Here is a 72,089-nt window from a genome sequence, read left to right as displayed (position 1 = left end):
GTCTGGAAGTAGAGAAATTTAGGAACTAGTAAGTTTTTTTTACCTTTCTGTACTTGTGGATTGAAGGAAGAAGTAAAGTAATGATTCTTAAAAACTTCTGTATAATTGATGATTTTGGATTTTTAAGGACTTACCAGCTTTAGTTTATTCGATAAGTGGTTTTCACGCTTAGCTACTAGGACGAAGGAGACTCTGGCGATTGGACAAGCTAAGCTGATGGGAATAAGAGAAATTCAGGTGAGTTTCTATACTCCATTCCTGGGATGTTATGTGGATGGCCTGAACTTGTGTTGAGTCGTGTGATGATGTACTATCTTTGCTAGTTTTGAATGCTAAGCATGTATAAAATTGTAGAAGTATATGAGTATTCACTAATGTAGTTCAATATGCATGAAAGAGTTATGATTATGTGTCTAAAAGGTAGCATAACCCGTGAAAGTATGTTAATAAATTGCACATATTGTATGTTTTTAACGATGGAGTACGGAAAGGAGATTGTTGACGGGTTACACAAAGTTAGGTTTGGGGAAGGGAGTTTCTGTTACCACAATTCGATATTGTTGAGTGAAAACCATCATGTGCAAAGCTTCGGGCCTTATGAAGGGGACACAACGCTTTTCGAGCATCAAGGTTAGAAATGGTGAAATAGAGGAATGGGTAGATGGATAGGGGAATGAAATTTATGTTATATTTTGCAATCTGGTGTTGCTAAGTGCAAACCGTGATGTGCGAAGCTCCTAGCCTTACAAAGGAGACATTGTAATGTTCGAGCATCAAGGTTAAATATGAAACGGAATGGCATTGACTGGCTCACTAGACCAACACCGTGATGACGATTATCAAGTTCCATAGAGCAACACCTCGACAATGGTAAGGTCCTTCGGGGCGACACCTCAAAGAGGTTTAAGGTGTAAGAACATAGCTCGACTATAGCAACCAATGACATCCGCTAGGACATTAAACATGAGGAATAATGTGTAAGTGATCTACCATAATATGCTATGGCAAATTAGGCTCTCTCGGTATACCTAAGGAGCTTATTCTCTAGCAAAGTAGCATCTTTTTCATAGTTTTTCGTAATTTTTAGATTTTTAGTTAATAAGTGTAAATGTCTCATTTTTACTCATTTTGTGACCCAATTTGGCCAATGGTGTCATTGGGGGCCTACCATGTGGTTGAGTGGTGTAAGGATGTGTTGGAGGATGAAAATGAGCGAAAATGGAACCAAAGGAAAAGGTATCATGATATCCATACCTTGGAATCTCGATACCTCCAATAGTATGAAAGATTGAAGACCACCCTTCAGTGGTATCGCGATATCCACCCTTCAAAGAAGACCTCCAAGGTTCGAAATTGATTGAGGTATCACTATATCCTTTTTTGGGTATCACGAGACTGACATTGTGAGGGGGACAAAATTGGACAAAAATGGTAGTCCTTGTCCACCCGAACCACCAATCACTAAAGGCTTGTGTAAGGGAAATTTTGGCAACGAAAATGCATCAACATTCAGCCTAAAACAACCAATTTTGGCTGATGAGGAGAGACACAGACACTAGTTTAGTTTTAGCTTTAGTTTCTCTAGGTTTTCTTTTAGTTTTTTTGACAACTTTACTAGGGTTTTCATTTTCCCTTTTTCTTTCTTAGTTTTAGAGTTTTTTTTCATTTTCTTCTTGTTCTTAGTGTTAGTTAAGTTAGTTATCATTGTAGCTTAGGTTTATTTACACTTTCAATCCCTGTACCTTGGTTGTAAAACATTTCTAGCTCTAGTTTAATGTATTTCAGTTTCGTTTACTTTAAATCAGCTAAAGTTTGTTCCTTTTTATGTTTATTACTTTATATTTTCTTATTAAATGCCTTTAGTTTCATGTTCTTTAAGTTTTCTTGCATAAAAATCAAAGCTTCTATATTTTTCTTAAGCTTTATTTTAATGGCTTCTTTACTTTTCCTTTCTATTTCCAGTGTCTTTATTTTCAACATGTGTAGCTAAACCTAAAAAGGAGGTTGGTTGATGGAGATGTGGGCAAGTTGATTTTTTGGACAATGGACTAAATCGTAAAAAAATGGACTAAATCGAATAGACATAAAAACTTAGGAAGTGACGCCTTAAGGGAATATCTAGACAAGTGAGACCGAGAGGTAATCTTGTTGTGCACCAATTAATTAGTCGCAGATTAACCGATGAGATTAAGAGATAAATCAGATTAATTCGTCTAAGTCAGTAAAATTAAGATCGAGAGATAAAATGAAGTTACTTAGTAATTTAAGCGATTAAGTCCCTTATTCAAGGATCGATGAACCATATTGAAATCAACCAACCACTATTAATCATTTATTGATTAATCTCTTAGTTTTGTACTCTTTACTATTTGGTCCTTAGATTTGCATATTCAATTTTCTTGCAAAACTTTCTTGTTATGATTTCTCTTACTATAAAATCATATTAGTAGCCGTTTAGACTCTATAGTGTACACTATTTATTACTCAATCATCACCTCCTTTAAGTTTGGTCCTTAGAATACTCCAATGTTCTATTGTAACGTTACAAATATTACAAGTGACTTGCATGCTTGTAATAAAACCACGCTTTAAATTTATTTTATAAAATTGTTTGTTTTATGTGCACGTGCACACGCGATAAGTAAGACCATGGCTTGGTCATGGCAACATAGAGAGCCCATCGAGACATTAAACATGAGGTAGTTTGTTGGAGCAATAAACACGAGGAAGTCTGTCGTGATGTAAAACATGGGGTTATATGTGTTAAGTTCGCAGATCAGTGTACCAGAAGACACGCCAAGGTATAAACTAGAGTTCACAATGTGATTGGTGCGGTAAGTTGCAAGGTCGATTGAACTTGGTGCGTCTGGGGAACTCGGACTAACGGGATAATGCGAGAATTCACCAAAGGCAATAATGAGTGGAGCCAAGAAGTGTCTAAACCCAGTTAGTGTGAAAAAAGGAAAAGACTCTTTAAATAAGGAGGTAAACGTAATGTACATCAAAGCGAGTCCGCCAGGGAAGCCGCGGATACCATATTACTTGAGTAGATACGAAATGGGATAAAATAGTACACAGACTTAATTGGTAAGTCGACAAAGAGGGAGCCAGAAGTTTGGGTAAATCAACTAGAGTCTTTATGGTTGAAAATGCCAGCCCAAGGCTAAATGATTAATAGAGTTCGATAGAGAAATAGCGAAAGGCTTACAGGATCATGAAACAAAGTGAAGATCTTGTTGATCTACCAAAAGTAGAAACTTTCAAGAAATACCTGGATAGGAGATAATATGTTAGGAACCACATGTTTAGTAGAGTATCTTGAAGGTACAGGCTGAAAGAGTGGGTACTATTGAGTTGCATTGTGGGTACTAGTTCTCCAAGGAAAAAAATGAGATTAGGAAGAGATTGTATTCTGGTACGAACTCGTAGTTATGACAATCAATTGAGTAAACGCCAAGCGTCACCAGTCAGAGTAATGGATACAAGTATTCGGGATGTGGAACATTGATAGTTGGGCTGAGACCCATGAGAGAACATGGTCAGGGCTAGACTAGGGTCTATGTCCACAAATAATTAGCTCAGAGAGCATAAGGCATGGGCCTTGCCAACCAAGTTCACGAACTCTACTATGAAATTCAGGGAGTTTAATTCTGAGCCAGAAATCTCTTTTTTCTTAAAGATGTATGTAGTCTTACATGAATTTATTGTATAGATCTCACTAAGTTTTTCCGAACATATATAATTACTACTTGAATGCAAGTTAGATAAAGACTCGAAAAAATCAAGAGGGACCAAGCCAGACTCCTCCAGTGTTAAGTGGTGTGCGATAACTGTTCATGTATATAGAGGGGCACCAGTAGAGGCCACACCTTAGGGTTGGAGTTAATTGAGTCTATATTAAGGCATAAAGTAAACCTGCAAATAACTTTAAGATTAATTAACAGTGTTAGGTTGTATGAAATTAGAGCTATTATGATGGGTGTGTAGATTTCAAAGAGTAAAATAGAGGTTTAAGTTGTTTAAGTATGCATTCAAAACATAATAGAAATGTGTTAAGGTATTTGAATTGTTGTGGTACCCAATACTCGAACTTGATGATCAGGTCGGGTAAGGGGTGTTACATAATTAGGGTCTAAACAGCAGCCGATGCTTTATACTGATGTCTACAAAGTATTAGGTAACTCATATCGGTGTTGGATACCTTATCGATGAATGAGATCCTACATGTGTTATAGATTCTCCATAGCTCATTTGAGACACATCAATTAAAGGTTAATGTCCCAATTCACAGCTCATGTGAGAAATTTCATTCATAGCTCATGTAAGCAACTCTATTCCGCATATCCAAAATTCATTTGTTATAGTTCTCTGGGCAAAAAGAAAACAGTAATTGAATAAGTATGAAATGACTAGAAAGATTAAATGTGAGATGAATAAGAACTTAAATATATACATTAATAAATCAAGTATGAACCGGATATCATATGTTATGTTATATTGAATTGTTGTACATGTATATGTTAATTACTTTATAAAGGCTTGACGTATGAGCAAACTGGCAATTTGATTATTTCATGGAAATGTATATAAAAGTAATAGGATGCCAAAAGTTCTCTTACTTAGCTACATTATGTTTTCATTTCTTAAATGTTGATTTATCGGGGTATGTTAAGTGAATTTCATATGGACTTACTAAGCATTCGTAATGCTTATCTTGTTTGTTTTTCTACCTCTGTATAGGTCATTTCACAAAATGTGTCAGTCGGATCAACCTGGAGCTCACATTAGTAGTATTTTTATTGTTTCAGACTCGATTATGTGGCATGTATATAGGGTTGGATTTGCACTTATGTTATCTTGAATTATTATAGGTTTGGCCTAATGATTATATTGATTTTGGATCATTTGGTAAGTTGTGCATATGTGTGTGTAAATTGGCATTACGGTAAGCCATGTTTGAGACAAGTGCTTGGCTAAGTTCTAATGTTCCATAGGTTAATATTACATGTTTGGGTTGATTGGTTTGTTTGGCTTTGAATTTGATTTGGTAGTATAAGTTTTGGTATATGGAAATGGTATTAAAATGGTGTCAAATGGTAAGTTTATGTATATAGGCTTGAATGCTATAAGTGTTTATCTTATGTGGAAATAGTTTTGATCCATATGAATTACTCGATTTTGAAGTGTTTATAAGATTTGTTTACAAGTAAGGTTTATAATAACATGGTAAGTTATGAAATAAGCATATGAATGGTTAAATTGAGTGACATGGATATGTGAGTGGAAATCCTGAAATATAATGATATGATTAAATACTACTTGTGGTAGATTGACAAATGATTTTGGTATTGATAATTTGGTATGAAATGCATATATATGTCTTGCATTTCAAGGTATGTGTTTGAGAGTGAAGAATGACAATGCTTGGATGTTATCGTGTATAGCTTGATGTATAGTTGGTTAGTAGAGAAAATAATGTGTATTAAATTTGTGCATAATCCCATTAATATATATAATATGAATGTGATTGCAAATTAAGTACCATTTGAAGTAGTTTAGTAAGTTGGTTTATCAAAGATGAATTGTGGTAAATTGGAAGGATTATGTATTAGTTGATTAGCATGACATGCTCAAATGAATGTTGATTGAATTGGGTGACATTTGAGGCATATTGGTATATTGTTTGAATATGGTTAAAATGTGGTAAATTGGTATGTGTTATATTGAGTTTATGCAGGTTTTTAGTGGGTGTAATTGTACAGTTGAACATAAAATTATGCTTGGCATGAAGTACGTACTAATTGACATATTTTGTGGTACACGATCTGGCCACACGGCCATGTGTCACATACGAGTTAGTGACATGGCCGTGTGTCACATACGAGCTAGTGACACGGCCGTGTGCCACTAAAAAATAAGGTGCATTAGAAGTAAACAATTCCTGTTTGTCATGGGCTAGGCACATGCCCTTGTGTAGGGATGTTTAAATTTCGATTAAAATCCATTTAACCAACCGAACAGAACTAATTTGGTTAATTGGTCTGTTAACCAATCTAATTTGGTTGTAAATCGATTAATAACTTTTTGGAAGTTTGGTTAATGGTTAATTCAGTTCGAAATCAGTTAATTAACCGAACTTAATAATTAATATTATATATTAACCAACCAGGCCACAAACACTAACCTACTCCCAAAATAAACCCAATCCACTGACTCACACAAACACCGATCCACTCCCAAAATAAACCCAATCCATTGAATCACACAAAAAATTAGAAAACATAAAATTCTAATTTCTCCTAAGCCTAAAAATAATGCACACGGTACACTCAAATCTCACTGACTCAAAAATAACTAACCCTAAATTGAAAATCCATAAGCTAAAATCTCCTAAGTCCCAAAATTCCTAATTCTAGTCACCACCGTCTGACGTCCACTAGTGACACCATTCAACATACACCAGGTTACCATCATTGTTTGACGTTCATCTGCCATCGATTTTGACTTCACCCAAAATCCCTAATTGAAAATCTCCCAAAATCCCCAACCCAACACAATGACCAATGACGCACCTTTAATTTCGACTTCACTCACTATTGTCCGACACTCACCTTGGGTTTTTTAAGTGCTTTTTGTCAAAGGGATATTCTTTTTGTTTTCACTAAAATGGATTTTTCCGCTGCTTCTTTTTTTTTATGACAATACTTTCATTCTTGAATATTTCATCAATTCTGCTACTACTTCTTTGTTCTCAACGTGTTTTTGTGAATGTAATTGAGTAAAAAGGTGTAGAGGATAGATATTTGAACTAACTTTTAAAATTTTAAACGATAAGAAAAAGAAGAGGTGTTGGTCAAAACTCAAATCTATATTTAAAAAGTGATTTTAAATTCTATAGCGTCTAATGATATATAGTTCCATTAAATTTCATAACATATATTGAATTATATATGTTTACATTGCAACTTGCAAGATGTTAACAACTATATTTATGTGTCTATATTCTTACTCTTTATATACTTATTAATTAATTGTTTACAAATATCTATTAGTTTATCAGATTTGTTAACTTACTCTTTATAAAAATATTGAAAATTTTCCCTTATTGAAGTCAATATCTACTGTCTATCATAACAATTAAGCAGTGGATATATCATAGACCAAAGAAGTCAAAGATATTTCATGCATTATTTTTCAAGAAGTCGATCCATAGAAGCATGGAGTAAAATATTCTTTCTGCTAAAATTAAACTGTTAAAAGTTTATTTCGATGTTTTATATACAATGCATAATAATCCTATGAAATCAAATAGCGAGTTGCAAAATATAAACTTTACAAAATATTATAAATGGATAAATATTTTAGAAAAAATAATAAAAATTATTTAAAACTTCAAATTAAAAAATTTATTTGCTTAAAAAAGTTGATGTGGTCATAATTTTTTTAAAACGAAAACTATTTCTTTTTAAGGAAGAACATAGGAGCTCGGATGACAGAACCATACATGATAGAACCTAAATTTTAATTCATTTATATATTGTATATAAATGTATTTTAATCTATTATATTATTTTCTTTTTCTTGCAGAATGTCCACCAAACGAACATTTGTTGAGGGTAGTGTTTCACCTCCTAGTTCGCATATTCTGGAAAATCAATAGGTGAAACTTCAAGCCAAACAAAGGGAATTGCTGGAAAAGAAAAGTTATTCCTCAAAGGTCAGAAGTTTCGTCTCACTTCACTAAGATTATTAATACTGAGGGTGTAAGCAAGGCTAAATGTAGTTATTGTGAAAAGGAATTTTGTTGTGATGGGAAAAAAATGGTATGGGGTCATTGAAATATCATATCAGTTCATGTAAGAAAAATCCTAGCAATGTTGTTGAAACTAGCCAATGACAACTATTTTTTACCTAGTAAGAGAGTTGAAGGGGGAAAAAGCAATTTTCAACTTGGATATTTGATCAAAAAACATGTAGGAAAGGGTTAGCACAAATGATTGTGATTGATGAATTACCTTTCAAGTTTGTTGAAAGTAAAGGCTTTAGGAAATTTATGTTCGTGGCATGTCCTAGGTTTCATATTCCTTCATGAATTACTATGATTAAGGATGTTTATCAATTATATTTAGATGAAAGGACCAAGATAAAATAACTTTTGAAAAGTTCTTATTCTAGAGTTTGCTGAACTACTGACACATGGACTTCTTTACAAAGAGTTAATTATTCGTGTATCACTGCTCACTTTATTGATAACGATTAGAAATTGAATAAAAAGATTTTAAAATTTTGTCCAATTTCTAGTCATGAGGGTAAGTCCATCGGGATGGTGATTGAGAAATGCTTGTTGAATTAGGGGATTGATAAGTTGTTTACTGTCACTGTTGATAATGCAAGTTCAAATGATGTTGCTATTGGTTATTTGAGAAATAAATTTAGCTCTCAAGGGGGTTTAGTTCAAAATGGTAAGTATCTTCACATGAGATGCATGGCACACATTGTGAATTTGATTGTTGTTAAAGGCTTAAAGGAAATGAATAAATTTGTTGAACGTGTTAGGGGGCTGTTAGATATGTGAGACAATCTCCAACTAGATTACAAAAGTTTAAGAAGAGTGTTGTGGTTGAAAAGAAAGAGTGCAAGAAGATGTCGTGTCTTAATGTTTGTACTAGGTGGAACTCGACCTACTTAATGTTAGACACTACTCAAAACTTTGAGAAATCTTTTGAGAGATTTGAGGAGAAAGATACAAACTTTTGGATTGAACTTGAAAGGGGAGAGGGTTGGCCTAATGAGAATGATTGGCCTAGTGTTAGAAACTTGAGGGATTTCTTGGAACACTTTTATGAATTCACTTTGAGTATATCTGGCACTTCATATGTCACATTCAATAATTTTTTTGATAAGCTTTCTGAAATTCATATTCTTTTATGAAATGCTCAGTCAAATATTGATATTGGTTTTAATGTTATGGCCATGAATATGAAAGATAAGTATGACAAGTATTGTGGTAATATTGATAAGATGAATTTGCTTATGTTTGTTGCTTGTGTTTTAGATCCTAGACAAAAATTAAAGTATCTTGAATTTGCACTTACTGAAATGTCTAATGCTAAAAAAGCTTATGAAATGATGCAAAAATTGAAGGAAACTTTGTATGAATTGTTTGATGAGTATAAGCCTCCACTTCATAGTACTTGTAGCCAATCTAGTGTGGCAACACATGTTTCTCTCGGTGAACCATAACAAAAAATGAAAAGGCATATGCAAGCTTTGTCTAAAAAGCGTGAGTTGGAAAATGGTGGTGAGGACAAAACATTTGAATTAGATAAATATCTAGTTGAGGATAATGAGAATGTTGTTGAAGATTTTGATATTTTATTGTGGTGGAAAGTGAATAGCTCTAGATTTCCCACTATTTCAAAGATGGCTAGAGATGTGTTAGCTATACCGGTTTCTATGGTTGCTTCAGAGTCTGCATTTAGGATTGAAGGGCGTGTGCTTGATCAATTTAGGAGTTCTTTAACTCTTAAAATTGTACAAGTTCTTGTGTGTACTCAAGATTGGATTTGAAAATCATCATCACAAGAAGACATAAAAAATATTAAAGAACAAATCCAAGAGCTTGATAAGATTGAAAATGATATATTTATTTTTAATTTAGTAGTTTCAAATTTTTTACCACATCACTCCTACATTAACCTTATTTAATCAATTCAATGTTTAGACTTTTCTTGAAATGCATCAGAGCCTACCCTAAATTAATGAGCTTTCGTGAGTTCAAGGGTATGCTTACTATCTTATTCTTGTTAACTTACAATCTATTCCTTTGTTTATATTATTTGATTGTTTAAATGCATATATTTCTATTATATACTCATTTTTTGCACATATTTTTTGTAGGTATAATGTAAATAGAGATCTTTTGGAGAGAGGAAACCGATGCAAATGAAAATTAAAGACTTAGATTTTAATTATGTGTTAATTTCAAGACTTATGTAGTAGTGTTTTTAATTATGTGGTGATTCGATACTTAAAATTTGGTTAATTTCGGTTAATTTTTTATATGTTTTGTACTTTTTTTAACTAAAAAACAAAAAAAAAAACATATAGATTTTGGTTAATTCGGTTAACTGACTGAATTAACTGAAATAGTTCGGTTCGATTAATTTTTTTTGAAAAAATTTTGGTTCAATTAATGGTTAAGGGTTTAAAAAGTTTGATTAATTCGATTAATACTAGTTCAGTTCGGTTAACCGATTGAACACCCATACCCGTGTGAGTACAGTAGATTTGGTCATTTAGATTTTTACACAATCTCAATTTGTTATATGGGCCAGCCACATGACCGTGTGACTGTTGATGAAATTATGCAATTTGGTCCACACGGCTTCAAAGACTTATACGGCTTGGACACATGATTGTGTGACTCCTGTTTTACACGTTTGCTTTTGTCTTTTGAAATTGTTTCAATTTGATCCTTATTTTGTCTCGGGTCAACTCTAGAGCTCATGTAAGCTCGTATAAGACTCAGGAAAAGTTTTAAATGGTATCTCATGATTGAATTGATTAAAGTAAATGATTTTTTACTGTTGATTGTTTATAACTATTTCGTTTTGTACTGTAGCATCCTGTAACCCGATTCCGATGATGAGAACAATTGAGGGGTGTTACAAAGGTATGCCACACAATGAACGTCCCAAGCGAATAAATCCATAAATGAATTCAGAATCTATTCTACTTGGGTCATGTTCGATGTACTGCCAGTCTAGTTAACCATATCTATATTTCTATCTTTTGAGAGTTATACGCTTTGATGCTTAAGACAGAACATCTCTCTAATTGGACTTGATAAACAGCAAATTACACTTTCAATCGATTTGCTCATTTCTGATTAGTCTAAGGACATATTTTGGCTCACCTACTAATATATGTTGTCTTTCCGTATTACAATTTGACCACATGATATTGCTTAGTATTAGCTAAACATTAGATAACTAATGAACTAATATTTGCTTCCATTTTGTTTTATATTCAAAAACCATTGAAGACAATATAAAAAGCGTATTAATATAATTTATGAAAAATGAATTAAACCAATATACTTATAAAAATACAAGTATACATAGACGAAAATTATTCAACACCAAATCTAACAATTTGCCCACCCCATCCCCAGGCACTGCGTCCTGATTCAAAACGAACTCCAACTCTATCTCCTCCCACTCTTGACCGACAGTTGCTGGAACTTTGTCTCCATGCTGCCCCTACACACCCACGATCACAAGAAACAAACAGACTTGACCCGGGCAAGACAAATAAATGCACTAATGGCAGAATAACTTGCACTCTTCCAACGCTAGAAACCTTAAGAGGCAAGATGGCATGTTTTAGTTTTCTCCCTATTGTTAGAAAGCAGGTAGAATAAATGATATTGCATCAAGTATTGTTATTTATAAAAAAATGTAAAATTTTTACGGACATGATATAATTTTCCAGCATTTATGTTGTTCAAAGTTATGGTTTTAGTCTCTCTACTATCATAAAATTTGGAATTTATTTTTTCTACTTTAATTTAGTAAAATTTAATCCCTCAATTTTTAAGATTTTATTATTAATTCTAAATTGATAATACTTGAGAAATTTTAAACAATAATATTATGTCTAAAAAATAGACTTGAACAAAAAATTATACCCTTCAAAAATGAGTTGGGCCAAAGCCCGGGGTTGACCTAAAACAAATTTCATAATATGCTACTTTCTTTATATTTATATATTATTTTTTATAAAAAATATTTTAAAATATAATATAAATAAACTTAAATAAATTTATGTTAACCGAACTTCCATAAAATTTAAAACACATATTTTATATGGAGGTGAATTTGAATAAGGATATTGCTATCATATATGTATGCGATTCAACCTATTTATTAACATTTAAAATGTTTAATTATTATTGTCGAAACCAACTTTCATTTTGAAAAAAAAAATTAGTTGTCGACTTTAAAAAAACAAAAATTGAGAGTCGCCACCAATCTTTTATTGAGGTGTGATTTGATCTCCTAAAAAATAGCTTTGGTCTACGAGTTTTAGAAAAATGGATCTGGGAGTAGGTGACGTACGAGGAAGGATTAGCACCCTCATAACGCCCAAAATTGGTACCTAGTTAATTAATTAGTGTCTTAATGTCGAAAATTTAAAAATATGATCCTTAATAAAAACTTAAAAAACGTTACTTATTAAGACTCTTATCATTTCGGAGAAAGCAAATGTCACACCCAATGCGTTAGGACACGACATTCTAATTCCTCAAAAATGAATTAGTCCAAAATACTCGTGTAATAAAATTTAAAAGAATATTCATTTGTTTAAGATTTAGAAAGAAATCGCGACCCAATACGTTAGGGCACAATTTCTCAAAATCCTAAACTTGGAATATTTCCTTTGTTATTATTTTTTTAAAAAAATCTTTGTCTCGAGAAATTAATATGTCTCATCCAATACGTTAGGATACAACATATTAAATTGCCGACAACAAGCTTTTCATTTTATTTTTTGATTAATGAGCAATTCTCGATTGTTAGATTTAACGAAGAAAATTGGAACCCAATACGTTAGGGCTCAATTTCCTTGAAAATCCTAAATACGAGTATTATCTCAATTTTGAAAATTTTAAAATCGAGTAAAAAAATGATGTAATGCTACATTAAGTGTAAAATACAATAATAAATACAACAATGGCATAGAAATAAATGAAATTAATGTACATAAAAAACAACGACATGTAAAGTATCAAATGAACAAAATATAAATGAAAACATAAATCAATAAGCAAATGAAGGAAATAAACAAAAAAAATATAAAGAGAAAAAAACAGTACAAAATATACATGAAATTATAAAGAATAAAAGACATACACATGGGTTTACATATAAAATTTTGGACTATAGAATTTATAACAAAATATATATAATGCATTTATGAAAATAAAGAAAAATATATAAATATACATATATATATTATAACATATGTGTTGAAAATATAAGTTTGTATTTAAGCAAATAAAAAACATAGACATGTGCGTATATATATAAAAATATTCATTAGAAAAATATATAAATACATACATGTACATATATACAAAAGTAAAAAAAAATTGAAACTAAATATAAAAGTATATATATGTATATAAAAGTTAGGAAGTAAAATAAAAAAAATATGTATAAAATATATATAAGCATACGTATACTATATATAAAACAATATATATTACATAAAAAGAATGCATGCACATGAATATAAAATAATAATAATAATAATAATAATGATACAAGATTAATGATGCCACATAATAGTACTAATAATATTAAAATAATTAATTTAATAATAAAAAAACTAAAATAACAAATTGAGGATTAAATAGCATCAATAATCAATGACCAATGAATTTAAAACAAAGAGTATAAAATAAAAAACTATAAGGCCAAATAAAATGTAAACAAATTTGAAAATAATGAATTTGAAAATGAATAATAAGGGAAAAAGAGATTTGAAGTCAACAATATACAAATTAATAAATAAATTATATACAAATCAACAAAATAAGAATGCAAGAGAGAGAGAGAAATTTGAGTAAATATTCTTAAGAATTATTATTACTCCCCACTTCCGTCCTTTACAATGAAGGGAGAGACATCTATTTATAGTTGAACCTCCCCAAATCCAACGGTACAAATTAATTACATCAATGGCTAAGATTAAAAGATATCTACAAATTAAATCTTTAAGATTACAAAATCATATCTTCTAAGATTGCATATCATATCTAAGATTACATATCATATGTAAGATTGCATATCCTTGAAGATTATGTTTCCATATGCATCAAGCTTGTAGATAGACCTTCAGCCTTTTCAAGTAATGGGTCATCCCGATCGGGCCAAATGATATAATTTTAGACTTTATTTTATTATTTTGGGTTTATTATTTTTTTATGAGTCCGGGCTAAATTGACCTATTACATTATTGCACTCTTTTGTTAGAATAATTAAAAATATATTATCATTATTTTGATGATAGGATGGACCAACCTGGATCCATTTTGTGTTTCCTGTTAATTTTGGTTTTCATTATTTTGATATATTATCAATGGAAAGATAACTTTTAAATAAGACGGATCATGTACTAAATAATTTTTTATTATTTATTTTCCGATGAAGTTTCCAAAAGAAAATCTAAACTTACTAATAGTCAAAGTACATGATAATTATAGTGAATGATAATCATGATTAAATCCATTATCTATAATTCTGCATTTAAAAACCTGAAAAATAACTTAGTAGTCTGGTTTCTAATTCCATTGTTGCTAGTTCAGCATTATTCAAATTAGAAATTAATTTCTATGAACGGAATTTCATTTTATGTATGTTGGATGTAATGATAAAATATATTTTATTTTTAAAAAAATTAGTTTTAAGTTTTGAAAATAATAATATTGAGAAGGATAATTTCAAATCTCGAAAAAATTGAAAATTTTAAAGTGTTATAATGAATTTGGGTGAGGGGGTGAGCCATTAGTCAACCACTACTAGACACAAGGAGACGATTAGGTTCTTGGAAACTTTGTATACTTAAACTAATGGCTGATCCATTAATTGAATAGATAGGCAATGTTACTGAGGAATAAAAACCACCCCAACAGTTGACGTCAACTCACTCTCTCTTTGACCCATCATCATCGCTAAGTGATTTTTAGAATAAATTTTTTGGAGGGCACCTAATTATCAGTTTATGCTCTTGTAGTGGATTTTTTAGTGGAGGGGAAAAACTTTACAAAACAAATTAAACAAGATGTAGTAAGAAACAGTGGAAAAGAAGCCAGGAGTAAACCCTGCAATATTGAGTGTAACCACAAGTGGGTAATTAGTAAGGTGAATAGCTAATAGAATAGGTTAAGTGTAGCTGAGAATAAAGTTGAAGTTGAGAGAGCTCCAATGAAAGTTTGGGGGTTAGAATTGTCAAAACATAAAAAAAATAATGTTAGAAAATATAGACATCACATACATAATAAGAGTAATTATATGTTATTATTTATTATCATAAAAAAGTTAATCCAAATTAAAAGTGATATAATTTGGTTAAGATATATTGAACTTTAGTTATTAAATAAAGTATAAGACAAATATGTGTAGATACTCTGGTAACTAATTTCTAATTAATGATGGGCTGATTAGAAATTAGGGTTAATGTGTAAAAGTTATATATTAGGGTAATAGTCCCCAAATTACACATAAAGTAACTTTTCTAATATCTAATCATTAGAAAAGAGAGAGAGTCACCTTATCTAGTTTACTTGTGTGTTAATTTGAAAGATTAAAATCACAAGATCGAAGATTCCAAGAAATCAATATATTCACGTACGCTTTCACATTTAGTTTTATTCTTGATGATTTTACATGACAGACCTAGTTTGTTAACTTTTTATATTAGATCTTATTTTATAATTCTAACAAATAACATCCGAGATTCATCATGTTGAATCATTAAGAACAGATTAATTTATTATAAAAATTAAATTTTGCTTTGAAAATAAAAATAGTGGCTCAATATTTTGTTGAATACTTTTGGTATATCTATATGAGAAGACAAGCTTATTTGGATTTGGTAATATATTTTGTGCGATTAAGAAAGAAAAATATGAAAAGTTTTGGATGGGTTTCATTGATGAAACCATGGCTGCATATTAGATATATATATATAATTATGGCTTTAAAGGGATTAAAAAAAGAGAGCGTTCATGCGTCTATTAATTATTGATTCTACCGCATGTCCATTTTTATTGATTGTGCTCATGGTTTTGAATATGGTTTTTTTACAAATTGTTGTAATCGACACCACTCTGGTTGTCTTAAACCGGATAGTTTCTATAACATTGATCTGATCAAGGACAAGTTGGATTAATTTACTTAAAAATGTTATTTTTTTAAATTACGAAAATAAGTCTAATTTTAGAATATTTACGGGAATAAGTCAATTTAGGTAAAATAATTTAGGTTGAATTATGAATTTCTCTTGAAAACACTTCAAACTAGAAGTGTTTTTTCCTGTGTAATAATAGGGTTTCGAGTTGTTTAGGGTTTTAGGGTTTAGGGCTAGGGTTTTGGGTTTTATAATTTTTTTAACACAATAATTCTAATTACCAATGATTCGATATTTAAAATATACGTATTTACACCAATTGTATGTTCAAATTTCATTTTGCAAATCGAGTAAAAATCAAAACTTGGAGTACTCGATTCGGATGCAGAACTAGTTTTAAATACTTATCCAGTGTATTATTTTTGACGAGATGGGTTCTGAAAATATATCTCGGGATATCTGAAATGTTTCCAAAAAAATGCCCAAGATAGTGGGGGTTGAAATTTGTAGAGAAAAAAATGCTCCAAGCAGGACATATTGTCAACAGAAGTATCGAAAGCGCGTCCACCCAGTATCCAGGACATATTTTCAGAATCAAATAGGAGGCTATCCCTTGGGCTATAAATGTAACATATTTTAGCCTCCGGTGGCATAAGTCAAGGAAATAAAATTTGAAGAAGTTCAGAAGAATAGAAGTTCGCAGGAAAGGCATAAGTTGGAGCAACGATACTATTTGTATAAAAATTAAGCATAAGTATTGATTTTCCGTGTTAATATTTATTTGAAGCATTATATTTTTTGCATAATGTTTTTGTTTAAAACTACTCTCGACAGATAATTTAGTTAAAAATGAGTTGACAAATTAATGCTATTATTTATTACAACGGTGAGGTCTGTGACACTAAGAACAATGTGATTTTTTTATCGGAGAACATAGTGCGGCTGGTTTTTTACTAGAACATAGAGTTGCCCGAAATTCGAAAAGAATTAGGCAAAAAATTATCAGATCCAGACAGATGAGAGTATCGTCTATTTAGTATCGATTTTGTGCTTCGGTTGGTCCCGTGAGATATGACGCTTTTGATATCAAAGGTGTTAGGGGCTTGAGGTGATAGTGCGAATGTACATCAACAGTGGGTCCCCGTTTCTCAACTTATATGTGGAATTTTCAAGGCCAAATGAAAAAATTCGATCGTTAGCATTTGTTCTTGTTCAAGAGGCCAGAACGATTGAAAATGCTGATAGTCCTACCACTTTGTTAGAAAATTCTCATTATGATATCCCATAGTCATCAATGGGAAGACACCCATCCGTTTCAGCCTTAAATTTCAATTGTAGGAGGTAAAACACCAAACAATCGAGTTTTGATGGTAGAACAGAATACACGACACTCAATTAGTGGGTAGAATGAATCTTAGTGGGTCGATGTTCAATGTTGGGAATACTTACTGGGAATGGAAGTAACGTTCAATGGTTGGTATCGAAAAATGATTTTGGACGTTCCAACAACTACACCAGAAGGGATGATGTACTCCCTACGATGTCCACCGACGAGGGGACATCCAACATGGCAAATGTTGGTGGGTCCAAGAATGAAGATGACAATGAATCTGATATGGATCTAATCTAGGAGCCCGAGATCCTGTTCCAACTGAACTAGAAGATGGTGAAGGAGGTGAAGATGAAGAAAAACAAGATCCACGATTCACGGCGTACTCGCCTCCAACCCACATGCATAATGTCAATATATAAGCAGATGATGAGTTAGAGTTTGCAGAACTACCACACATGAGGTCGGGCCACACAAGCTCTTCGTTGGATTTGGGTGATTTGGAAGTGGGTAAAGAGTTTTCCACTAAAGATGGTTTTCTCGCTGTAGTGAAGCAATACAACATCAAGAACGGGGTTAACTTTCACGTGGTTAAATCTCGACCTGAAAAGTTTGAGGCCAAGTGTGCAATGTGAGACAATAGATGTGCATGGAAATCATGACTTCTATTAAGAAAAAAATAGGGTTGTAGACAATAAAGAAGTTTACCACTCCGCATACGTGTGTTGTAGGTATTTCACGGGATCATCCAAAGTTGGATTCAGAGATGATCGCAGGCATAATACTACTGATGGTGAAAGCGAGTTTGAGGACTGCTATGTCAGTTTTAATTGCAAATATCTGTAGCCAATTCCCTTACATGCCTTCATATCGCAAGTCTGGAAAGCAAAGCAAAAGGTATTAGAGAATATGAATAGTGGGCAGGACGCGTCATACAACGAGGTATGGTAGTTGTGTAGGGTGCTAGAGAGGTACGTCCCAAGTTGTATAATTGGTATGGAAACAGGGCCCACGTAACACAATGATTGCTTGCTCCATGGATGCCAAGTGTTCCACCATTTGTTTTGGACCTTCAAGCAATGATCTCAAGCATTCCAATATTGCAAGCCATTGGTAAAAATAGACTGTACCTTTATGTATGGTAGATATACCCATCAGATGTTTTTGGTTGTGACACAAGATGGAAATCAAAGAATCCTTTCAATTGCATTTGTAATTACACTGGAGGAGTTAGCAGACGTCTAGGATTTCTTTATGTCTAGGTTGAAGAGGCATGTCTGCCCCTAAACTGATATATGTGTCATCTCAGATCGGGGAACTAGAATACTATTCGCAATTGAACGACAGGGAAGCCTCTGGGACCACACATACCATTGGTACCGTCTAAGGCATGTTGAGTCCAACTACAATAAAAAATATCCCTCTACCGCTGAGCGAGCACAAGTGACCAACATGGGTATGTAATCGTGACCAATATTATTTGGTTTGTAATATTTTGTTCATTTTTTCTATTCTTTGGTATGTAATCGTCATTATCCATTTCTATCGATAGGGTACAAGCTCGTAAAGGGTTGTTTTCATGAGTTGCTGGAAATCTTTCTGTCTACTAATCAGGCGGGGGCACGATACCTCTCTAACATACCCTTTAATCAGTGGACACAATCCTATGATGAAGGTCTACAATATGGCCACATGACCTCAAACCTGGCGGAATGCATCAATTCTGTTTTAAAGGGAATGCGTCATTTGCCGATAACCTCGATTGTGAAAGAGACTTACTTCTATTCGACGATATTGTTCCCAAAATACGCAGCGAGTTATGTTGGGAAATGGTAGGGAAGCCACGTATGTTGCTCGGAGGTGGTGAAACAAATTAAGAAGCTTACGACACGAGCGAACTGCATACACTCAATGTGTTACTCACACGAAGACCTATGGTTTTGGGTAATGGAGTTCAATAGACCGGACCAAGGTATTGCCAGGGGAGTGTACCATGTACAGCTGAGAAATAAGACTTGCTATTGAGGGAGATTTTACACACTTCATTTTCCACGTACTCATGCAATTGCAACGTGTAGCAATCTATGCTTGGATCCCATGAGCCTTATGGGTGAAGTGTACAAATTAGAAAACTTGTACAACATGTGGAGGAACATATTTCCACCAATCTCAGATGAACGTATGTGGTCGTCTGTATCGAATGCTTTGTTTAATTTGTTACCCGATATGTCATTGCGTCGCAAACCAAAAGGTCGACTGACGTCGACTCGAATACACAACAACATGAATATTCGAGATAGGTCAAACCAACCAAGGTTATGCAGGTGGTGTAGGAACCCAGGACATACAATGCTGTCATGTCCATATCGAAAGGAATATGCAAACTAGAAAACAAATATCAATTTCATTATAATATGTAAACGCGCGGTTTTATGAAATGATAACAAATTTCAAGTTTTCATTTTGTGAAATGATAATAAATTACAACTTTAATTTTGTAAAATGATAACAAATATCAACTTTAATTTTGTTAAATGATAACAATATTCATTTAAAAACATAATAATAAGAAACACTGATACAATATAAATGTTCGATACAAGGATAAAATTAATTAGTCAAGATGTCGGTCAGAATCTGTGCCACATCGGAGTGGTCGACGGTTACGAGCTAGATTTCTTCTTAGTTCAGCCTCCGGGCAGGGTTGTGGTTATTGTGGTTGTGATCTCAGTAGCTCTTTTTCTTCACCTTTGGTCAATTGTGATCCTTGCATTCTCTGTTTCCATCGTGCATCTTTCGGTCTAGGAATAAGTGGTTGGAAAGATGACCCAGCTTGGTAAACAAAGATCCTGGAAGTGTTTGAGTCACAAACAATTATTGAGCATAATTATGTTGAGTCCCATACACTGATGGGATAACGAGTGGAATCTTTGTCAATGCCTAAAACATAGAGGGTCTATATGTTGTCATAAGAAAAGTAGATAGCATGGATATGTAATACATCGGGGATGAATGTGCAAAAGTCCAACCTGTCATTAGACTAAAAGTAGAAAAATGTGGTGCAACATATGGTGCTTGTGTGAAGATGATAGAGTTAGAATATGCACCAGAATAAGATGGTACATACTGAACGGTGGGTGGTATGTGCATTGGTGTTGCGGTCGTCAATGTTCTTGCATGGCTATTGATTATAGACTCGTCTCGCTAGCCCTTGATTTAAAGGGGGACCGTCATAGCATACTCGTATGGGGATGCTGACGCCTCGCTTCTTCCATGTACAAATATGGCTTGCCATGGATCCTAAACTATGGCATGTACTCTGAATTGCATACTAACTCTAAAATGATAATAGGTTCGCAAGTAGGTAAAAAATCATACCAATTATTCCATATGTTGATGTGTTGGGAGTGAAATACCAGCCAATTCTCATCTAGCCGTTGCAAATCAATAGGATGCAAATCATCAAGGTCTTGAGGTGCCATGCGAATCAATTATCAAAATTCAAACTACCGCAACACTCTATCGGTCTCGTGCATATCAACAATAGCGTACCCTACCAATAGGACCTCCACGTGCCAGGCATTAGGATTCACAAAGAATTCTTCGGGGATGACTTCTCAAATTACCGGATCTTCGTATGGAGTCCATTCAAGCTATATTAATGTGATAAAAACATTAGTTATATATATACTACTAAATACAAGATCGACTACGTTAAGATTATATAGTTCAAATTTAAATAAATACATACCTTCACTTTTGATCATTAGTCTAATAGAAGTCATATATCTTAAAGCTTAACAGGTAATCCCACGTGACTCAACGCATGGTTCCACCTATTTAAATATCTTCTTAGCACAATAATTTTAATTTAAATCAGTTTTATCATGGTAATATCTACTGAATTTTACCATGTTACGAGTGGGAATATATGTAGGTAGTTCGCTCGAGGAGTAAAAATGGAAACCGGTACCGTGCCCATGACTGCAGTAAGAAAAGGCAACCACCAATTTTGATTTTTCCTGGTTTCGTCACCCGACACATCACTTGGTACAATGTCGCCAACACGGTGGACCCCCAACTGAGTTCACCCGCTTCTCTAAAATCATCGAGTTTTAGAAGCCACCTTAGATGGATGAGATTTAGTGACTTATCCGACATCAATATACCTCAAATAGGATGTATGCCCGAGTGTGTCATTCTCTATCGACTTCAGTCGAATCCTCATCCATCCCCGCAAAATTTTTTCGTATCCAAGCCATTTCGATTCGACCTCCGAAAATCATCTCTAGAGTTGAACCCAAAAATTCTCCAAATGTAGATGCATTTCCTTTAGAGTGATAGTACACTTGCTGCATGGAAGATGAAATGTGTGCGTCTCGAGTCTCCACCTCTCCACCAACACACTTATGAGTTTCAGGTCCAACTTACACCCCTGACCTATAAGGGCCACTTGCCAAAAACTGGCTTCCCTCAAGTATGGTTCGATCAACGGTGTGGGGGACCGAGTTGATTATGAATATGGGATTGTAAAACTTGATCTTCCACCTATTTAAGTAAAAAATAAAAAATATTAAGTTAAAATATAACAATGAAATAAAAAATAAACAAAATTTAAATGTATTAAAATTTATTCTTACTATTTTCAATTGATTGACGAAAATGTGCTTGTCATTAAGACGAATATAGACCTAAGCATTGTTAATTATATAAAACACGAATTAATTTTTAATAAAAAATATTTTTAGAAAATATTAATAAAAAATCTATTAAAAATATAATTTAGATAGAAATAGAATTTTACTAATAAATTTAAGAGAGAATTTGAGAGATTTTTGAGAGAATATTGTGAGAAATTAGTAAGGGGGTTTTATAGTTTTTTTTTACTGTTGTGGGAGGGGCAACGACTATTGAAAACATTCATTGGAAAAGTAGTCATTGGGGGGGGGACGCATTGTGTTGGATGCATGTTTTATTAACACTTCTAGCTGGAAGCGTTTTACTGGTGACACGCAAAAAGCACTTCCAACTGGAAGCGTTTTACCTAAATCAACTTATTCTTGTAAAAATTCCAAAATTCAGCCTATTTCGGTAATTGTTTTTTTTTTAAAATCAGCATTTATTGGTAATTTAGTCAACAAGTTGAGTATATTAAAGATCCAAGATACGATTCTAATCAATTGTAGAAATTAGTGTAAGGACTATCAATTGTTATTACATGTTTGTGACATAAGATTGTTATAAAAGTCCTTTTCTTATTCAAGGTTTTATTGGTAAGTGAAAAATTTAGAACAAACATGCTATTCATACTTTGGGAATTTAAGTCTTTGCTGGAATTTTGTTTGGTTTTTTCTTTCATTGACTAATGCGAGTCTCAATGCCCAATTTCAAATCTATGGATGTGATAGGATCACACTACCTCAAGACCCAATAACAATTTCAAAGGCTAAGCAAATCAAACCAAGATTCGATGAAAGACAAGATTCGAGGATGAATCTTTTCGAGGAAAGGGGGATTGATACATGCACGGATGGGGTGAAATTTATTAAATTTCATTCACCGAAACTGCCAATTTTCAAGTTTAGGAAATTAGTAGACTTGAAATGACTTTTTGGATCGGATCCAAACATTTATGGATTAAGATGTCTTAATAGAGTTCAAAGATCTATCTCTTTGCTTCAAAACACACTTTTAATCACTCGATTTCGAGTTCAAGAACTCAATTTATGACCGTTTAAATGAAGACTGTGCGAACATAATTTTTGGACAGGATTATGACGAGAATTACGAGTTCCAAGCTTTTAATTCGAGTTTAAATCATATTGGGTTCAAGTTTTAGGCTTAATTTTTATTATAGAGGAGCCAAATATTGTAGTTATCAGCTCTTATTATTTTTTATTCCATGTTTTTTATAATTATTAAGTATTTTAAGTTATTTAAGAGTTTTATATTAATAAGAAATTTTAGTTTAAAACTACTTATTTAGGTTAATTAGAGTTCTAGTAAACTTCAGAGTTTTATTTAGAGTTATTTAGCTAGCCTATTTAAAGGCCTTTACATTGTACACAAATATCAATTCATTATTATTGAATTTTTTTTAGTTAATAAATTCTCTTTGAGTTTTTCTTTTCAAGAATTTCACTTGAGTTTTCTTTTAGAATAGTTTTAACAATATTTTCAGATTGTGGGGATTATCTTCAAAATTTTTCTTGTTAAGTTTTCTGTCTTTTAGGGGAAATTAGAGTCGCTTGAAAGAGTTGTGGATCCTTCGTGTTTCCAAGGCTTCTTAGGAATACCACGTTCTATCTTTTTTCATCTATCTTCTTTATTTTCTTCTTTATTATCCAATCTTTGATATATTATTATATTTATTTATCTTATTTATTTTTATTTTTTATTTGACTAGGATTCGACTGTGGTTGTGTCAAAATCCAAGTTTCATTTTCGAACGTTTAGAGCCCTAATCAAATTCGCGACTTGGACAAACTTTACGATTCTGTTTCTGCTATCATTCGTATCATTGATTTTTTATTATAAATTCTGGATATAATTTCCCATATGAGCATGCTCTATTGTTGTTTTTTTGCATATTCCATGTTCTTTCTTTTCTAAGAATTTTGATGTTGGATGCTTTAGTGTAAATCTAAACGAATTTTGTTTTTTAAGCATCAGTCATAGCATCGTAATGATGGAATTGTCTAGTTGGTTTTCAGTTAAATTAGTCAAAAATTATGACTAATTCATCATCATTATATTTTAGTTAAATCAGTCAAAAATTAAGGTTTTCGGTTTTGATGGTGGCATTAAGGCAACCTTATTTTGGGTTATTTCAAAAACTATAAAGAAATAAATATATTAGTTTTGACCTTTAACTATTATGGAAATTTTAAATTTTGAATGTTGGTATATTTATATATATACTTTAAAATAACTTAATTGAAATAATAAGTTGTTAAAATGACCTCTGTTATTGAAATTATTTTGTGTTAAAATATAAATGGTTGTGTGCAAGTAAATTAAGCCATGTTAATATTGATTGGCCCAAAGGAAGGTTAATATTTAACAAAATTACATGTACAATTGTGGTAATAAACATGTGATGATTATTTGGTTTTACACGTGAGTAATAAATCAGTCCAAAGGAAGATTTATTATTCGACATGTTCTTATTACTAGTATTTGATTACTACACTAAGATATCACTTAGAATTTAATATTTTGTCCGAAGATGAAATATTAATGGAGTGTCTAATACCTTGAGATGGGGTTTTCCTTTATTCAAATTATTTTGGTTTAAATTTGAAGTCTTATATGAGGTTGTTTTAATTTATTCAACTATTATTATACTTGCGAATATCACTGTATATTATTTTGGGATAAATTAAGAGAAATATTTTCAAACAAATAAATTCAGATTTTGGCATAGGGTTTTAATTAAGGATGTCTAATATTTTAAATAAATTAGTTGAAACAAAATACCACCAAATGACTTTAACATCCTATTTTTGGTGGTGTTGAAAACAATGGTTTTGGGACCACAATTCTGACAAGTGAATTAGTATTTTAATATTTATTTTAATGTCTACAAGATTTTATTAAGGTTGTATTAAAATTCCGTTCAGAATTTTTGATGTTTAAATGATTAATTAGGTAAAAAGTACTAAATCGTAAAAAGTGTAAAAGTTGAGTTCTATTAGCTAAAGGGGTCTAATGGCTATGAAATCTTAAATTAAAGGACTTGAATGGTAAATATATCATTTAAGGTGTTAGAGGATGTGCATGGACAAAGTTTTGTAGAAATTTTGATAGTTTTAAAAGTTAAAATAGTAATTTGGCAAATAAAGCTAAAATAACTAAATGAATTAAGCTCATATTCTTCCCCATTTCATTTTTCCACCGAAATTCATCATTGAAATAGGGTTTGAGCATTCTTCTATGCTTCCATCTTGCATGTAAGTGAATTCAAGCCTCGTTTTTAATGATTTTTATGTTTTAGAGTTCGTCTTAGCTTAGCTAGCTATCCTGAGGGTTAATTTGCAAAACTGTTAAAGGTTGAGGGACTTTCCATGGTTTTTTTTGGATAGGTTTTGCAGTTATGTGATAGATTATTTATCTTGGTTGTGAAATAAACGTGTTTTTTAAAGTTATTTTTGTTAAATTTTAGAAATAGGGATTAAGTTGTTAAAAGTATAAATCCAAGGGTTTTGTCCTGAATTGTTGGTAATAATGGATTGTTTCAAGGTCTCCTGTAACATGGGTTAAATTGGATTTAGGTTAAAATGAATTATATTCAAGTTATGAGCTTAATGATTAATTGTGAAAAGTTAAAATTGTAAGGAGGGATTTTATAATTTTGCATAAATATGAAATATTGATTAAATTGAATACTAGAAGTACTTAATTGATTGAAATTATCCTTTTATATCAAGATAAACCACATTCGACTTTACTTCTACGCCCTAGTTATCGAGGTAACTTCGTATGAACTGTGATCGTTTTAATATTAGCTGAATTGAATGTTTACTTAGATGTTTCAATATAAATGAATCTATATATAAATGTATCCATGTTATGAAGAATTGACGAATAATGATTCCCGATTGAACCTTAAGAATTCTTAGGATACAATGACATGTCATTAGGGATTTCATGTTTTGGGTACTAGTCTTGAATGTCCTACTGATGGCTGAGGTCCTGCATTTGTTGCGGATTCTCTATAGCTCGTGTGAGCAACATCGTGTAGCTTACATTCTGATCCACAGCTTTTGTAAGAATTGATGTAAAGGAAAGATTACGGTTATACGTAAAGGCACACTATGTGTAAGCTTTCCCGAGTATCCGATGTAATTCTAAATGGTTCAACGGCTAAGAAAAAGGAAATGAAATGGTAAGTATGCAAATGGAATGAACCATGATCTTATGGTAAACTACATATCTTATGGTTGAGTTCATATGTATCATGAACAAGTACACTAACTTGTGAAATTGATGATGTTGTATATGATTTTACTAAGCATATGGAATTGGTAATGGTTTATACTTAATCCATGAATTGTATTGTTGGAAATGGTAAGTTATGTTTAAAGTTTATACGAGCTTACTAAACACTCGTTGCTTACGTAGTTATTTTTCCTTTGTTTTATAGATTATCAGAAGCTCGACCAGGTGGAAGCTCGTCGTTGACCTATCACACTATCCAACAACTAATTTGGTAGATTTTGTGTATTTTGGCCAAGGTTAATAATGACATGTATAGGTTGTTTAGTAATGGTACTTTGTTAATGTGTTAATGGTGATTTGATCTGTATGAGCTTTGAATTTCATGTTTGGTTTGGTAAACCTTATCTTCTCACCAAATTATGTCATTTTGGTCATTTTAAAATGCTTGTTTATAAGGTTCTTTTGGCATGTTGATGATGGCTTGAAAATGGTTACCTATGACATGTTTTAGTACGTATTTGAACTAGGTTATTATGTTTGGAAAATGACAATATTGACATGTTTAGGTAAATGATGTTTGGATACAATCGTGGTGCCTTTTAATGGCATATTGGTTAGGTGAAATAGGTTGTTTGACATGGAATGATTATGTGTATTTGAATGATGCTTAAGTCCATTGAAAGTGTACACAAATGGATTGGTTAGTTATGCATGAATTGGTTATGAAATGGCTTGATTTTAGGTAAATTTTGGGTTTACACGTGTTGTCACACGTCCGTGTGACACACACAACCTGGCGACGAGGTCGTGTTTCACACATGGCCTGACGACACGGTTGTGTGTTATTTGAGATTTTTTTAGTGTTCCAAGTCACTGAGTTACACGAGATAGCAAACGACCTGGCACACGGGCATGTGTGGCAGCTCAGAGAGTTACACGGCCTGGCACACGGGCGTGTACGGCATCTCAGTGAGTTGCACGGTTGAGGAGACGGGCTAGGACATGATCGTTTGTCCCTTGTTTGAATGTTACTCGGCCTGGGTTATGTCACACGGCTGTGTGACCCTTGTTTTCCAATTTTTACAAATTTTTCTTAGACTTCTTGTTTTATTTCAAATTAGTCCTGAATTGCTTCTAAGCTATTTTTAGGGCCTCAAAGGCTCGATTTAGGGACAAAATGCATATGATTGAATGTATTATATATGTTTAATTTATTTAGATGTTATGATGTTAAATGTTTTTCGATTGTATGGTAATGCTTTATAGCCCTAATTTGGTGATGGAGATAGGTTAGGGGTGTTACATTTAGTTGTATCAGAGTACGATTTAGTCAGTTCTCGGACTGAACGTAGCATGTATGGAGTCTAAAAATGCATGCCATTATATAACCTGTGATAGTGTGATATCTCTTGACTCAAATTGATCTATGTTTTTGTATAAATAAGATGTCATCCAACCGAGTCGATTCTGATGAGGTTGAGAGTAACTCGCAAGCCTCCATACATAGAGCAGCTATTAGTGGTACTGGGCCCGTAGTTGAGGGTCGGGAAAGTGAGGTGAAAGAAGCCTTCTTCTAAATGTTGTCTGAGCGGTTCTTTGAGTTTGTGAGAATGAACCCGATGGCTCAACAACCTCTACCCCCTCCCGTACCCCAACCTGTCTCTATTATTCCTCAAGGTTTGAAACAAGTACTTGCAAGCAAGCCTTCAATTGATAACATTCATAAATATGGGGCTGAAGAGTTTCGCGGTACAACCGAAGATGACCTTGGAAAAGCCAGGTTTTGGTTAGAAAACACAATCAAGGTTTTTGATGAATTTTCCTCTACACCTGTTCAATGTTTAAAGTGTGTAGTATCTTTGTTGAAAGATTCAGTGTATCAGTGGTGGAATACCTTGATTGCGATAGTAGCTAAAGACCGTGCGAATTGGGAATTCTTTTAGACAAAATTTAGAAAGAAATATGTTAGCTAGTGATTTCTCGACAAGTAATGGAAAAAATTTCTCAAATTGAAACAGTGTCGTATAAATGTAGCCGAGTACGAAAGAGAATTTGTGCGACTCAGCAAATATGCTCGAGAATGTATACCATTAGAGGCTATTATGTGTACCCGATTTGAAGACGGTCTAAATGAAGATATCAAGTTGCTATTTGGGATTCTAGAATTGAAAGAATTCGTGGTTCTAGTGGATCGGGCACATAAAGCTGAAGAGCTCAATAAAGTGAAATGAAAAGCAGATTCCGAGGCTCGTGACATTGGTAAACAACCCATGGAAAATTCATCTTCTTCTCTTGTGAAGAAATTAAAAGAATTTCACAGTCATACATTAGCTTCAGTGGGATTCTCGAGAAGAGATAAAGGAAAGCAACATTCGAGTTCGAGACCTTAGGCTACATCTGTAGTGAGTGTGGGTAGCATCAAAAATAATAAACTTGAATGTCAATAATGCAATAGACGACATTTCAGGGAGTGTAGATTGAGAGATGGGTCGTGCTTCAAATGTTGTTCTTACGACCATTTCCTTAGAGATTAGCCTTAAAGTTTTGATAAAAAGAAAGCTCAAAACACTCGTTCAAGTTATACGACTACAAGAGAGAGATTGTCCAGAAATAGTGGCAATACGGGTAACAGTCAAAGGGAGACGAAAGATTATACTGTTAGATTTGAGGCACGAGCTCCAGCTAGCGTGTAACACCCCCTAACCCCGAACTGTCGCCGGAACAGGGTTACGAGGCATTACCGGACATTTCGGACAATTTACAGATAATTCATAAACAATTAACAAACACATATATAAGAGTCATAAATTCATATAAATTTTGCTAATAGTTTTCATTCAAATTTTGTTTTTTTTTTGTTTTTCTTTTATATATTTTTAAAAATTTCGGCAGTATTTCTGCTTATTTTTACATACAACCCCCTGCAATTAAAATCCATAATATTCCAAATATAACCAAATCAACCAATTCATTTCACATTCACATTTTCTAATCTAAATGCTTCTAATCAAACTTAATCTACATAATATTAATTTAAATTTAACAAACAATAAATAAATTAAAATAGGTAAACTTCTTTCATTATAAATCTTAAACTTATAATACTAACATTTTTAATCATTCATATTATAACATAATAACATTCATACATATCCTATGTACATGCCACATTACCAAAGAAAATATACATCACCAAAATTATGTTGAAGTCGGGATTGATCTGGATGCTGAACTGGGACCTTTGACTTCTATCAACCTGCGCACGGAAACAACTGTACGCTGAGTATTTCATACTCAGTGGTATTACCATAATTCAAATTATAACAATAATAAACATGAAATGCATAAATCTTATATACAAATTTCAATTCAATATCTCAACCATAGCAATTCATCAAACAATATTATATTTCCACAATTTAAATTTGGACATATCATGAACCTTAGGTTCATTTCTCAATCTCATCTCACATTTCAATTCACAATTCAACTTTTTCATTTCATTTCAGTAGCTCATTCGATCAACTCGTTCGGTTTATTATTTCATTAATTACCCTATTAACAAAACTCGGACTTTGGCGGATACACGGATCCAACCAAACACACCAGAATGGCACCCAGTGCCTCATCGGATAGTTCGAAACAATAGTTGACACCTAGTGTCTCATCGGCAAAGCCGAAGAAAGTTGGTACCCAGTACCTCATCGAATCTATCCGAAGAAATATAGTGACACCCAGTGTCTCATCGACTCGAGGTCGAAGTATCCCTGAACTCTTCCAATCCTATGGCATGCCAACTATATCCGACTCAGCCCGACTAGTTAATAGGGTATTTAAATCACATATATTCTCAATTCAATCACAATTTCTCACATTTTCAATTCAATCATTTTTCCACCTTTCAATCAATAATTATTTCACAACTTCACACATTTTCACAACTCAATACATTTCCATACAATTTAATACCATTCACAATTCGATTCAAATTCATTTCCCGCTTTCAATCAACAAACAATTCAAATATTATTTCATATCAACTATTCAATTTAATTCCCACTCATAATAATAATAATAATAATATTAATACTTACCTCACATTTCATTTACTAGACACATAAATTAAAATTTAACATTTAAAAATAAATAATTTGAATTATAGTAATACAAACCGTAATTTTCTCGAGTTTACTCCTCGATAATCTTCTCTTTTCCCTTCCATGCCGACGCTTCTGGTTCTTTGCTAGCTACGAAATGATAATAATTTATACTATTAATTTCAGCACTAATTATGATAAATAATTAAATTTCTATTCAATTTCTTCCTTATTCTCAATTTAATCCTAACTAAATTCACTTACTTTTCTAGTTCAATTCACACTCTATTTCTATTCAAATTTCATCCAAACTCAAATTTAACTATTAAAATTTCAGCATATTTTCCTAATTTCGAATTTCCCTCAATTTAGTCCCTAGAATATAAAACTTATAGTTTCTTTTACAATTTAATCCCTTTTTCAATTCTAACTTAAAATTCATTCAATTTAATCCCTAATTCAACAATTTATTCAAAATAAAATATACTTGAAAGCCTATGAACTTACAAAATATCAACTTAATTCCATCAAAAATTTGTTTTAAAGCTTTTAAAACATTAGAATTAAGAGAAAAGGGCTAATTTGACTTACCAAATTAAATTCAAGCTTCAAAAACCATATTTTCCCTTTTTCTTTTTCTTTCTTTCTTTCTCCCCTGTTTCTCCCCTGTTTCGTCTCTTTCTTTGTTCCTTTGTTCTTTCTATTATGTTTCTTTTCTGTTTTGTTTCTTTCTTTTTCTTTTTATTTCCTTTTATTTAATTACTTTAATATAATAATAATTAAAACAAATATCTACTTAGTAATTAATAAAAATATTACAAATGTATGTATTTTATTAATACACTTGTATTAAATTATCACCATACATTTGTCTTTATTTAATTTATTTCTTAATATAATATTTATAATGTAATTAATTTAATAATATACTTTATAATTAATTTATATATTTATATAAATAATAATATAAAAATCTAAGATTTTTACAATGTTATGCCGCCTCAACTTCCAAATGTGGCTTAATTGCCCATTTGGTCCCTATTATTTTCCTTTAATCTATAATTAACTTTCACTTCTATTGCAATTTAATCCTTTTTGCTAATTACTCATAATTAAGCTAAATTCATTGATCTAAAACCTAATTAAACACACAACTAGTCTAGTAAATATTTCTAATAATTATTTTCGAACTCAATTTACTAAGACGGAGGCCCGATATTATACTTTTCCGATGCCCGTGAATTTTGGGTCATTACATTTCTCCCCCTTAATAAATTTCGTCCTCGAAATTTACCTGAAAAGAGATGAGGATATTGTGCTCTCATTGTCTCTTCCAGGTCCCACATCGCTTCTTCCACACTATGACTTCTCCATAAAACTTTCACTAAAGGAATTTGTTTATTTCTTAATTTTTTCACTTCTCGTGCTAATATCTGAACTGGTTCTTCTTCATAAGTTAAATCAGATCGAATTTCAATATCTTCAGTGGGAATGATATGAGAAGGATCCGATCTATATCTCCGAAGCATCGAAACATGAAAAACATCTTGAATTTTCTGTAATTCTGGAGGTAAGGCTAATCGATAAGCAACAGGCCCAATTCTTTCCACAATCTCATACGGTCCAATAAAGCGCGGACTCAATTTTCCCTTCCGACCAAATCTCAAAATTTTCTTCCACGGCGATACTTTGAGGAATACTTTATCACCAATGGAATATTCAATGTCTCGTCGTTTCAAATCTGCATAAGATTTCTGTCTATCGAAAGCGGCTTTCAGTCTATCTTTAATCTTTTTAACTGTTTCTTCTGTCTCTTGAATAAATTCCGACCCAATTATTTTTCTTTCTTTTAATTCTGTCCAACATACTGGAGATCTACACCTTCTACCATATAAAGCCTCATACGGAGCCATTTGAATACTAGATTGAAAACTATTATTATAAACAAACTCGGCCAATGGTAAATAACGTTCCCAACCTGATTCAAAATCAATGACACAAGCTCGAAGCATATCTTCCAAAATTTGAATTACCCGTTCAGATTGTCCATCGGTTTGCAGATGAAAAGCTGTACTGAAACTAAGTCGAGTACCCAATGATTCATGCAGCTGCTTCCAAAATCTCGATGTGAATCGAGGATCTCGGTCTGAAATTATTGATATCGGAATACCATGTAATCTAACAATTTCTCGAATGTACACCTCGGCAAGCTTCTGTAATGACCAGTCAGTTCTAATTGCTATAAAATGAGCTGACTTTGTGAGTCGATCAACAATTACCCAAATGGCATTCTTTTTACTCACTGACAATGGCAACCCCGTAACAAAATCCATGGTAATGCGATCCCATTTCCACTCGGGAATAGTAATAGGCTGTAACAAACCTGTTGGTACCTGATGTTCTGCTTTTACCCGCTGACAAGTCAAACATTTACTGACATATTCAACTATATCCTTCTTCATTCCTAGCCACCAATACAGTTCTCGTAAATCACGATACATCTTCGTTCCACCAGGGTGCAAAGCAAAAATACTATCATGTGCTTCTCGAAGAATCAGCTCTTTAATCTCAGAAGTAGTCGGAATACAAATTCGATTCTGAAATTTCAAACAGTCATGCTCGTCAATACTAAAATTTTCTGTTGTACCATGCTGTACCATTTCTCTTTTCTTCATCAACTTTTCATCCTCTAATTGTGCTGCTCTGATTTGATCAAACATTACCGGCTTGACTCTTAACTCGGCTAACAAACTTCCATCATCATTAATACTAAGCTGAGCAAACATTGCCCGTAATTCAACCACTGCTTTTCTGCTCAATGCATCTGCTGCCACATTTGCCTTTCCTGGATGATAATCTATAACACAATCATAATCTTTCAGAAGTTCAATCCATCGTCTCTGTCTCAGATTCAACTCCTTTTGCGACAGAAGATATTTAAGACTTTTATGATCAGTGTAAATATAACATTTCTCACCATACAGGTAATGTCTCCAAATCTTCAATGCGAAAATCACAGCAGCTAACTCCAAATCGTGTGTCGGATAGTTACGTTCATGTGGCTTCAGCTGTCGAGACGCATAAGCTATTACTTTTCCATCCTGCATCAATACACAACCCAAACCATTCAAAGAAGCATCACTGTACACTATGAAATCTTCCCCAACTCTGGTAAAGTTAAAACTGGTGCCTCTGTCAACATTTGTTTCAATGTTTCAAAGCTTTTCTGACATTGTTCATCCCATATAAAAGGAACATTTTTCTGTAGTAGTTTTGTCATCGGTAATGCTATCTTCGAGAACCCATTTACAAATCTTCTGTAATACCCAGCCAAACCAAGAAAACTGCGTACCTCTAATACATTCTTTGGTGCCTTCCATTGAACAATTGCCTCGATCTTCTTCGGATCAACTCTAATCCCATCAGCAGATACAACATGCCCCAAGAATACTACCTCTGATAACCAAAATTCACATTTACTCAATTTCCCGTACAACTGTTTTTCTCACAGAATCTGTAACACGGTTCTGAGATGCTGATCATGTTCTGACTCTAACTTCGAATAAACTAATATATCATCAATAAAAACCACCACAAACTGGTCTAAATACGGCTGAAAAATACGATTCATCAAATCCATAAAAGCAGCTGGAGCATTAGTCAACCCGAACGGCATCACCAAAAACTCATAATGACCATATCGAGTACGGAAAGCAGTCTTCGGCACATCACTTTCTTTTACTTTCAGCTGATAATACCCAGATCTCATATCAATCTTCGAAAATACTGAAACTCCTTTTAGCTGATCAAATAAATCATCTATCCGGGGTAATGGATACCGATTCTTGATCGTCACTTTATTCAACTGCCGGTAATCAATACAAAGCCGCATCGATCCATCTTTCTTTTTAACAAACAATACTGGAGCTCCCCAAGGTGAAATGTTCGGTCTAATGAATCCACGATCTAACAAGTCCTGTAACTGCACTTTCAACTCTTTTAACTCAGTGGGCGACATTCGATACGGTGGTATAGAGATTGGTGCTGTACCCGGATACACTTCTATAGCAAATTCAACCTCTCTATCAGGTGGTAAACCCGGTAGTTCTTCAGGGAATACATCTGGAAACTCACATATGGTTCTGATTTTGCTACACTGATTACCAACTGAATCAGAATTAATAACATAGGCTAAATACGCTGTACAGCCCTGCTGGAGCAATTTATTAGCCTTTATTGTTGAAATAATACGTGCCGGCCCATTAGTATGGATACCATTCACTTCAATTCTGTCCCCGTCTTCTGTCTGAATACTAAATTTCTTTTTATAACAATCCAATACCACTCCGTGTTCAGACAACCAATCCATCCCCAATATTATATCAAAATCCCAAATGGCATAATCAACAGGTCAATAGGAAAAGTTTTATTTTGTATAATTAACGGGCATCTCGGACAAACCTGATTCACTAATACTGTTTGCCCCAACGGACTCGACACTTCTACAGTCACTCTAGATACTTCAGAATTAAATTTTCCCAATTCAACTAATTTTGAATTTATATAAGAGTGTGAAGATCCGGGATCAATTAAAGCATAAACAGGCTCAGAATATAGTAAGATTATACCTGTTACTACATCGTGGGCGTCGCTTTCTTCCCGTGTTCTGACCACATAAGCTCTGGCGGGTACTTTAGCTTCAGACTGCTGGGTACCAATATCACTACTCCTTCTACTACCTCCTCCCCTTGAAATCGAGCTACCTCTACCTGATCCTCTGCCTCTAGCAGTAGATATGGATCTCTGTGATGTCACGGGGGTAGTACTATCAGCTTTCGGACAATCTCTGATAAAATGGTCTGTAGAACCACATCGAAAACAGCCTCTGGTTAATCTCCAGCATTCTTCTCTGTGTTTCTTTCCACAGTGCTGATAGTCTGGAATTTCTATTTCTCGGGAAGGACCTCTTACACTGCCAGTAGATACCGTCATCTGTTTTCCCCTGCTTCCTACCACCTCTGTCTGATCTGAAACTAGATCTCCAACCACCTTGAGACTCCTTTAGTCTTTTCGGCTGAGGATTTGAACTGGTAGTTCCCGCACGTTTGCCAGTTAGTCTAACAACTTCAGTCTTTTTATCGAGGCCCAGAACTTGTTCTACCATTTTAGCCCGCTCAATCAAATCTACTAACTCAGTGATCTGATGAGATACTAATTGTACCTTGATTTCGTCTCGCAAACCCCGTAAAAATCTTTTACAACTATCAGCTTCTGTCGGGATAAACTCGGAGGCATATCTACTGAGTCTCGAGAATTCCCTCTCATAATATATTATTGACATATCACCCTGTTGTAACATTAAAAATTCTTGTTTCTTGTCTTCGATATACATCTCTCCGATATATTTCTTTTGGAATTCCTTCTAAAATAGATCCCACGTTATCTGATTCTCTGGTAGATGTCGAACCACTGATTCCCACCATAAATAAGCTTCCCTTTGTAGCAACGATACAGCAACAGATTAAACATTCACGGGGGGTACAGTCCAACTGCTGTAAAATTCACTTAGTCGACTCCATCCAATTTTCAGCTGCGGATGGATCGACTCCTTTTAGACCCATAAATTCAGTAGCACCATATTTTTTCATTTCTTTTATCGGGGCCCGTCTTTGAGTATGTGCTGAAGTCGTAGCAGGAGTAGTCCTCGCTACTCTTTGTAGTGCATCAGCTATAATTCTCAGTAGTTGAGGTTCATCTCTACCTCTAGCATTTTCTTGTTCTACATTAGGAGGTTGGTTGCCTAACGGATTCACACTCGGTGCAACAGATTCTATTTCATCTAATTCTCTATCTTCAGTATACATTCTTTCATCAGTATCATTTATTCTTTCTTCAGACATCTTTAATCTATAAAATAAAACACACAAATAGGTCAGCATCCAAAAAAAATCCCGACTCAGTTTGACTCGACAGTGGCATGTACATCTAGACTCAATTCCAAGCCCGATTTAGGCCGAGAATCGGCTAAACCTGATAGCTCTGATACCAAAAACTGTAACACCCCCTAACCCCGAACTGTCGCCGGAATAGGGTTACGAGGCATTACCGGACATTTCGGACAATTTACAAATAATTCATAAACAATTAACAAACACATATATAAGAGTCATAAATTCATATAAATTTTGCTAATAGTTTTCATTCAAATTTTGTTTTGTTTTTTGTTTTTTTATATATTTTTAAAAATTTCGGCAGTATTTCTGCTTATTTTTACATACAACCCCCTGCAATTAAAATCCATAATATTCCAAATATAACCAAATCAACCAATTCATTTCACATTCACATTTTCTAATCTAAATGCTTCTAATCAAACTTAATCTACATAATATTAATTTAAATTTAACAAACAATAAATAAATTAAAATAGGTAAACTTCTTTCATTATAAATCTTAAACTTATAATACTAACATTTTTAATCATTCATATTATAACATAATAAAATTCATACATATCCTATGTACATGCCACATTACCAAAGAAAATATACATCACCAAAATTATGTTGAAGTCGGGATTGATCTGGATGCTGAACTGGGACCTTTGACTTCTATCGACCTGCGCACGGAAACAATCGTACGCTGAGTATTTCATACTCAGTGGTATTACCATAATTCAAATTATAACAATAATAAACATGAAATGCATAAATCTTATATACAAATTTCAATTCAATATCTCAACCATAGCAATTCATCAAACAATATTATATTTCCACAATTTAAATTTGGACATATCATGAACCTTAGGTTCATTTCTCAATCTCATCTCACATTTCAATTCACAATTCAACTTTTTCATTTCATTTCAGTAGCTCATTCGATCAACTCGTTCGGTTTATTATTTCATTAATTACCCTATTAACAAAACTCGGACTTTGGGGGATACACGGATCCAACCAAACACACCAGAATGGCACCCAGTGCCTCATCGGATAGTTTGAAACAATAGTTGACACCCAGTGTCTCATCGGCAAAGCCGAAGAAAGTTGGTACCCAGTACCTCATCGAATCTATCCGAAGAAATATAGTGACACCCAGTGTCTCATCGACTCGAGGTCGAAGTATCCCTGAACTCTTCCAATCCTATGGCATGCCAACTATATCCGACTCAGCCCGACTAGTTAATAGGGTATTTAAATCACATATATTCTCAATTCAATCACAATTTCTCACATTTTCAATTCAATCATTTTTCCATCTTTCAATCAATAATTATTTCACAACTTCACACATTTTCACAACTCAATACATTTCCATACAATTTAATACCATTCACAATTCGATTCAAATTCATTTCCCGCTTTCAATCAACAAACAATTCAAATATTATTTCATATCAACTATTCAATTTAATTCCCACTCATAATAATAATAATAATAATAATATTAATATTAATACTTACCTCACATTTTATTTACTAGACACATAAATTAAAATTTAACATTTAAAAATAAATAATTTGAATTATAGTAATACAAACCGTAATTTTCTCGAGTTTACTCCTCGATAATCTTCTCTTTTCCCTTCCGTGCCGATGCTTCTGGTTCTTTGCTAGCTACGAAATGATAATAATTTATACTATTAATTTCAGCACTAATTATGATAAATAATTAATTTTCTATTCAATTTCTTCCTTATTCTCAATTTAATCCTAACTAAATTCACTTACTTTTCTAGTTCAATTCACACTCTATTTCTATTCAAATTTCATCCAAACTCAAATTTAACTATTAAAATTTCAGCATATTTTCCTAATTTCGAATTTCCCTCAATTTAGTCCCTAGAATATAAAACTTATAGTTTCTTTTACAATTTAATCCCTTTTTCAATTCTAACTTAAAATTCATTCAATTTAATCCCTAATTCAACAATTTATTCAACATAAAATATACTTGAAAACCTATGAACTTACAAAATATCAACTTAATTCCATCAAAAATTTGTTTTAAAGCTTTTAAAACATTAGAATTAAGAGAAAAGGGCTAATTTGACTTACCAAATTAAATTCAAGCTTCAAAACCATATTTTCCCTTTTTCTTTTTCTTTTTCTTTCTTTCTTTCTCCCCTGTTTCTCCCCTGTTTCGTCTCTTTCTCTGTTCCTTTGTTCTTTCTATTCTGTTTCTTTTCTGTTTTGTTTCTTTCTTTTTCTTTTTATTTCCTTTTATTTAATTACTTTAATATAATAATAATTAAAACAAATATCTACTTAGTAATTAATAAAAATATTACAAATGTATGTATTTTATTAATACACTTGTATTAAATTATCACCATACATTTGTCTTTATTTAATTTATTTCTTAATATAATATTTATAATGTAATTAATTTAATAATATACTTTATAATTAATTTATATATTTATATAAATAATAATATAAAAATCTAAGATTTTTACAATGTTATGCCGCCTCAACTTCCAAATGTGGCTTAATTGCCCATTTGGTCCCTATTATTTTCCTTTAATCTATAATTAACTTTCACTTCTATTGCAATTTAATCCTTTTTGCTAATTACTCATAATTAAGCTAAATTCATCGATCTAAAACCTAATTAAACACACAACTAGTCTAGTAAATATTTCTAATAATTATTTTCGAACTCAATTTACTAAGACGGAGGCCCGATATTATACTTTTCCGATGCCCGTGAATTTTGGGTCATTACATAGCGCTTATGCGATTCGAGCTCAAGAGGAAGCTTCAGCACTTGATGTGATTACTGGTATATTTTTCATCTTTGATACTAATGTTAATGCTTTGATTGACCCAGGGTCAACGCACTCATATGTATGCACAACTTTATTGTCAAATAAGAAAATAACTTTTGAGTCTACTGAGTTTGTGGTCAAAGCAACAAATCCTTTAGGTCAATATGTGTTAGTTGATAAAGTCTATAAAAACTGTCATTTGATGATTCGAGATTGCAACTTTTCGACTAATTTGATGTTGTTACTATTTGATGAGTTTGATGTGATTTTGGGTATGGACTGGTTAACTTGGCATGATGCTACTGTGAACTATAGACGAAAGCAAATTGAATTGAAATGTCAGAATGGTGAAGTAATTTGAGTTGAATAAGATAGAATTAATAGTACATCTAATGTGATTTTAGCTTTGTTGGCAAAGAAATATGTCAAAAAGGGTTGTGAGGCATATTTAGCTTATATATTTGATTCCAGGGTTTCAAAATTGAAATTAGAGTAGTTTCTGACTGTATGTGAATTCTCAGATGTCTTTCTAGAAGAGTTACTAGGGTTACCGCCGATTAGAGAGATTGAATTTGCTATTGAGTTAGTACCAGTGACTTCTCCGATATCAATAACTTCATATAGAATGACACCTACAGAATTGAAAGAGTTGAAGGCACAATTGAAAGAGTTGACAGATAGAGGTTTTGTTTGGCCTAGATTTTCTCCCTAGGGTGTTCTTGTATTGTTTGTCATGAAAAAGGACGGGTCAATGCGATTATGTATCGACTATTGACAACTTAACAAAGTCACAATCAAGAAAAATATCATTTGCCATCTGTTGATGATTTGTTTGATCGGCTAAAAGGTGCGACAGTCTTTTCAAAGATTAATCTCCCTTATGGATATTATCAGTTATGGGTTAAAGATTCAGATGTGCCGAAAACTGCTTTTAGAACCAAGTATGAACACTACGAATTTCTTGTTATGCCTTTTGGTTTGACCAATAGACCTGCTGTGTTTATGGATTTGATGAACAGAATATTCAGGCCGTATCTAGATAGATTTGTTTTAGTATCGGTAGATGATATTAAGGTTGAATCGAGTAAAATATAAGCTATAATTGATTGGAAGGTTTAGCCAGATATTATTGGAGACTTGTTAAAAGATTTTCGATGATTGCTACGCCGTTGACGAAACTACTTCAAAAAGATGTCAAGTTCAAATGGTCTGAAAGTTGTCAGCAAAGCTTTGATTAGTTGAAAGCATTGTTGACCGAAGCCTCTATGTTGGTTTAGCCAAAGTCCGGTAAGGAATTTGGGATTTATAGTGATGGTTCATTGAATGGTTTGGGCTGTGTTTTGATGCAAGAAGGCAATGTAGTAGCTTATGCATCCCGACAGTTGAAATCGCATGAGAAGAATTACCCGACTCATGATTTAGAGCTTGTAGCTATTGTATTTGCTTTAAAGATTTGGCGACGCCATTTATACGGAGAATAATGTCATCTTCACATATCACAAAAGCCTGAAGTATTTAATGTCACAGAAAGAACTGAATTTGAGACAACGTAGATGGTTAGAGTTGTTAAAAGATTACAATTTGATCATCGACTATCATTGGGAAAAGCTAATGTTGTTGATGATGCTTTAAGTAGAAAATATTTATTTACTTTGTGAGCTTTGAACACTAGGTTGAATTTGATTGATGATGGTTCTATTGTAGTAGAATTAAAAGCAAGACCGACATTTCTGCAACAGATTTGCGAGGCTCAAAATAGTGATTCCGAGTTGATTGCCAAATGGAAACAGACTGAGTCGACACCTAATTCAGAATTCCATGTTAGTTTAGATGGTAGTTTTTATTTTCACAAAAAAATTTGTGTTGAAATTCTTGTGCCATTCAGAAGATTTTACAGGAAACTCACAACAGTAATTTATCGATACACCCTGGTAGCAATAAAATGTACAGTGACTTGAAACAGATGTACTAGTGGCCAAGTATGAAACGAGAGATTTTTGAGTTTGTATCGAATTTTTTAATCTATCAACAAGTTAAAATCGAGCATGAGGTACCTTCTGGTTTGCTACAGTTTGTGATGCTTCCAGAATGGAAATGGGAATGAGTTATGATGGATTTTGTATCGAGATTGTCTTTGTCTATGAGAAAGAAAGATGTTGTTTGGGTTATTTTGGATTGTTTGACTAAATTCACGCATTTCATTCCAGTACATACAAATTATTCACTTGAAAAGTTGGCAGAATTGTACATTTATGAGATTATTAGACTGCATGGTGAGCTGGTGTCTATTATCTCTAATAGGGATCCACGATTTACTTCTCTATTTTGGAGTAAATTACATGAAGCTCTGGGCACTTGAATGCATTTCAGTACTCAAAGACATGCTTCAATGTTGTATTTTAGAGTTCAAAGGCAGCTAGGAGAAATTTCTTCGGTTGGTTGAATTTACTTATAATAGTAGTTATCAAGCGAGCATTAAAATGCACCGTACGAAGCTTTGTATGGTCAAAAATGCCGAACTCCATTATACTAGTTTGAGTTGAGTGAGAAAAAACTATTCGGTGTTGATTTGATTCGAGAAATCGAAGAAAAGGTCAAAGTAATACGTGACAGTTTAAAAGCTACTTCTGATCATCAGAAATCTTATGCGGATTTGAAAAGAAAAGATATTGAGTTTCAAGTCGGCAATAGAGTATTTCTAAAAGTATCACCTTGGAGAAAAGTTCCCCATTTTGGTCGAAAGGGAAAGCTTAGTTTGCGATTCATCGGGCCTTATGAGATCATTGAAAGGATTGGACTAGTGGCTTATCGATTGACTTTACCATCGGAGTTAGAGAAAATTCATAATGTGTTTCATGTATCGATTTTACGATGGTATCAATCATACCTTTCACATATGATGTCACCTGTAGATGTTAAGATTCAACCAGATATGTTATACAGTGAAGAACCAATCAGAATCTTAGCTCAGGCAGTTAAAAAGTTAAGAAATAAACGTGTAGCTTTAGTTAAGGTTCTTTGGCAACATCACGGAGTTAAGGAAGCTACCTGGGAACCAGAAAAAGCTATGAAAGTGCAATATCCGAACCTATTTTCTGGTAAGATTTTCGGGGACAAAATTTTTTTTAGGGGGAGAGTTGTAACAACCCATTTTCGGTGGTATTGAAAACAGTGGTTTTAGGAACACAATTTCGATGAGTGAATTAGTAGTTTAATATTTATTTTAATGACTATGGGATTTTATTAAGGTTGTATTAAAATTTTTTTAAGAAATTTTAATGTTGAAATGGTTAATTACGTAAAAAGACTAAACCGTAAAAGTGTAAAAGTTGAGTTCTATTAGCTAAAGGTTCTACTAGCTATGAAATCTTAAATTAAAGGACTTGGAATGGTAAATATACCATTTAAGGTGTTAGTGCATGTGCATGGACAAGGTTTTGTTAAAATTTTGATAGTTTTTAAAGGTTAAAATAGTAATTTGGTAAATAAAGCTAAAATAAATAAAGCAATTCAGCTCACCTTCTTCCCCATGTCATGTTTCCACTGAAAATCACCATTGAAATAGGGTTTGAGCATTTGCCTAGGCTTCCATCTTGAACGTAAGTGAATTCAAGTCCCGTTTTTAATGAGTTTTATGTTTTTGAGTTTGTTTTAGCTTAGTCTAGCTAGCCCGCGGGTTAATTTCCAAAAATGCTAAAGGTTGACGGACTTGCCATGGTTGTTTTTTGATAGGTTTTGAAGTTATGTGATAGATTATTTATCTTGGTTGTGAAATAAACATGTTTTGTTAAGTGATTTTTGTTGAATTTTGGAAATAGGGATTAAATTGTTGAAAGTATAAATCCAAGGGTTTTTTTTTGTGAATTGATGGTAATAATGGATTTGTTTCAAGGTCCCTTGTAACATGGGATAAATTGGATTTAGGCTAAAATGAATTATATTCAAGTTATAAGCTTAAGGACTAAATTGTGAAAAGTTAAAATGTTAGGGGAAAAATTTGTAATTTTGCATAAATATGAACTATGGATTAAATTGAATACTAGAAAAACTTAATTGATTGAAATGATCTATTTAGATCAAGATAAACCACATTCAGACTTAAATCAAAGAAAAGCTAAAGCTTTGGATTAGTTCGACTTTATTTCTACGCCCTAGTTATCAAGGTAAGTTTGTCTGTATTGTGATCGTTTTAATATTAGCTAAATTGAATTTTTGCTAAGATGTTTCAATATAAAAGAATCTATATATAAATGTATCCATGTTATGATGAATTGAATGATAATGAGTCCCGGTTGAACCTTAAGAATTCTTAGGATACGAATGACATGTCATTAAGGATTTCATGTTTCGGGTGCTGGTCTTGAATGTCCTACCGATGGCTGAGGTCTTGTATTTGTTTCAAATTCTCTATAGTTCGTGTAAGAGCATTATATAGCTTACATCCCAACCCACAACTCGTGTGAGCAGACCCATTTCACAGCTTATGTGAGCATTGATGTAAAGGAAAGGTTACGGTTTTATTTAAAGGCACACCATATGTAAGCTTTCCCGAGTATCCGATGTAATTCTGGATGGTTCAATGGGTAAGAGAAGGGAAATGAAATGGTAAGTATGCAAATGGAATGAATCATGATCCTATGGAAACATTGATGAGTTAAATTTTATGTATATATATGGTAAACTACATATCTTATGGTTGAGTTCATATGTATTATTAACAAGTATACTAACTTGTGAAATTGATGATGTTGTATAGGTTTTTACTAAGCTTATGGCATTGGTAATGGTTAATATTTAATCTATGAATTGTATTAATAGAAGTGGTAAGTTATGTTTAAAGTTTATACGAGCTTACTAAGCACTCGTTGCTTACGTAGTTATTTTCCTTTGTTTTATAGATTATCGAAAGCTCGATCAGTTGGAAGCTCATTAGAGACCTATCAGACTATCCAACAACTAATTTGGTAGATTTTGTACGTTTTGGCCAAATTTAATAATGACATGTATAGGTTGTTTAGTATTGGTACTTTGTAATTGTGTCAATGGTGATTTGATATGTATGAGCTTCGAATTTCATGTTTGGTTTGGTGAACCTAATCTTCTCACCAAATTATGTCATTTTGGTAATTTTCAAATGCTTGTTTATAAGGTTCTTTTGGCATGTTGATGATGGCTTCAAAATGGTTACTTGTGACATGTTTTAGTACATATTTGAACTAGGTTATTATGTTTGGAAAATTGCAATATTGACATGTTTAGGTAAATGATGTTTGGATACAATTGTGGTACCTTTGAATGGCATATTGGTTAGGTGAATTAGGTTGCTTGAATTGGCATGATTATGTGTATTTGAATGATGCTTAAGTCCATTGAAAGTGTGCACAAATGGATTGGTTAGTTATGCATGAATTGGTTATAAAATGACTTGGTTGTAGGTAAATTTTTGGTGCACACGGCCTGGTGACACGACCATGTGTCATTTGAGATTTTTTTAGTATTCCATGTTAGTGAGTTATAGGGCCTGGCACACGACATAGCACAGGGGTGTGTGGGGCATCTTAGTGAGTTACACGAGGTAGGACACAGCTGTATGTCCCTTGTTCGAATGTTACATGGCCTGGGCTATGTCATACGGTCTGGCCACATGACTGTGTGACCTCTGTTTTCCAATTTTTGCAACTCTTTCTTAAACTTCCTATTTTGTTTCAAATTAGTCCCGAATTTCTTCTATGCTATTTTTATGGCCTTGATGGCTCGATTTAGGGACAAAATGCATGTGATTGAATGGATTATAATATGTTTAATTTATTTAAATGTTATGAATTTAAATATTTTCTGATTGTAAGATAATGCTCGATAACCCTAATCCGGTGACAGAGACGGGTTAGAGGTGTTACAGTGACCTCTTACGTAAATTAGTTTATTTAAAATATCAAGATGGTTTCATGTTTTTGTGATTCACGCATTTATTAATTGACCCAATAGTAAGTTAATATTTGGTAGAATTTCAATGACATTGGTGGTGATAAATGTATGACAGTTATATGGTACTTTATGTGAGTAATAAGTTGGTTTAAATATTGATTATTTGTTTAGCATAATTTATTGTCAATGTTTGATTGCTACAACAAGAGTATCGCTTACTGTTAATATTACTTTCCAAAAACTTGATATTAATATTTTGTTTATTATATTGAGATAAGATTAGCCACTATTTTGAATTTATTGTTTATTTATGAATATTGATGTAAACTTGTTTTTATTTATTTTGTTCTATATCCAACTACTTCGTCTTCTGCTACCACAATATCGACTAATATAAATTCTACACTCATACTTAATGGGACTAATTTCAAGGAATGGAAAAGACACTTACTTCTAATGCTTTGGCTGTATGGGCATAGACCTTGCATTAAGGGAAGAACAACTTGCACCTCTCATTGCAGCAAGCACCCCTGATGCCAAAAGGGATTTTAAGAGGTGGGATCATTCAAACCGCATAATTCTAATGATCATGAAGCACAACATTATAGAAGCCTTTAGGGGCACAGAATCTGAAGAGATTACTCAAGCCAAGTGTTTCCTTCACGAAATTGAGAAATGTTTTGCCAAAAAAGATAAGGTTAAGATGACATTACTTCTGACTTGTTTGATGTCTATGAAGTATAAGGGTCAAGGAAACATGATGGAGTATATTATGGAGATGTTCCATGTTGCTTCAAGACTTAAGGCACTTAAGATCGAGATTTCTAAGAAATTGCTTATTCTTATGGTTTCGGTATCACTTCTTACACAGTTTAACCAATTTAAAAATAGTTACAATTGTAAAAGAGAGAAATGGACTCTAAATGAGCTAATTTCTCATTATGTGCAAGAAGAAGAAAGGTTGAAGCATGATAAGTCGAAAAATGTTCATTTGGCCTATACCCATTCGGTCGCTTGACCAGAGCTATAGGACATTACGGCAAAAATCTATGAACATTTATCATAAATTTCAATCAAATTCAACTAAATAAATCATATTCAATCATTTCCATGCTTTTAAATCAGTTCTGGACCTAATTCGAGGTTATAGAACATTTAAAACAAATCCAGATCAATTCTGGATTAAATTGAAATTTCTACAAAATTGTGAATAAAATGTACAAATAGGGGTCACACGACTATGTGGCTTAGGGACATGATCGTGTAGCCAAATCGTGTATAGTTTAAAAATAGGGTCACATGGTCGTGTCGTCAGGCCATGTGTCCGAATATATACAATTCAAAATAAGGACACACGGCTGTGTTGTAGATTGTGTGCCAAACTGTGTGTGATTCGAACTAAGATCACACAGCCGTGTCTCTTAGCTGTGTAACAACCTAAGACATTGTAGGATATACTTGCACCAAATTGAATAGGCCATATGGCCATGTAGAGTGACCATGTGCGGAACACGTGTGACAACCCGTATCCCAGGCCGTGTGCACCTAAAATGACTTCTAAAGCAAGCCAAAACATTACCCATTTCTTAGGTGCCAAGCCAAACCAATATCAACCATTTTATAGCTTCAAAACACATTCAAACAAGATTAAAACATGCCAAAACCATTCAACATATGTGCCTAACCTATATGCACACATTGGCACCACAACAAACACCATTCAAAGCTAATCTCTAACTTCATTTCCTACTCAAATCACATTTAACTTAACATATTAGAACATGGACTATTTCACCATTTTTCTAACAAACATATTCATTTTCTTGAACTCATAAGTTCACATAGATGTATATGAAATATTCCTATTACATGCCATATATCCCAAAAATAAACGTTTTCAACATCTACCAAAATGAGTTTAGATAGTGTGAACTTCGCGTTGATCCGTTTGCCTGATTCCACAAAATGATATCTACAAGGAACAAGAAAACGACTTGAGTAAGCTTCAATAGAGCTTAGTAAGTTCATAGGTTAAAACAATAAACTTGTTGTATAAACATAGCATAACATTTTACATCATTCTTAATAAACATTAACCCTATCAACTATAATCATTCAACATGTGAGTTTTATACACAAGTTGCATAATCTATTTAATTATTCAAAGTCATTCAATTATCAATTCACCATCTAATGTCAAGAATCATGTAAACGTTCATATAATTCACTAACAAGATATTTAACCATTTAAAATCTGCCCAATGAATTATATACACCGATACAGATATGCGGTTATCTACCCAAGACACGCGGGAAAGCTCAGTTGAGCCAATCCAACCAAGAACACGCCCGGCAACCAAGTGCCTAGCCCATAGGCTAACATCCTTCCAAAAACATGCATGGGCACCAAGTGCCAAGCCTATAGAATTTTCATCCACCCCCGGAAGTACGCCAGAATCACTGTAAATATAACTCGATAGTCTGAAACAAATGTTGAACTCCAGTATATTCAGTGTATAACATTTATTTAGATATCATCATCTCATCACTGGTCAATCTCGTACAGCTCACAAAATAACTTATTGGCATGCCAATTGTATCTTATCCTATGTTCATCCGGATTCAATACCTAAATTCATGTAATACTTTACAACTCAATTATATTTCTCACCTTCAATTCATTTGAGACAATTTACTTATATATATACATATTCAACAAATCATATGTCATATATCATAAATCAAACAGGTATTATACATTATACTAAATTGAACCTTTATAACTTACCAAGGCTAAACTACGAAGATAATAAAAATTTAGGGACTAATCAACAACTTTTTTCTTTTCCATGATTATGTACTGTTTCTTGATCTATAAAGTAGTTTGTTTCAATTTATTAGCTTCAACTTCATGTAATATTCAATTTAATGCATTTGTCTTCCTATTTATAATTTTTCACAATGCCTTAAACTTTTACAACTTAATCAATTGGGTCCCTAAGACCAAAACAAGATTATTTTCAAAATTAAAGTTTATACCCATTGAACTGAATTTAAAACTACCCCAAATCAGTCCTCACATGCTAAAAATTTACAAGAAAAACATGTTATGTTTACTTTGTTTTCAATTAAACCACTAAACTTAAAAATTATACAAAATTACTTTACAAAATAGTCTTATTTAACAACCAAGCTTAATAATCTACCATTAAACTTCAAAAACATATCAAACTCATCAATGAAATTTTTTAAAACATCTAAAAATCTTACGAATTAACCCCCAGGTTAGCTCGATTAAGCTAAAATGATTACAAAAACATAAAAATTACTAACAACAAGACCGAAAACCACTTACATGCACAAAACCTATCTTGGTCGAACCTTTTTCTTCAGCTATGGTGTTTTTTCCTTTTAATTTCGGTGGTAAGCATGAAGATGATGATAATGTTGTCTTATTTTTAGTTTATGTTTTCTTAATTACTATTTTACTATTTTACCCTTATAATTTAACTTAATAATTAACAAAGCTTTGTCCATATTTGTCCACTATATTTCTATATGGTTTATTTACCATAAAATTCCATCAACTCACATAACAATAGTAATTTAACACATTTAACTAATAGAAACTAACTTTTTTTAGGTTTTACGATTTATCCCTTTTTACTTAATTAACTATCTAAACGTTAAAATTTCTTAACCAAATTTTAATACGACCCTAATGACCTCACTGACACGTCAGAATGTGGTCTCAAAACCATTGTTCCGACACTATTGGAAAATGAACTATTACAATTCCCCTCCTTTAGTAAATTTCGTCCTCAAAATTTTTACCTGAGAATAAGTTCGGCTATTACAATTTCATATTCCTTAGTCTCCTAGGTAGCTTCCTTAATGTTGTGTCGATGCCACAAAACTTTTACTAATGGTACTTGTTTATTCCAGAACTCTTTTACCTCGTGAGCTAAAATCTTTATTTGGCTCTTCAGAATACGACAGATCAAGTTGTAATTCAATCTCATTGGAAGAAATCACATGTGAAGGATCTAATCTATACCGTTTCAACATTGAAACATGGAAAACATTGTGAATCTTTTCGAGTTCTGGAGGTAGAGATAATCTGTAAGCTACAGGACTAATTCTTTCAATAATTTCATATGGCCCTATAAACCTCGGACTTAATTTTCCTTTTCTTCTAAACCGTAGCACTTTTTTCCACGGTAAGACTTTTAATAACACTCAATCACCAACGAAAACTTCTATATCTTTTCTTTTCATGTTTGCGTACGATTTCTAATGATCTAATGTGGCTTTCAGGCAATCACAAATAACATGAACTTTTTCTTTAGTTTCATGAGATATAATAAATATCGGTACTCCATGCAATCTAACGATCTCGGACACATATAACTCAGCTAATTTTTTTAGTGAATAATATGTTATGAATGGAATAAAATGAGCTAATTTCATCAATCTATCAAAAATAACCCAGATCAAGTCTTTCTTTCTTGGTGACACAGGCAATCCAGATACGAAATCCGTCGTGACTAGTTCCCACTTCCATTCAAGAATCATAACAGGCTGTAATAACCCAAACAGAACCTAATGCTTAACCTTCACTTGTTGGCAAACCAGGCATTTAGCCACAAATTTTAAAATTTCATGTTTCATACCCGACCACTAATATATTTGTTTTAAGTCAAAAAAGCATTTAGTACTACTTGAATGAATAGAGTACGTACTACTGTGAACCTAAGAAAATATGTCTCAGTTTAACTCCAGATTATTCGGAGCACACAATCTGTTACAAAAAATGCAATATACCATCAGTATTAACTCTAAATTTTGTAGATTGGTCACTCTGAATCTGATCTCATTTAGCTAACAATTTCGAGACATCATTGTGCAACTCTAGAATTCTCTGAAGAAACAATGGTCTAGCTTTCAATTAAGCTAAAACGGAACCATCACCATTCAAAGTAAACTAAACATTCAACGCTCTCAAAAAATAGTCATTTCTAACTTAACGTGTCAGCAACTACGTTAGCTTTTCTGGAGTGACAACCAATTACCAGCTCATAGTCTTTCAATACTCAAGTCATCATCGTTGGCTAAGGTTCAATTCTTTTTGAGTCATTAAATGTTTCAAGCTTTTGTGATCGGTATATACATGACATTTTTCACCGTAGAAGTAATATCGCCAAATCTTCTGAGTGAAAACAATTGCGACCAGTTATAGATCATGGGTTGGGTAATTTCCCTCATGTGGCTTTAATTGTCGAGAAGTATAAGCTATAACCTTTCCAACTTGTATTAATACATAACCTAATCCACTGAGCGATAGATCATTGTAAACAATATATTCTTTCCTGGATTCAAGCTGAGTCAGTATAGAAGCTTTTATCAACAGAGATTTCAACTGATCAAAGCTCTGCTGGCACCTATTTGACCAAACAAACTCAACATTTTTCTGTAATAGCTTAGTCATCGATAAAGCAATTATAAAAAAAATAAAAATCGACAATAATAACTAGCTAAGCCTAGAAAAATTTGGACCTCTGAGACATTCTTTGGAACTTTTCAGTTAACAATAACAGTAATCTTTGAGTCGAAATTCATATTTACTAAATTTTGCATACAATTAATTCTCACGCAAAATCTGTAAAACAATTATTAAATGTTCAGCATGCTTGGATTCTATGTTAGAATAGATCAGTATATCATCAATAAACAGTATCACGAATCTATCTAGATGAGCTTGAAAATTTTGATTCATCAGATCTATAAAAGCAGTAGGGGCATTTGTTATTCTGAACGGTATCACCCAAAATTCATAATGATTGTAATGAGTTCGGAAAGTAGTTTTTGACACATCAACATCTTTCACTCGCAACTGATAAAAACTCGATCTGAGATCTATTTTTGAAAACACTGTCGCATCTTTCAACGAATCAAATAAATCATCGATATGGGGTAAAGGATATTTATTCTTTATGATAAATTGATTCAATTTCCTATAATAAATACACAATCTCATCAATTCATCTTTATTTTTCACAAACAACACAAGTGCACCCCAAGGAGATACACTCAACCAAATAAAACCTCTATCTGACAGCTCTTGCAACTGTGCTTTAAGTTATTTCAACTCAACTGGTGTCATTTGATATGATGCAATTGATATAGGAGTAGTCTCAGCCATCAAGTCAATCACATATTTCAACTTGATGTTCTGGTGGTAATCCTGGTAACTCTTCAGGGAACACATCTGTAAACTAACCTACAATCGGTACTTGATCAAGTTTCGATCCTGATTCTCGAGTATCAAGTATATAAGCCAAAAATTCCTCACAACTTTTTTGAATTACATTCTGTGTCGAGATAGCTGAAATAACTCTGGTAACATTAATTGGTCTTTCAGACTCAACTGTGATCACTTCACCCGTCTAACACTTCAGATCGATCTATTTCAGTTTACAATTCACCACAAAATCATGTAACGTCAACTAATCTATTCCCAAAATGATATCAAATTCACGAAAGGGTAAACAATATCCCCACAATTAAGCATTTTCTTGTCCTCAAGCTAAATCCTCAACCCACATTCAAATTAACTTTTCTCAATTTATTGTTTTCACCAATCATGTTTTAGGAAAGCCCATAAATAATCATGCATTGAAAATTCAACCAAAATGACACTAAAGAACACAAGAAACCCAAGCAACAATTTTTAAAACATAAAAACATAGGCACCTCCCCTATCTCTATAATTACCTGAAACTCAAACTCAATAAGAATTGACATCCTCACTAAGGTTCACTCAAAGCAGTGAAGGTATTTAAGGTTCAAGTTATATGCACTCAACAATCAAATGAGAAATTTTATTACCATATGCTTGCTTGAAATCAAATCTTCACCACTATAAAAATGAGATGACACATCAATCAAGAGGTCTTTACACAGTTGTAATGAGGCTTAGGTTAAGGGTATGGAAAATGTCAGAAAAGTTGGTTATAATCGAGAATCGAGTTTATAAGCTACCAAACTAGAAAAAAAATCAATTGTTGGATTAAAAGAAATTACATCAACAAGAATAATCGCAAATGGAACTGAGCTTTTCAATAGAATATGAAACTAAGTATTCAAGCTTAATAAAAAAATAATTTTCTTTTCTTTTGTTATTTTTATTTATTTTTATTTTTTAGAACAAAAAATAAAATAAAATAAAATAAAATTCAGCAATTCAAAATAATGAAACATAGTTAGGCAACTAACCAAATCAAATCTCAACAAAAAGATTTGGGTTAAGGGTTAATTAACAGGTTAATAAAAAAACATGTTAAGATCACTAGAGTTTACTATGGGTTAACACAACAATTAAGGCGGTTAAAGGTTAAATGGGTTAAACTCTAAGTGTTTTTATCATCTTAGTATATCAAATCAATAATGTGGTCTCGACATGTATAATCGAAGCAAGTTTTATAATAAAAAATCAAGTTGACACACTCACAATAAAAAATAAATTGAGTATGAAATAAAATATGTGCTCTATAGGCTCAAAAGCACATAAAAAAGTATCGTTTTGATGTCAAGCTTGCAAATTTAAAATTTCAAGGTAATACTTCAATTTAGGGAGACAACCTAAAATATTTATTTTTGAAAAAAACAACAACTTATCATGCTTGACTCTTTCGTGTCTTAAAGTATAAATCACACAATGTAAAAAAATCCACAAATTATTCCAAAACTAAATTAATAACAACTCAAAATTAAAAGAAATTACTTCAATGTTAGGTTCGAGAAAATTACTTAAACAAAAACAATAATTCAAGGGATATAATGCATAAACATATAAAATCCACCCTACACTTAAGATGTACAATTCCCTCAATGTACAAACAATTAAAATCACAGAATAAGCACAATATCATAAGCAGAAAGAGAACTGAAATTGCCCTAAATTTGGATGAATTTGTCGGAATATTGAAAACTAGAATCACGGGCGATTCTAAATGTAGTGCATCTTTCCGAGCAAACGTATAAGAAAATAGATGAAAAAAATAAATAAGAAAATAAAGAGATAAAAAATAGAAAAACAACTGACAAAACAATAAAAGTACAGTGTATAATAAAAATAAAAATAAAACAAAAAAGCAAAAAAGCAAAAGCAAAAGCAAAAGCAAAAGCAAAAGCAAAAGCAAAAGCAAAAGCAAAAACAAAAACAAAAACAAAAACAAAAACAAATATAAATATAAATGAAATCACTTTAGTTGGGGTAGGAAGAAAATAAAAGAAGAAAAAACTAGCTTTAAAAAGGGAAGAAAAAAGAGTACATGGTCATGTGCCAGGCCGTGTGAGCCACACGAGCGTGTGTAATCACCCAGACCGTGTGTGATTCAAAAATAAAGAAAAATAAGCCCAGTAATCACACAGTCATGTGTGATGCTCCTTCGCTTCTCCCACGCCCATGTATGAGTCCGTGTGAGCCACACGGTCTACCACACGCTCGTGTGATAGGCCATGTCTCCGACCTGTGTAACTCTCTGTACCCGTGTACGTCAAATTAAAATTGAAAAAAATTAGCTCTAGTACAAACACAACCTGAGACATGCCAGTGTGTCTAGGCCGCGTGTCCCATATGGCCATGTGGATCACCCCAGACCATGTAGACCACTTTTTTTTAAAAAAAATCAATTTTTTTTAAATTTTTTACTTTTCTTTTTTTTTCAAATTTTTTCAAAACTTTTTTAAGGTAATAAAAATAAATGTTCTATTTTTTAAAAAAAGTTAATTTTTTTATTTTTCTAAAACAATGAAAGTAAAATATATAAATAAAAATAAAAACACTTGGCCTCCTGAGAGCGCTTATTTAGAGTTTAAGCTCGACTTCCTTTTTTAAGCTCACAGTTAAGGCGGATCTTGGAGCCAAAGCTCCTCTCTCTTGGTATTAGTTTTACCACCAAAACAAGGTGTGAGACGAGTATGGTTTACCTTGAATATGTCAAATTCAGGATGTGTTATGTCAATTGTACCATATGGAAACACAGTTTTTACCACACATGGGTTGGACCCTGTTGACTTAAATTCCGCAGGAAAAATTCGTGGATCCGATTTGTCTAATAGCACTTTTCCCCAACTTTGAATTGGTTTATTCTCTTTACATATACATCATGGCGTTTCTTTGTTACTTCCTTTTGCTTTCTCAGTTTCTCATCAACCTTCGTTCCCCATTCATTTAGTTTATCGAGCTGCACCATTCGCTCTTCACTTGTTCCTCGAGTTCTACCACTTTGAATAAAATATGGCTCCAACATGTTTTCATGAGTGATTTCCTGCAAAGAATGTTGAGCCACATGGTTACTAACATTAACAGAACAATTTAGTATCATCTTGTTCACTAGGGACTCTCACAAAATTACCTTCTTAAAGAGTAATCTTTTCATCAGCTACACGAAGCACAAGTTCACCTGTACTCACATCAATAACAATTCTAGCAGTGGCTAAAAAGGGTTGACCTAAGATCATAGGTACTTCAATATCCTCATCCATGTCCAATACAACAAAATCAACAAGGAATATAAATTTATCGACTTTCGCAAGCACATCCTCAATAATACCCCTAAGATATCTAATTGATCTATCCGCTAATTTAATACTCATTCTAGTGGGTTTGGGTTCCCCAAGACCAAGTTGTTTGAACATCTTATAAGGCATGACATTTATACTAGCCCCTAAATCATCCAAATCTTTTTCAACATTTAAACTACCAATGAGACAAGAAATAGTAAAAATCCCTGAATCTTTAAGTTTGTTGGGTAGTTTGTTTTGAAGAATGGTCAAGCAAATTGCATTGAGCTCCACAACTGACAAGTCATTTAACTTCCTTTTATTTGTTAACAGTTCCTTTAAAATTTTTACATACTTTGGCATCTACGAAACAGCTTCAACAAACGGTAAGTTAATATGCAATTTTTTTAAGAGTTTAAAAAATTTACCATATTGTTCTTTTATGTGGTCTCTCTTCATTGCTGTTGGATATAGAGTTCGTGCTTTGTAGTCTTTAATTAATTTATTTTCTTTCTTACCTTCCTCAACCTCATCACTTTTCACAACAACTTCTAACTTTGGCTTCTTTTCAGGCTCGAATTGAACGGTACCTATGAACAGTGAATATTTTGGATTAATCATCTCTGCTCCATTCACATTGCATTACATCACCGAATTTACTTGCTTAGAAAAATTCAAACCATCAAATTTTTTATTCAATGCTTCCACTTGGCTTGCCAACATAGTAACTGCATCAATATTAAAAACACCAGTTGCTTTCATCGGTTTTGTTCTCATGACTTGCCACTAATAGTTATTTGGTGATATTTCTTTAATAAACTCTTGAGCTTCATTGGGTGTTTTATTATTCAGTGTTCCACCAGCTGATGCATCAATTAATTACCTAGTTGAGAGATTCAACCCGTTGTAGAATGTATGAACTTGTAACCACAAAGGGAACCCATGATGAGGGCATATTTTCAAAAGATCTTTAAATCTCCACCATGTATCATATAATGTCTCCATATCAAATTGAACAAAAGAAGAAATGTCATTTCTCAACTTAGCTGTTTTAGTTGGTAGGAAATACTTCAACTTAGTTGTTTTAGTTGATAGAACCCCGTGGAAGTGAATTCAACCACTATTTTGCCTTGCTCCTCAAAGAGAATAGGAACAACCGTAAATGTATGTCATCATCAGTAGCGCCATTGATCTTAAATGTGTCACAAATCTCTAGAAAGTTAGCTAAATGAGTATTCGAATCTTCATCTTGCAAACCATCAAACAAAACATAATGTTTACCATCTGAACTATGTTCGACTTCAGCTCAAAATTGTTTGCAGCAATTGTCGGTCTCACAATACTCGATTCAGCCCCAATCAGAGTAGGCTTAGCATAATCAAACATAGTACGAGGAACAACAGTTGTAGGAGGTAGCTGATTATTTTGATTATCACCCATCTCCACAGTAATATATTTTTCCTCGTGATCATTTACTATATTTTATTAACCTTATCTTTCTTCTCAAATCTCTACGATTTCTACAAGCAGTCTTTTCAATCTCACTGTCAAAAAGTACTTGATCCAACAAGTTTCCTTTACTCATAAACCAAAAGAACCTGCTAGAAACAAACAAATGAAAAATTATAATGAAAAATTAAAATTAAAATAAAAAAGCTAAATGAATAGAAATAAAATTTTCCTAATATTTCAAATCCTTAAATTGGTGCCAATAACTTGATTGCAGTCATAAACCAACTAAAAATCTGACTAAGGCAAGTACACCTATCAATTAATAGTATAGCTACAGTGAGCAAAGATATCGTTCCCACGAAGACTAAAAGTACGAGTAATTAGGGTCTTTATATTATTTAACAAATAAATTGAAGTGATTGATTAAAACTAAAATAACTTGTTAAATTAACTAAAAAATACGACTAAGAACAAGTCAAGAAAATAAAAAAAATTAACAACCAAGAAGAGAAACAATACTCGGGAAAGAATCCACCTAGACTTCATCTGTCATTATCAATCTAAATCACACAATTTCTTCAATTAGTATCTCGATCCATAGAAATCCCTAAATTATGCTAATATCTCTCTTCCAAATTAAGAGCAAATCACTATAGGTTGATTAATTAAAATTTCTTTCTAATTAAAACTCCTATTATTGCATTAACTCGATCAATAGATCTCCCTATTAGATTTGACTCTAATCTAGTAGATTTATGTCATCCTATTTCTAATATTGCATGCAACTCCATTGAATTATGCTGGAACTACTCTTAAACATGGTCTATTCCTCTTCTGATTCAAGCACACCAAATATGGATTAATAGTCTAGAAATATTAAACCAAGAATTAAGCAAACATAATTGAGAACAAGATCCAGATATTTATTGCGTAAAAATATAAATCAAATAAAAGAATCCATCCTAAGGTTCATCTCCCTAGGTTTTTACAAAATTAGTTCATGATAGCAAATAAAAACAACCCAAAGGTAGTATAACCACAAGAAATAAATAAACTCATAATAAAATTCAAAGAAATCAAAAGGAGATATCCATTCTTGATGGAAACCTGCTTCAAAGTCGGCTTCAATGGTGTTTTTTGAGTCATTTTCTTGAGTATTCTGTGACGGCTCACTCACATCTTCTTATTTGTGTCATATAATGATCTTAGAATGCCCTAAAAACCTAAAAATTGAATTTTCTCACATGTTTGGAGTGCTATTCATAAAATCCACACAGTCTGACACATGGTCGTGTGGCTCACACGGCCATGTGCCCAACCTGTGTGGAATCACCCAACTCGTGTGGCTCCAAAAACTTGCTCTGATTTTTCCAATTTTTGCTCTTTTTTACTCCCAAATGCTTTCCTAAGTATAGGAACATGAATTTAAAGGATTAGGAGCATAAAATTCACCCTTTTAAATTGAATAATCATCCAAAAACGCATTAGGAGTGCGGCTAAAACATGTTACTTTTGGCATTTATCAATATCAAATTCAAGAAATGGTAACAACATTAAATCAGCAGGAAAGTCACAGCCCTAAATTCTCAACAAACACTTGAGACAGATTAAGTTAACTATCACACTCTAACCTACTAGATTAGTAACTCGAATATCTAACTCAGTTAACTCAAGAGGTAAATTCTTATCCATTACTAATGCAGTGCAAATATACGAGTGAGTTGACCTAGGTTTAATCAGTGCATACACAGTAACATCAATGAGATAGAATACACCAGCAATAATATCAATTGTGTTAACTTGATCTATAGATCCCCCTATTAGATTTAACTTTAACCCGGTAGATTTATGTCGTCCTATTTCTAGGATTGTATGCAACTCTACTTAATTATGCTAAAACTACTCTTAAACATGGTCTATTCCTCTTCTGATTTAAGCACACCAAATATGGATTAACAGTCTAGAAATATTAAACCAAGAATTAAGCAAACGTAATTGAGAACAAGATCCAGATATTTTTGCGTAAAAATATAAATTAAATAACAAAATCCATTCTAAGGATCATCTCCCTAGGTATTTACAAAATTAGTTCATGATAGGAAATAAAAACAACCCAAAGGCAGTATAACCACAAGAAATAAATAAACTCATAATAAAATTCAATGAAATCAAATGGAGATATCCATTCTTGATGGAAACCTGCTTCAGAGTCGGCTTCAATGGTATTTTTCGAGTCATTTTCTTAAGTATTCTGTGATGGCTCACTCACATCTTCTTATTTGTGTCATATATTGGGCTTAGAATGCCCTAAAAACCTAAAAATTGAATTTTCTAACATGTTTGGAGTGCTATTCATAAAATCCACACAGTCTGACACATGGTCGTGTGGCTCACACGGCTGTGTGTCCAACCTCTGCGGAATGACCCAACTCGTGAGGCTCCAAAAACTTACTCTGATTTTCCAATTTTTGTTCTTTTTTTACTACCAAATGCTCTCCTAAGTATAGGAACATGAATTTAAAGGATTAGGAGCATAAAATTCACCCTTTTAAATCGAATAATCATCCAAAAATGCATTAGGAATGAGGCTAAAACATGTTACTTTTGGCATTTATCAATATCAAATTCACGAAATGGTAACAACATTAAATCAGAAGGAAAGTCATAGCCTTAAATTCTCAACAAACACTTAAGACATATTAAGTTAACTATCACACTCTAACCTACTAGATTAGTAACTCGAATATCTAACTTAGTTAACTCAAGAGGTAAATTCTTATCCATTACTAATGCAGTGCAAATATACGAGTGAGTTGACCTAGGGTGAATCAGTGCATACACAGTAACATCAAAGAGATAGAATATACCAGCAATAATATCAAGTGTGTTAACTCAATCTATAGATCCCCCTATTAGATTTGACTTTAATCTGATAGATTTATGTCGTCCTATTTCTAGGATTGCATCCAACTCTACTCAATTATGCTAGAACTACTCTTAAACATAGTCTATTCCTCTTCTAATTCAAGCACACCAAATATAGATTAATAGTCTAGAAATATTAAACCAAGAATTAAGCAAACGTAATGGAGAACAAGATCCAGATATTTATTGCGTAAAACTATAAATCAAATAACAGGATCCATCCTAGGGTTCTTCTCCTTAGGTATTTACAAAATTAGTTCATGATAGCAGATAAAAATAACCCAAAGGCAGTATAACCACAAGAAATAAATAAACTCATAATAAAATTCAAAGAAATCAAATGGAGATATCCATGCTTGATGGGAATCTGCTTCAGAGCCGGCTTCAATGGTGCTTTTCGAGTAATTTTCTTAAGTATTCTGTGGCGGCTCACTCCCATCTTCTTATTTGTGTCATATATTGGTCTTAGAATGCCCTAAAAACCTAAAAATTGAATTTTCTCACATGTTTGGAGTGCTATTCATAAAATCCACACGGTCTGACACATGGTCGTGTGGCTCACACAGCTGTGTGTCCAACTTGTGTGGAATGACCCAACTCGTGTGGCTCCAAAAACTTGCTCTGATTTTCCAATTTTTGCTCATTTTTTTAATCCCAAATGCTCTCCTAAGTAAAGGAACATGAATTTAAAGGATTAGGAGCATAAAATTCACCCTTTTAAATCGAATAATCATCCAAAAATGCATTAGGAATGAGGCTAAAACATGTTACTTTTAACATTTATCAATATCAAAATCACGAAATGGTAACAACATTAAATCAGCAAGAAAGTCACAGCCCTGAATTCTCAACAAACACTTAATACATATTAAGTTAACTTTCACACTCTAACCTAGTTGATTAGTAACTCTAATATCTAACTCAGTTAACTCAAGAGGTAAATTCTTATCCATTACTAATGCAGTGCAAATATACGAGTAAGTTGACCTAGGGTGAATCAGTGCATACACAGTAACATCAAAGAGATAGAATATACCAGCGAAACATCAAGTGCGTTAACTCGATCCATAGATCCCCCTATTAGATTTGTCTTTAATTCGGTAGATTTATGTCATCCTATTTCTAGGATTGCATACAACTCCACTCAATTATGCTAGAACTACTCTTAAACATGGTCTATTCCTCTTCTGATTCAAGCATATCAAATATGGATTAATAGTCTAGAAGTATTAAACCAAGAATTAAGCAAACATAATTGAGAACAAGATCCAGATATTTATTGCGTAAAAATATAAATCAAATAACAGAATCCATCCTAGGGTTCATCTCCCTAGGTATTTACAAAATTAGTTCATGATAGCAAATAAAAACAAGCCAAAGGCAGTATAACCACAAGAAATAAATAAACTCATAATAAAATTCGAAGAAATCAAAAGGAGATATCCAATCTTGATGGAAATCTACTTTAGAGTCGGCTTCAATGGTGTTTTTCGAGTCATTGTCTTGAGTATTCTATGACAGCTCACACACATCTTCTTATTTGTGTCATATATTGGTCTTAGAATGCCCTAAAAACTTAAAAATTACATTTTTCTGCATGTTTGAAGTGCTATTCATGAAATCCACACGGTCTGGCACATGGTCGTGTGGCTCACACAGCCATGTGTCCAACCTGTGTGGAATGACCCAACTCGTGTGGCTCCAAAAACTTGCTCTTATTTTCTATTTTTTTCTCATTTTTTACTCTCAAATGCTCTCCTCAGTATAGAAACATGAATTTAAATGATTAGGAGCATAAAATTCACCATTTTAAATCGAATAATCATCCAAAAACACGTTAAGAATGAGGCTAAAACATGTACTTTTGGCATTAAACAATATTAAATTCACAAAAGGTAACAACATTAAATCAGGAGGAAAGTCATAGCCCTGAATTCTAAACAGACACTTAAGACATATTAAGTTAACTATCACACTCTAACCTAGTAGATTAGTAACTCGAATATCTAACTTAGTTAACTCAACAGGTAAATTCTTATCCATTACTAATGCAATGAAAATATACGAGTGAGTTGACCCGGGGTCAATCATTGCAAACATAGTAGCATCAAAGAGATAGAATATACCAGCAATAACATCAAGTGCGTTAACTCAAGCTATAGATCCCCCTATTAGATTTGTCTTTAATCCGGTAGATTTATGTCGTCCTATTTCTAGGATTGCATTCAAATCCACTCAATTATGCTATAACTACTCTTAAACATGGTATATTCCTCTTCTGATTCAAGCACACCAAATATGGATTAATAGTCTAGAAATATTAAACCAAGAATTAAGTAAACATAATTGAGAACAAGATTTATTGCGTAAAAATATAAATCAAATAACAGAATCCATCTTAGGGTTCATCTCCCTAGGTATTTACAAAATTAGTTCATGATAGCAAATAATAACAACCCAAAGGTAGTATAACCACAAGAAATAAATAAACTCATAATAAAATTCAAAGAAATCAATAGGAGATATCCAATCTTTATGGAAATCTGCTTTAGAGTCGGCTTCAATGGTGTTTTTCGAGTCATTTTCTTGAGTATTCTGTGACAGGTCACACACATCTTATTTGTGTCATATATTGGTCTTAGAATGCCCTAAAAACCTTAAAATTACATTTTCCTGCATGTTTGGAGTGTTATTCATGAAATCTACACGGTCTGGCACATGGACGTGTGGCTCACACGGCCATGTGTCCAACCTGTGTAGAATGACCCAACTCATGTGGCTCCGAAAACTTGCTCTGATTTTCTAATTTTTGCTTGTTTTTTACTCTCAAATGCTCTCCTAAGTATAGAAACATGAATTTAAAGTATTAGGAGCATAAAGTTCACCATTTTAAATCGAATAATCATCCAAAAACGCATTAAGAATGAGGCTAAAACATGTTACTTTTGCATTTAACAATATCAAATTCACAAAAGGTAACAACATTAAATCAGCAGGAAAGTCATAGCCCTGGATTCTAAACAGACACTGAAGACATATTAAGTTAACTATCACACTCTAACCTAGTAGTAACTCGAATATCTAATTCAGTTAACTCAACAGGTAAATTCTTATCCATTACTAATGCAGTGCAAATATACGAGTGACTTGACCTAGGGCCAATCAGTGCATACATAGTAACAAAAAAAGAGATAGAATATACCAGCAATAACATCAAGCGCGGTAGTTTCCCCTTGGCTGGAATAGTGTAAACACGAAAATATATAAACTTTTTCAGCACCTTTTGAGCTCTAATTCATGCAATTTCATAGTAATTTTTGTCAAAATTGATACTTTAATTATAAAGTAATTAATTCTCATTTAAATTATTAACATATTGAATTTTAATTATTTTTATAATAAATTTTCACAGATTTGGTTTATTTTAGACAGTTCTACACAAAATGTGAAAATTGGCTCGGTAGACATCCCAAACGGCTTGAATCGTTGGGGTAATTTTTGCATCAAGTGAATCAAAAGCGTGGCTAAATTATTTTCCAGCCAAGGAAAGTCCAATAATGATTATTATACATACTTTATATTTAATTTTTATCCAACATTAATTGGGTTAAAAATTAATATAAAGTCTGAAGAAGAACGTGGCCCAGTGTTCTAAGTATAGAGGACTGAACCACCAAGCAATTGGGAAACCCAAAACTGTCCCTGTAGCTGATCCAATCAGCTGATTTTCATACTTGCAAAACATCCATTGAGCTTTTCCTTAATTCTATTCAAACCCCTCCACTTTTTGCCTCAAGCTAAATATAGCAAAGTTTGAATCATTAAAACTTGCTCAATGCATGGCCAGCCAAGGGACAGTGAATGACTGAAATTTATTTTCTATTTTTAGTAGCCATTCCAATGTAAAAGTACCTCTCTTCCCTTCCTTATTTCACACACCATTCATTCTCACACATCTCTCTCTTTCACTCACTTTCTTTCTTCCATTCCCTTCTTACTTTCCCATTTTTATTTGTTTCATTCCCTTGTCAATTTTTACCCTTGAAAAAGAGCTTTAATCAACCTTGGAGTAATAGAATTCAAGTGTTTTTGAAGGCCTTGGATCGATAGAACAAGCAGAGAATGAGATGAGCTCACTAGTCTGGCTTTAGAGAAATATTGGATTTGCTTCATAGTTCCCTTCTCTTTAATTTTCTTGTTTATGCTGTGATCATGAACATGGATATTTTTTGTGTTTTTATTCTTGATTTAATTAGAATGACCTAAATTTAATTTTTATTAGATTGATTGCATCCTTTCCACTTAAATTATGATAATCATGTTCGTATTGTAATTAGGCCTTGGTAATTTGTTCAATTAAATAAAATCATACCTATGTTATACTTGCATTTTAATTGTAAGGTAAAAAATGAATTAATTATTAATATTATTGAAATTGTAATTAATTGACACAGTATTTCATTGATGCATGTTTAATCTTCTAATGTAGCTGAAGGTTAAATTAGTGACGGTATTAAACGGTACATTAGTCTTGCATAACTTGTAAGATTATTGTGATTAAATTTTTTCAATATAGGACTATGTTGTTACTTCACTTGATCTTATACTTTCTTATGAAAATTGATTAATTGTTTGAATTGACATAGTAATATGTTCAATAGATTAATTGGTTTAGTAAGTTTGTATGTGCATTAGTTAGCAAAATACCAAGTTGCCGTGAAATTATTCGTAGCAGCATAAACATGAGTTTAGTAATTTTAAGTTAAGGAATGTAATTGCTCTAATACAGTCATGTCATATTGATTAAACCTCCTCTTTGAGAAATTGTGCATTGAAACATATATACTTTTTATTTTCTTAGTTTAATTATTTAGATATTCTTTAGTTTTCATAACACCTTTTCAAAATCAACAATTATTTTCATTACCAAAGTGTTTAACTTTACATTTCATAAATATTTTTCTTATACAGTCCCTATGGGTATAATAACTCTACATATACTTGTCACTTTATTACTTGATACAACTGTGTACACATGCACATTTCCATTGTTCCAAGTATTTGGCGTCGTTGCCGGGGACTGTTTTAAAAGACATTATTTGGGAAATTGTTAATTTTACATTTTGGTTTATTTTTTTAAGTTTAATTTAATCATATTTTTATGATTGTTTTAGGTATTTATGAGTATTGATCAAATTATGGACTTAATCCCCGTAACCCTAAAATTGGAAGGATTTTTTGACAACAAAGAAGACAAGCAGTTCAAAGAAAGACCGAAGAGATGAACTTTGAAAATCAGAATCAAGGAAATGGAGCAAATCATTATCAAAATCCTATCCTTGTTGCTAATGATAGGGGCACAACCTTAAGACAGTATGTCATGTTGTTGTTTCATGAGCTTAATTAGGGCATTAAGAGACTTGAAATTGAGGCACAACATTTCGAGTTGAACCCAATCATGTTCCAAATGCTTCAGACAGTGGGTCAATTTAGTAAAATGCCTACTAAAGATCCTCACTTTCATCTAAGATTGTTCATGGAGGTGAGTGATTCTTTCAAGTTAGCCAGAGTACTCGAAGATGCATTACGATTAAAGTTGTTCCCATATTCACTAAGGGATAGAGCTTGAGCCTGGTTAAACTCATTACCAGTAAATTCCATTACCACATGGTAAGAGTTAGCAAAAAGATTCCTTATAAAGAATTTCCCACCTAGAAATAATGCTAGGTTGCGGAATGAGATCACTACCTTCCACCAGATAGAGGACGAGTCCTTGTATGAGGCGTGGGAAAGATTTAAAGAAATGTTAAAAAAGTGCCCTCATCATGGAATCTCGTATTGCATCCAACTAGTGTCACATCCCAAAAATCGAGTTAGTAAAAATTGGGTTAATGGACCGAGAGAGTTGTCGCCCAAATTTTACTTATTTATTATTTATTTTAGATGATATTTTGATATTGATAAATATCAAGTATAGTGGATGACTAGAGGTGGAGCTGTCCATGATGACTTATGATCGAATCCCTTCCCGCACATAATTTTTTATGTGGTGAAATTGTGCCTCAAACCTTAGCAAAGGTCACACCATATTTTAAAATAAATGTGGTAGGAATTAAAACAAGAAGGTGAAGTGGTCAAGTGGTTAAGTGCTTCTAAGCTATTCTAGAGGTCCTAAGTTCAAGTCCCCTTGTTCTCATCTTTTTATTTAAAGTTTTTAACACAATTTCCATGTGCATAATATGCTTGTCGTCTACCCCATTGTTACCATGTTTAGGAGGATTCATTTCCCACTTTATGAGTCAAACTTACCATATGTTGGGGTAACATGATCCCCTCTTCATTCCATATCTCCCTCTCTTGCCAAAACTTAATATATTGCCTTCTGATATGGTTCAATGAACCTAGTCATAATTGATCAAGCTTACCCCACCTCCTTGTCGTCCATACCACTCATTTGCTCCCATATTCTCATTTTTTTTTCATTTTTCATTTTTCATTTTCTCTCCTTTTTGACAAACAACCATCACCTTCAACCACAACCTAAAATTCCTCTACTGCAGGCTATAGCTTCACCACCTCTACACCACCATCTAAGGTTCTCTTTTCCCCTTCTTTTCTTTCGATCATCACCCTTCACCGCCACCGTCGCCACCCTGAACCACCACGGGAAAACCTTCCTTCACCACTCTTTCTCTTTTTTCTTTTCTCTTAATATTGTGATCGAACCCTTCGACTCTTTTTATATTTTTTTCACCTCATTAGACCACCGCCGGACCACTATCAGACCACCATTGTCGTCATCATCACTGATGCTATTTTTTTCCACTAGGTTTTGATTTTTTCCCTTTTTCTTTCTCTTTTGATCTCTCTCTCATCTATTCTAAGGATTCAATCATCCTATTTTGTTTATTTTATGACCAAGACTCATCGGTCATATAATCCTTGTAGATCGTTAAACCTCTCTGCTCCTTCGCTGAGATTTGTCATTGATTTTGTTGGGTAATCGAGTAGTGTAAGTACATGAGAAGTATTGAGAATATCATTTCCTCTCTATTGTTTTTCCTCATAGTCGAATGGTGTTAAGACACATTTTTTTCATATGTTAACATTTTGTTTCTATATTCATTGAAGGACCAAACAATGCCAATCCAAGAGATCCTTAGTGTGATAACGAATGCATTGAATCTAAGTCTTAATTTAAGGGTAAGTAATTGGTAAGAATTATTTCAATGATTAATCTTTAAGTAATAAGACACATCTGATATATTTATAACTAAAATACGTGTAGATGCGATAGATTCATCTACCGGGTTTAGATCTAAGCAAAACCTCTTTTAATAGGATTGTAACACCCCAAACCTGGCCTAGATGTTATGGTCGAATCTGGCGTGTCAAATTGAAGTGTCGTTTGCAAATTTATCTTGTTGGAAAAAAATATTTCTAAGCTTAAAACCTCTTTAATAATATTTAACAATCATCTAGTTAAAACGTTTGCCTTATTATCTGCTACAGTTATAATAGTTGTTTTTAAAATGCGAAAGCATTTGAAAACTCCAATCGTTTAAAGTTCGTGACTTTGAAAGCAGTTATTGTTTTGAAAATTTGTCTTCCCTAAACTAGTAATTTAAAGTAAATAAGCAAAAGCGCAATTAAAAACTTAAACTTAAAAGGCCCTTATTACATGAACAAACCCAACACAAACTTTAAATTTAAATAAAAACTAGTAATAAATAGTTGTCGTAGTGTGGCCACCCCCGAGTCCCTCACAGCACCAAATCGCCTATGGCCGAGGATTTCCTGTAAGTAAATAAAAGAAAGGGTGAGTTTATGAAAACTCAGTGTGTAATCCCCTACCAGACATTCAGTAAACAGTATGCAGTAATAGTCTGGGCCTGAGCCCTATTCAGTGACAGTACAGTGTAGGTCTTAGCCCAATACAGTAATAGTGTAGGCCTTAGCCCAATACAGTAACAGTGTGGGCCTTAACCCAATATAGTAACAGTGTAGGCCTTAGCCCAATACAGTAACAATGTAGGCCTGAGCCCAATACAGAATCAGTGTGGGCCTTAGCCCAATATAGTAACAGTGCAGTGCAATAATGCAACCCATCCCAATCCAGCCAACATACCACTCCGTACCACCACACACTATGTGGGGATAAAATCGACTCACCCAGCCAACACACCAATATCGCAGCAAAGCTGCCAATAATAGCATCACAACAGAGCTGTCAGTATCAGTATCGCAGCAAAGCTTCCAGTAACAGTATATGTGGCAAAGCCACCAGTAGGTCCACAGTCGTCTTGGGCGACTCGTGCGACCTTAACAGTATAGTACACTTCCTCCAAATATAACAACCCAACCCCATGCAACATGTCGTGACATAATATCATACGTGTATGCAAAATGTTATGCTCAATAATAGTCATACATATCATAAAGCAAAGCAGTCATACATAACATAAGGCCATAACAGTCATTTTATCTCCTAGGGGTATAACAGTCATTTTACCCTATAAGGGTATTTCGATCATTTTCCCCTATAGGGGTATTTCGATCATTTTACGGTATTTCAGTCATTTTACCCTATAAGGGTGTTTCGGTTATTTTATCCTATAGGGGTATTTCGATTATTTTACCTTATGAGGGTATTTTGGTCATTCTACCCTAGGAGGGTATTTTGGTCATTTTACACAATAGGGGCATTTCGGTTATTCTACCCTATGGGGGTATTTCGGTCATTCTACCCTATAAGGGTATTTTAGTCATTTTATCCTATGAGGGTATTTCAGTCATTTTACCCTATGGAGGTACTTCAGTCATTTTACCCTATAGGGGTATTTCAATCATTTTTATCTATTAGGGGTAAAATAGTCATTTTACCCTTCAGGGATATTTTGGTCATTTTACCTATTTTAGGGTCTCAGTGCAGATATCGACCTCTCAGAAGGTCCGCAGTCGCCTCGAGTGACTCAGGTAACCTAAATGGTCATAACAGTGTAAATGGGCCCAAGGCCAATTATTCGGCCCAAGTGGGCCCACACTATCATGCGGCCTGTTTAGCCCAGATTCTGCCACAGCTATAAGATCTACATAGCCCAGTCCAATATTTGCCACAAATCATGGATTTCATCCGTGTAGGGCCCACGAGCCCATTGAGCCCACACGGCCCAACGTGGCCCATTACGACCTAAGCCCATGAAAATGCTCATGGAGGCCTCTACAGTCTATCACCCATGGTTTATGGGTTTGGCTTACCACATGAGCGATCGCATGCTCGTGTGGTCTCAAATGCCGTATTTTTGGCTTTCCGGCTTTTGTCGTTCTATAGTTACAGTAGGGTGGTTACACACCTGTTGCGATTTGCAGATTCCCTTTGTTTCGCACACTCTTATTTCGAAAATCAATGATCATCGCACTCTTGGTTCCCAGTCAATGTGCCAATCAACCTCGACCACCACCAGTTAGGAATGAAAGCAACGCAGGTTGGAGAAAGTGACGAAAACATTGAAAACCTCGTCGATCTCCCATCGAGAACAAGGAACAAATGAGATGATATATATCTCTCCACAACAACAACCTCCCCAAATCCCAATATCCTCTCCTCAAATCTCTCCAAATATCCCTCCTCAAATCTCGCTATGACCAGTTCAAACTCCATTTAGTAGTATTTCAATCCAACTCTACCACCTACCTAGCTCAATCAACAAAATAAATATTCCATTGCACAACCCAATACTTGAACTTAAAACTTAAAATTTACACAACACGCTACCTTGCCACTAAACCACAAGCTCTTTTTGTGTTATAAAACAAACACTATTAATTATAAGGCCCATATACCAATGTACAGATTCATTTAAAAGCAAAACTAAAAAATTCTGCCAAGGCCAAGACTTGAACCCAAGCTCCTCAAACACTCCCAAACACACCCAAATCTCTTAACCACTGAAGCATACATTCATTTATGTCACTTCCTTGCACAACTAAATATTTATGTGCAGTCCCCTAATTGCTCCCTTGTTCAAAACCTATTTCTTCTAGGCCCAAAATTCAGGGTGTTACAAGGATTATGGTAATCGAATCTTTGATATAAGGTGTGGGATCTAAATCTTTGATTTGAGTATAATATGTTACTTTTATTTTTAATAAATGCTATTAAATAATTATTTTAGAGTACACTAAGTGCTCAAAGCGGAGTTGAAAAACTCATCATAGGGAAATTCCAAGTAAGTGCTTCTAAAATTATTAGTTCATGAAAACTATGATTTGTGATGTGTTGATGTATGTGATGATGATATGTGTGCAAATCTCAACTCTATATTATATGATACATGGCTTCATTGATATGTGACTATCTAAATATGTGTTATATATGTATGTGTGATGAGATCCATGATTTAATATGAAAATATATTAAAGCATGCTGAAGTGAAAAAAAAGTGAATATTATGTGATATATGAAAATGTGAGTATGTTTACATGCAAATGTGTAAAATTGAGAAATATGCGACTATGAGCATGACTACATGAGAAATGTAAAAAGTGATTATATGTGTTAAATTTGAAAATGGCAATATCACATGCATGGGGTGGGTTTTGTGAAATGTGGAAGTTATGTGGGAATTTATCTGCGATTATGTGGTCGTTATTGGCAATTATGTGGTGGCTTGTCCACAATGTGTTATGTGGTCATTTATCGGCAATTATGTGGTGGCTTGTCCACAAATAGTGTGTGATTGGATGGACGGGTTCTGGGGAACTAGATATTGGTGTTTAGCGGAGATGGGTAGGAAATTTTATAAAATATGCATCGTTTTCAAATATGCATCAACATGTTCGTGCATAAGTATCAGTGTTAGAACTTGTGATTTTTATGACGATTGATATGTCGAGATTGATATTTTGTTATGTATGCAATTTTATTTGTGATGATCTCACACTGGGCTTGTCAACTCACCCATCTTAAGTGTATGTTTCGGTTAATGCTCGTAATTAGGACTCGGATGCGGATTTTTGGTGATGCTCTCGAAAGTGAACTTTTTAATAAATTATGGACATTATATCATTTTATGGACTTTGATTTGGGTTTGTTTTAATACTTTTATGGGACTTTATTGTGGGTATTTTTCATTTTGATTTGCATAAACTATTTGCATGACATTAAGTTTTAAAAACTGCATAAATTAGTATTTGATAAGATTTTGCTTGAAACTCGGTTTCTAAAATAGAATCTATCAATAACACATTTTTCCACTACATTTTTGATAAATGAGTTTTTAATAAAATTAGACTTAGTTTTCAAAATTATTAATGTTTACAAATGAGTTTTCTAAAGACATTTTATTTATGAAATTAATATGTTTTTATTTCTGAAATAATGAAGAATAACCAAGTTCTTCAATTTTGAATAAAAAGACAATTGATTTAGAAGTATGACTGAAAATCCGAAATAGTTTTGAATAAATGATTGAATATTTACAATTGAGATATTCTTTATTTCGATTCTTGAAAGTTGCAAGGTTTTTATGAAATTAAAATAAATGATTTATTTTATTTGTTTTGAATTGATAAGCCAATAGTTTTAAAATATTTTTTTTCAAAATTTTGAAAGTTTATTTCGGCGATTTTTGTGGACAAATGGTTTTTGAAATGAGATTGAAAATAAAGTTGAATATTCGATTTTAGCAGTTTTGAACAAACTACGCAAATGGTTTTAAAAAAAGGTACATTTGAACTCAAAAAAGTTTTTCTAGGCCATTCTGATGGCCAATATAGCATTCCAAATTCAACCATAATGATTGGGCTAGGTTTGGGGTGATATATTCAGTGCTATTAGAGCCCGGTTCAAAATTCAGACTATGGGTAAAGTATTTTCGAAAAACTATTTGCATTATAAAGGGGTATTTTGGAAAGAACATGCCACATGTTAAAATTGTTGTAAAAAATATTTGAGACTCTCGAAGCTGATCCGAGGTAAGTGTTCTTCAGATTTGAAACTATAGACTGTGAAAAACTATAGACAATGAAACACTATAAACTGAGACAACTATAGACTATGAAAACTCTAAGTAGTGAAAATGGTAGATAGTGAGACAAGTGTAAATTGAAATGAAACTTCGATTAAAAATATTCAAGTGATAACATAAAATCTTACCTCTATTGACAAAAAATTCATAAAAACTTAAAATGAGTACTCGTACAGTTAAAACTCGAGGATTATGAAAACCCGAGGTATGCAAACTAGTGGTATGTGATTTTCGAGGAGCGCAATGTCGAGTAGCTCAAAATTATTCGTTAGCTTTTCAAGGAATTGTGTCTGACCCTGAGACAAATGGCATCGTTAATGTGTCTATTGCTAAAGGTAGAAATAAAGAGATTAGGGATAATGCAATATCCTAAGCAATGTTGAGAGTTTTGGGAAGGATTTTTGAGATTATGGTTGAGAAGGAAAAATATTATAAGGAAGTAAGTGATTGGAACACGAGGGAAAGGAAAAGAACAAAGTATGGAATAAGAGAAAGTCTAGTCCTACTGGCTCAATTTCACGACCTTTGAAGTGGGCCAGAGAGGATAGACCACAATAGAATGTTGTAAAATTGAATATAGGAAGTTCTATTGGATCAACGAGAAAATTTGTTAGTAAGTATTGTAATAAGAGACATTCGAGCAAGTGTTGGAAAACGTCAAGAACATGCCTGAGAAGTGGGTTCGCGGAGCATTGTGTTACAGATTGTCCATGACGTTATCCAGTTTAAATGCAAGCTTCAACTCAAAAATGGAATTAGAGACTAGTTTATAGTGCTATGTGTCGAGAGGATCGAGACGCATCTAGCGTCAATGAAGGTACTTTTACGATCCATTCTAATCGTACCTTGCATTGATTGAAATTTTGGTTTTACCTAAATGTTTCTTGTTAATTGTGCATTTGTAAAATTGAGAATTTGGGAATGAGGAAATCGTTAGTAATATTTCTATAAGTAGTCCCTCGAGACAATCTGTGTGAGTAAATAGGAAATCCATGGGAGATTTAAGGTGAAGTATTGGAACTACATTGGAATAAGAATTACGCAAAGAAAGCATGGTGGTTGGTTTAGAAAGAATAGTTATGAATTTTATGGATAAGTGAATTGGTGTGACAATAGGAATTTCGAGGTGTTTT

The 72,089-nt window shown here is 33.1% G+C and overlaps 1 protein-coding gene and 2 non-coding genes across 3 annotated transcripts; 2 read left to right on the top strand and 1 right to left on the bottom strand.

Annotated features, from left to right (window-relative positions):
- The first annotated feature begins 45,452 nt into the window (after positions 1–45,452).
- Positions 45,453–46,001, top strand: LOC107900071 (uncharacterized). The gene has a single exon (XM_016825787.1). The coding sequence runs from the start codon at positions 45,453–45,455 to the stop codon at positions 45,999–46,001; it is 549 nt and encodes a 182-aa protein (XP_016681276.1).
- Positions 46,002–55,487: 9,486 nt separating this feature from the next.
- On the top strand, positions 55,488–55,594 carry LOC121218751 (small nucleolar RNA R71). The gene has a single exon (XR_005915228.1). It is a non-coding gene; the product is annotated as a small nucleolar RNA R71 (small nucleolar RNA).
- Positions 55,595–64,652: 9,058 nt separating this feature from the next.
- On the bottom strand, positions 64,653–64,759 carry LOC121218807 (small nucleolar RNA R71). Its single transcript, XR_005915284.1, has one exon. It is a non-coding gene; the product is annotated as a small nucleolar RNA R71 (small nucleolar RNA).
- Between the last annotated feature and the right edge of the window lie 7,330 nt (positions 64,760–72,089).

This window comes from Gossypium hirsutum, chromosome D06, assembly GCF_007990345.1.
Source record: "Gossypium hirsutum isolate 1008001.06 chromosome D06, Gossypium_hirsutum_v2.1, whole genome shotgun sequence".
Lineage (NCBI taxonomy): Eukaryota > Viridiplantae > Streptophyta > Magnoliopsida > Malvales > Malvaceae > Gossypium > Gossypium hirsutum.
The sequence above is the reverse complement of the archived record's forward strand: the minus strand, read 5'-3'. Positions and strand labels throughout refer to the sequence as shown.

Excerpts from the sequence above, each read along its gene's own strand:
- LOC107900071 (XM_016825787.1), top strand. The coding sequence starts at position 45,453 with ATGGGCATAGACCTTGCATTAAGGGAAGAACAACTTGCACCTCTCATT.